Source organism: Eleutherodactylus coqui, chromosome 8 (assembly GCF_035609145.1).
Source record: "Eleutherodactylus coqui strain aEleCoq1 chromosome 8, aEleCoq1.hap1, whole genome shotgun sequence".
NCBI classification, from domain to species: Eukaryota; Metazoa; Chordata; class Amphibia; order Anura; family Eleutherodactylidae; genus Eleutherodactylus; species Eleutherodactylus coqui.
In genome coordinates this window covers 89049502-89121590 of record NC_089844.1, presented here as the reverse complement: position 1 = coordinate 89121590, position 72089 = coordinate 89049502, and positions in this window count along the sequence as shown.

The following is a 72089-nucleotide window of genomic DNA, read 5'->3' as shown; positions in this document are numbered from 1 at the left end:
AAAACATAGCTGGCTGCGTCTGATTTTTTTATGTTCTCCACGCAGCACACACGTACCCAGAGCCCCGAGGACTGTCAGAGGCAGGCCAAATATACTTTTTTCCCTTTTTTTAAAAGGAAAGGCCCACTGCGTCTATTCAATGAATAATAAGTTTAATAACTGTGTTGTGCCCCTGCAAATGTGTCACAGAACTTTAGTGTTGCAGAGTTATTAACTACAGCTGAGCAAGGAATTTCCCAGGCAGGAAATAAATTGGCGCAAGCCTGCTGTTAAACGTAGCTGGCTGCGTATGAATTTTTTACTATCTCCACCCACCACACACGTACACAGAATGCTGAGGACTGACAGAGGCAGGGCACATAGAATTTTTCCCTTTTTTTAAAAAGAAAAGGCCCACTGACTATATTCAATCAGATAAGAAATCTGTTCCACAGAAATGCAGTTATATGTAGTGCAGCAGAGCGGTGATTTTTCCCAGGAAGGCAGGAAATAAATTGGCGCAAGCCTGCTGTTAAACGTAGCTGGCTGCGTATGATTTGTTTACTATCTCCACCCACCACACACGTACACAGAACGCTGAGGACTGACAGAGGCAGGGCACATAGAATTTTTCCCTTTTTTTAAAAAGAAAAGGCCCACTGACTATATTCAATCAGATAAGAAATCTGTTCCACAGAAATGCAGTTATATGAAGTGCAGCAGAGCGGTGATTTTTCCCATGCAGGCAGGAAATAAATTGGCGCAAGCCTGCTGTTAAACGTAGCTGGCTGCGTATGAATTTTTTACTATCTCCACCCACCACACACGTACACAGAACGCTGAGGACTGACAGAGGCAGGGCACATAGAATTTTTCCCTTTTTTTGGTAAAGAAAAGGCCCACTGACTATATTCAATCAATAATATATGTCTTCTGGCCCTGCCTACACAATTCTGTCCCTGTAGTATTACTGCCGGGTGCAATGCTCTGCACAGCCGATTTTGAAAAAAAAAAAAATGCAACACTGCTAACAGCAGCCTGCACAGTACTGCACACGGTTAAATGTGGCCCTAAGAAGGACCGTTGGGGTTCTTGAAGCCTACACTCACTCCTAACACTCTCCCTGCCTAACCACCACTTCTGTCCCTGGACTATTAATGCAGGGCGCAATGCTCTGCAGACAGCCGATTTTGAAAAAAAAAAAATTGTGCAACACTGCTAACAGCACCCTCCACAGTACTGCACACGGATAGATGTGGCCCTGAAAAGGACCGTTGGGGTTCTTGAAGCCTACACTCACTCCTAACACTCTCCCTACAGCAGCTCCAACACAACAGCACTTTCCCTCAGCTAACTCACAACGCATCTGAGGCGAGCCGCGGGAGGGGCTGACTTTTATACTCGGGTGACATCTGATCACCCCAGCCACTCACAGCAGGGGGTGGTATAGGGCTTGAACGTCACAGGGGGAAGTTGTAATGCCTTCCCTGTCTTTCAATTGGCCAGAAAAGCGCGCTAACGTCTCAGAGAGGAAACTGAAAGTAACCGGAACATCGCGTGGTACTCATTACGAGTAACGAGCATCCCGAACACGCTAATATTCGCCCGAGCATCAAGCTCGGACGAGTACGTTCGCTCATCTCTAGTAGGGATCAGTAATCAAAATTATATCTGTAGCTACTAATAGACACCTTTACATTTATTTTACGTTTTGCCTATACTTTTTTACAGCATTGCATGGTTGGACTTATTGCACACAGCATTGCAGTGCATGGACCCGGTATGAAAACTCAGGGAGTGTTTTTACCATGCAATGAATTGCCATACCTAAATCCACTGAAGATTTCTTAGAAAATCAGCAGCAGAAATTCAGGACATAAACATGGGTTTCTGCCATGTTTTGATATTGCAGTTTGCCGGCCGTGGATAGGATCAGGACCAGGGTGGTATCTTACTTCTCTGACAGTTTATGAACAGATTGGTGATATCACACCTCCCAGCCAACCAATCAGCTTGTGTTTGTGTGTATTTATTCTGGCTACTCCTCACAGAGGATGGCAGTTCTACTCTTTGTCAGAATGTGTTTCTGGTCTTGGCAGTGGCTCCTGGTCCTGACCTGCATCTCAGTTAAGATAGGTCTGCTGGTGTTATTATCTGGGAGTGTTATTACAGTTTATTCCCATTACTTATGTGGTTATTTATACTTTTTGTATAATCTAATCTTTTCCACCAGTAGATGTCACCATCTAGGAAAAGTAAAGTTAACCCCTTGTTCCTGACGTGCATTTGCTCTCATCAGGGCAAGTGCTCCGTTTGTAGGTAGAGACACCTTGTATCAGAGGATTTAAGTTAAGTTTTGCCATTTCCCATTTTCTGTATTTCCCTTTTACAATTTGTGATATGGTAGTAATAATATATATATATATATATATTTGTGCTCTTAACCCCTTGGGCTTTAATCCTGGCCAATAACAGAAGTACATCGCAGGATTAAAGCCTCTACAATCAAGCAGGAGCAGGTCGGGTCCTCAGCTGTCAGACACAACCGAGGACCCAAAGGAAAAGAGAGAAGTGGTTCTTAACTGCTTCTGCCTTCTCCTTTCCAAGCTACATAGCACTCAATGAGCGTAATGTACTAAAGAAGTATTACTTTCACTATGCGACACAATGATCATGTGACGGCCAGATGCCTTCTGTCACAGAAGAGTTGCAGGGTCCTAACAGACTCTGATCAGCTCTGCTAATGACTACTTTCACTACAGAGGGATGTTTTCCCTGTAACCAGGGCTCCTATGGATGCCCCAGCTACAATGCAAAAGTTTGAAAAAGTATGAAAAAAAACAAACAATGTTTTTATGACGTCATGGAAGGGAGCCCCCCCGAGTCATAGATGGTAAAAAAAAAATCGCTAGAAAAATAAGTAAAAAAAATATTACAGAATCAAATAAAAATCTATATACGAGAAAAGAAAAATACCCACCACCGACGCCAAACAAGACTGTCGTCATATGTGCGCTGTAATCCAAATATCCGGAAAAAAATGATGAACCCATTTTCATACTTTATTTCAGTGTAAATATACTAATTTTAAAAATAAACAACTATAAATGTTAAAAAAAATCATTTTTTACCTTTTACCTCCAATAAAACAGAAAGAAAAGTCAGTGGAAAAAATATCTAAAAAGAAAATAGCCCTATATGTCATGGGGGAAAAAAATACAGCAAAATATATATTTGGTAGCTGAAGAAAAAGAAAAACAAATAGGGCAGTAAAACCACCAAATGGGTAAAATCCCTAAGCAGTGTCTGGTCCCTTAGGACCAAAACACCCTACCCTGGTCCTTAAGGATTAAGACATAGAGAATATGTCCAGGCTGAATGTAACATTTGGCCAGTGGATCTGCACAGATTAGTACAATTATAATTTATTTGGACTAACCTGTGGATTAAATGCTGCAGCGCATTTCTGAGCAAATGAATAGGGTAAAAAATATCCCATTCACTTGTGTTGTCACTGAGGTGTCAGAGGATTCTGTCAGGATTTAGGTTCCAAATCCTCAGTGTATGAACATGGCCTTCATAGTCCTTGAAATGCAGATCTACAGTATATGTTAAACAGGTCTGTAGAACAGAAGATTGAATTTTAAAGTCAATTAATCTAAGTAATTTTGCAATTAAAATACCCTACTTTTTATGTATACAGCTATTATGCAGACCTACATATCTCCATGACAACAGACTACATAATAGATTACAAAAGTCTCGGACACGATTGACATTAGGTCTTTGATACTCAGGTTATTACTTTTTGCACTTACTCATTGAATGATATAGTGATTCCTGCTATGGGAACTTCACAGTCTGTCATAGCACATTCCATATTATGGGTTCTAACTAGATGGTGTTATGTCCAAGCCAAACCTAATTTTTATGTCTGTAAAGGATGGATATAGGCACAAAGTGCAGACACGGATAACACAAAATATTATATATGAAAGCTAAAATTGGGGAATAGAGAACTGTCCCTAACCTACTAGTACAAGGAAAATCTACCTAAACATGGAGCGCCTGCCCTGATCAGGGAGACCCCACAACCGGAACCTACAGTGGCCCTGGCTTTACCTCAATCACAAAAGTTAGATGTTGTGCAAATAAGAACCATAATCATACAGGAGATAGGATATCACAAACACCCTAGATTTAAAGTGAACCTGTCATGTTATGATGCTGTTAGGGTATGGGACAAGGAGCCAGATGATGTATTTTTTATATACTTTAGAGTCCATGCACGGCCTGAAAATCTGACACTCTTCAGAGTCCCGTATGTTTGCTAACAGCACCATATATGTGGATATAACAGGTTCCCTATAATAGTAAATGAACAGCAGGCTTAGCTTTAACTTGAGACCCAGATCAGGCAAGGAAAGACAGATCAGATCACATACACTTCAGACTTAGAGTCTACAGCAGATATGGGTCAGTCTAACAGGGAGTTGTAGACCACACCAGATCTTCAATAGTGTTATCAGATAAGGAGTCAGACTAGACCAAGTGAATAACCAGCACCCTCTGTGAGGAGGAGCCTAAATAAATGTACACAAGCTAATGCCAATTGATTCGCTGGATTGCCCCACCTCTTAGCCAACCAATCTGTCCACACACAGAAGGAAAGGTATCACTGTCGGCATCCAGTGCCAAAATGTCAGAGAGTATGTGCCAGTATGAGGATTCCATGAATCGGGTCTGGCAATTATTTTTGCTGCATTTTTTCCCCGTTACATTTAGGACAATTTTTTTAATATCGTTTTCACTGACTTTTTTTTTGTTTTATTGGGGGTAAAAAGCTAAAAAAAAAGATTTTTCTTTTAATACTAATAGTTGTTTATTTTAATTAGTATATTTACGATAAAAAAAAGTATGGGTAGGGGGGCCCTATGTACAGCACTAACCTGTATTGCGCATGACCGTGGAGACTCACAGCAGATATGGGTCAGTCTAACAGGGAGTTGTAGACCACACCAGATCTTCAATAGTGTTATCAGATAAGGAGTCAGACTAGACCAAGTGAATAACCAGCACCCTCTGTGAGGAGGAGCCTAAATAAATGTACACAAGCTAATGCCAATTGATTCGCTGGATTGCCCCACCTCTTAGCCAACCAATCTGTCCACACACAGAAGGAAAGGTATCACTGTCGGCATCCAGTGCCAAAATGTCAGAGAGTATGTGCCAGTATGAGGATTCCATGAATCGGGTCTGGCAATTATTTTTGCTGCATTTTTTTCCCGTGACATTTAGGACAATTTTTTTAATATCGTTTTCACTGACTTTTTTTTTGTTTTATTGGGGGTAAAAAGCTAAAAAAAAAAGATTTTTCTTTTAATACTAATAGTTTTTTATTTTAATTAGTATATTTACGATAAAAAAAAGTATGGGTAGGGGGGCCCTATGTACAGCACTAACCTGTATTGCGCATGACCGTGGAGACTCACAGCAGATATGGGTCAGTCTAACAGGGAGTTGTAGACCACACCAGATCTTCAATAGTGTTATCAGATAAGGAGTCAGACTAGACCAAGTGAATAACCAGCACCCTCTGTGAGGAGGAGCCTAAATAAATGTACACAAGCTAATGCCAATTGATTCGCTGGATTGCCCCACCTCTTAGCCAACCAATCTGTCCACACACAGAAGGAAAGGTATCACTGTCGGCATCCAGTGCCAAAATGTCAGAGAGTATGTGCCAGTATGAGGATTCCATGAATCGGGTCTGGCAATTATTTTTGCTGCATTTTTTTCCCGTTACATTTAGGACAATTTTTTTAATATCGTTTTCACTGACTTTTTTTTTGTTTTATTGGGGGTAAAAAGCTAAAAAAAAAGATTTTTCTTTTAATACTAATAGTTGTTTATTTTAATTAGTATATTTACGATAAAAAAAAGTATGGGTAGGGGGGCCCTATGTACAGCACTAACCTGTATTGCGCATGACCGTGGAGACTCACAGGAGGTTGCTTAGCGATGACACAGGCACCTGTAGCCCATACAAAATGCTTGCATATGGGCTGCAGGTAGGAAGCCTCAATTGACATCAATAGAGGCCATTCGCGCAGAATCCATGGTAAAATAGAACAAACTGCGATTTTGTTTCCACTCGCAGAATACGTAATTCATATCTGCGGGTGTGAAGGAAAAATCAAAAATACATGTCTTTCAATGCCCACATTTTACCGTGGATAGTTTGCGTGGACGCCGATCACAAAATCTGCAACTCAAATCCGCTCGTGTGAGAATGGCTTAAGGCTGGATTGCTACCCCAGGCAATGCTTTTCTTTTCCCCCTTTTAAACAAATATCTCAGTCTGTGAACTGGATTCGAGCTACAGAGATTCAGCAACAGTCCGATTTCCCAATGTCGTCTCTGTCTCTCCCTGCTACAGGAGGGCTGGCTATTCCGACCCTTCTGGTGTGCACACATAATGTCTCTGCTGATGCGTGAGATTTGTAGCTTTTACTGACCTGATCCTTTCCACAACGGTGTCCAGGACCAGGAGCGCTACTCTCCAACCCCTCTCTCTATACGACACTTGTTGCAGCTGCTGCACTCCCCTCACTCAGGACCATGGAGTGACTGCTCCTCTCTGTCCCAGGAAGCCCCATCTCCAGCTTCCTCAGCCATCCTTACTGCCTACTTCAGCTCAGCTAGGCTTTGTCCTACTCTTTGACTACGCAGCAAAATGTGTCCTTTTTATAGCCAGAGCATAAACCAATCAGCAAGTATCCAGTGGGCATGCTCAGTTCAGTTTAGAGCGGCCATTGTGAAGCTCAGTACACTCTAGGCATTGCCACACCTCCAGTCCTTTCAGAAGCAGGACCTTAGGGGTAAGTCCTTTACACAACTCAGTCCCAAGTATGTGGTAGCGCTGGGAAACCAGGCACCAGATACTAAAAAATGTGCCTGGTATAAAATTAAGAGGCCACGGTGTATGGAGTTGACCAGGGGCGTAGCTAAAGGCTCATGGGCCCAGCTGCAAAAGTTTATCTTGGGGCCCCCCAGCTTCTCTTAACCCCTTAATGCAAAGGTGTAACTTGAAGCTCCTGGGCCCCAATGCAAAACCTGTAACAGAGCCCCCAACTACAATGCTTTATTCATAGTACTGGCCTCCCTATATGGAGAAGAGAGGCCTTATGGGGCCTCTAAGGGTCCTGGGCCTGGGTGAAACCACGTACCCTGCATTTCCTATAGATACGCCAGTACCTACAATCTAATATCCTAAGGAAAGGTTATCACTATCTTATTCCCAGAAAACTATTTTAGTGCACATACTGCATGCACTTAAAGGGGTTGTTCCGAGCCGAAACAGCTTTTTTTTTTTTTCAATAGGCCCCCCGTTCGGCGCGAGACAAACACAAGGGATGGGTTAAAAAAGAAAAAAGTTTAGTACTTACCGGAATCCCCGCTCTGCGGCGACTTCTTACTTACCTTACCAAGATGGCCGCCGGGATCTTCACCCACGATGCACCGCGGGTCTTCTCCCATGGTGCACCGTGGGCTCTGTGCGGTCCATTGCCGATTCCAGCCTCCTGATTGGCTGGAATCAGCACACAAGACGGGGCGGAGCTACGCGATGACGCGTAGAAGAGGGCGGAGCCAGAACGCCGCTCGTGCCGAGACCCAAGAGAAGGGAGAAGACCCTTCTGCGCAAGCGCGTCTAATCGGGAGATTAGACGCTGAAATTAGACGGCACCATGGAGATGGGGACGCTAGCAACGGAGCAGGTAAGTGAATAACTTCTGTATGGCTCATATTTAATGCACGATGTATATTACAAAGTGCATTAATATGGCCATACAGAAGTGCTTACCCCCACTTGCTTTCTCGGGACAACCCCTTTAAGACTAGAGTTGACGTATTTTGAACTTCTGAAGCCCTCAGAGCTGAAATCTTCCAGATTTCCTTGCTGGTCCATTACATGCATAGAGCTTGTCCCAGTGTAGTGATTACCAACTAGGGCACCGTGGTACCTTGGTGTGCTGTGACAAACTCCTAGTGGTGCCACTGTATGGATGTTTTTTTACACATGGACCCATAGTCCATGTGAAAAAACTCAGTACCCCAGAATGTGCATTGTCCATGTCAGTATACTGTCTGATGCGAGTTGTGCCTAGGGCACAACTCGCAATGAAGGCCCAATGTCCACGGGTGAATCTGATTTGCGTAATCCACCCGGGTCACATGCGCGGAAGATCCGCAAATCAAACCACCCATAGGAATATATGGACGTCTGCAAATGCATTAAAGCATGCGGATTTGATTTGCGGACCTTTTGGTCCAGAAAATTAATCGCGGCATGCTGCATTTTGCTGTGGTTCCAGCACGGACGGCTCCCATTGACGTCAATGGAAGCTGACAGATCCGTGGCTCAACCCCAATTCAATTGTGGACCGGCCGTGGATACTGCGGGAAGATCCAGACAGGTAAAATAATGTCCTCAGCCGTGGCAAGGTGGGATTCTGCTGCGGGCTCCCGCATGCAGAATCCAACTCGCCCATGGACATGAACCCTTAAGCCACTAAGGAGTTTTCCAACAGTTAAATATTGATGGCCTATTCTTTTGGATATCAATGTCAAACGTTGGGGAGCTCGACTACTGATACACCCGAAGATCAGCTCTTGGGTGAGCGCTGCAGCCTCTCGTTCCGACTGTGGCATCATGTCCATGGGTCCCATGGCTTATCAAGCTGCAAACTTACAAAAATGCCCAGCGCCCTACCAGGTATACAACGAAGAGGCCTCTTCAAACAGTTGACGCTGGGACACCGAAGTGTATAATGCACACTGCAGCTGCTGTGGAACCTCTTTTCTTAAAAAAAAATCTTCAAGTACTTTTCATTCTGGCCTGTGAGACCCTTCTGATTTTTTCTGCATTGTGAAGTTGTCTTTATTTCCAGAGGCTTTAGCCTATATCAGCCGCGAACATAACATCCAATGCTCCCTCTGAACTGCCTACACTAATTAACCGCAGGTTTCATGTGTTAAACAATTGGACGTGAAAAGCCCATGGATTTCCTGCCACTTAAACCAGGCTTCTATACGCTAATCCATATACACTGCGGTCTTACATTCCTTCGTAATTATTGTAAATAGAAGACTTTACCATAGTGGATACAATAGACGTCCTCTTGGATAACGCAGGTATGTGGAGACTTGGAACATAAGTAGGTCCGCAGGGAGGAAAGTCAATTCTACCCCAAAGTATATGTGTTACTCACTAATTACCTGCTGTCACCGCTCATTGAAAATCTTTAGCGAGAGCAAATGTAGCGAATTTTGACAGGAACAGAGTAGGTTAAAAGGGAATAGTGCGGACTTCTGTGCCCAAAACGGCTTAACTCCCCGTGTGGTAATGTAATCAATAACCTGCAGTAGGGAACCTCTTCTGCTTAACCGATTGAGTAATTTTTAATGTAATGCTGACAGGATCAACTAAGTATATAACTTACCAAATGGCTGTGTGTATCTATGTATGCACGTGTGCATAAGCAGTGCTGCGCAAAAGTTTTAGACCAGTGTGGAGATTATGCCGCAAAGTAAGAATGGTTTAAAAAACAGCAGTGTTATTAGTTTTTTTTGTCAATTAACAAAATGCAAAATAAGTCAACCGAAGAAAAATCGAAATCACATCAATATTTGGTATGACCACCCTTTACCTTTAAAACAGAATCAATTGATCTAGGTACACTTGAAGAAAAAATTTGGAACCAATCAGACGCCTCCCTAAAGGTGTTGCATGATAAATATGTATCTGCCTGTATTTCTTAACATTGAGGACACCATTAATCCAGACTAAATCCCCAATTCTATTTGCTGATATGCAGCCTCGAATTTGCAAAAAAGCTCTCCACCATGCTTCACTGCTGCCTATAGACACTTATTATTGTACCGCTCTCCACCATACTTCACTGCTGCCTGCAGACACTCATCATTGTACTGCTCTCCTTCATGCTTCACTGCTGACTGCAGACACCCATTATTCTACAGCCATCCACCATGCTTTACTGCTGCCTGCAGACACTCATTATTGTACCACTCTCCACCATGCTTCACTGCTGCCTGCAGACACTCATTATTGTACCGCTCTCCATCATGCTTCACTGCTGCTTGCAAACCCTCATTATTGTACAGCTCTCCACCATGCTTCACTGCTGCCTGCAGACACACATTATTGTACCACTCTCTACCATGCTTCACTGCTGCCTGCAAACATTCATTATTGTACTTCTCTCTATCATGCTTCACTACGGCCTGCAGACACTCATTGTTGTACCGCTCTCCACCATGCTTCACTGCTACCAGCAGACAATCATTATTGTACCGCTCTCCACCATACTTCACTGTTGTCTGCAGACACTCATTATTGTACCTCTCTCCACCATGCTTTACTAGTGCTGCAGACACTCATTTTTGTACTACTCTCCCTCATGCTTCACTGCTGCCTGCAGACACTCATTATTGTACCGTTCTATCTTCTGTTACAGCCAAATATTTCACATTTGACTCATCAGTTCAGAGCACCTGCTGCCATTTTTCTGCTGCCATGTTTTTCTGCATAGTTAAGTCATTTAGCCTTGTTTTTATGTTGACGTTATGATGGCGTTTTGATCGCAATGCTTCCATAAAGATCACTTCTTTCTAGACTTCACCAAACAATAGATGGGTGTACCTGGGCCCACTGGTTTCTGCCAGTTCTGAACTGATGGCACTGTTGGTGCTCTTCTAGTTTCAAAGAGAAATAAGCATAATGTATCTTTCATCTGCTGCAGTAAAGTTCCTTGGCTGACCACTGCATCAAGGGTCCACAACGTTGCCTGTTTCTTTGTGCTTCTTAAAAAAAGCTTGCACAGCACATCTTGAAACCCCAGTCTGTTTTGAATTCTTTGCCTGAGAAAAGCTCTACTGATGCAGTATAACTGCCTTATGTCTTGTTGCTGTGCTCAGTGTTGCGATGGTGTATGACTAGAGATGAGCGAATGTACTCGGTAAGGGCGATTTCTCAATCGAGTACTGCGATTTTCGAGTACTTCACTACTCGGGTGAAAAGTACTCGGGGTTGCCGGGGGGCAGGGGGAGGCACGGCGGAGCGGGTGGTAGCAGCGGGGAACAGGGGGGAGCCCTCTCTCTCTCCCTCTCCCCCCCACTCCCCGCTACAACCCCCCACTCACCCACAGCGCACCTGAGTACTTTTCACCCGAGTAGTGAAGTACTCGAAAATCGCGGTGCTCGATTGCGAAAGCGCCCTTACCGAGTACGTTCGCTCATCTCTATGTATGACCTATTACATGAAACTGTCTTCCACAACCTCACCTTTGTAGCACAGTTTGGCTGTTTCTGTTTCAGTTAATGACCGTATTTCAACCTACATATGAAAATGATGATTATTTCCACCTGTTTGGTATTTTGGTTAATCATACACCTGACTGTGCTCAAGTATACCTAGAAGAATTGATGCTTTTTTGAAAGTGAAGGGCGTTCACACCAAATATTGATTTGATTTACATTTCTCTTTTGTTCAATTACTTTGCATTTTGCTAATTGACTAAAATAAACTGTTAACACTTCTGCTTAGGTAGAAAAAAGCTGCACTGTGATTGTTATGGGCAACACAGATTTTCTTTAAAATTTCAATCCATGTTAAGCCTTTGGATCAAGTTTTGTCAGGTATCCCTGCTAGTTTAAGGCTGGTTTTACACGGGGGTCAAAATCGTGTGATTTCCCTGAGATGCAACAGAACTACAAATTGCATGTATGTGAAGCCCATGCTTGCCAATGGGTTGTTTCACATTAGCGATGTTTTGTAGCCCGCGACATTGTGAGGAAAAAAAATTGTGGGTTGTTAAATATTACCGCAATTTGAGATGTTTTGTAGCCCATGTTTCTCTATAGAACCTTCCTATGTGTTGCATCGCATCACACGAAAATGCGCTTTTCATACGGTGCGATGCAATTTTTACAGTAAGAAATCCTACTGTAAAAGCCCCGAAAATAAGACCTAACTGCATGAAAAAAAGAATACATCACCTCTCAGGCACTATCAGCTCCCGCACGTCTCCTCTTGAAGTCTTCTGTCATTGCTCCCTGGATTGGAGATTCAAAATCTCCGCCTCCAGGAAGTGCTGGCTTTGATTGGTTCTCGAGTGCCACGGCTCATCCAATCAGAGCCAGCGCTGATGAACCAATCACAGCCATTCAATGCAATATGCAATGGGTAGAGCTAATATTTCAAGGCCCCCCTTCCCCAAAAAAATCCTGGCAAAAGAGTACTATACAGTTGCGCAACTTTGTAGCATTGTATGCAACCTCTGCACAGACCACTGATATCACTGCAATTTTCTTGTGGCGATATGGCGTCGCCCGTGTGAAAGAGGCCTAATAATCACATAGTGTGACAACGACGCCTGCCCTCACGTGTCTGTCCATTATGATATGCACCTCCTTCCACTCTGCCTCGCCACACGGTGCTGTGCCGGTGGCAGAGTGGAGGTATGTCTGCACATCACCAAATAAATCTGTCTTGTGCTGCTCCCTAGAGAACTCTATAAAGTTTCGGAATGAAATGTAGCCTATGTCCTACCTCAAGATGCAAGCTATCTCCCTGCCAAATCTCATCCAAATCGCTTCAGTAGTTTAGCTGTGAAAAGGTAACAAACAGACAGAGTTACTTTCGGATTTATAATATTAGCATGCGTACACATTAAAAATATATATATACTTTTTTTTTCTATTAAGATACCAAATGCAGATATTAATAAATGAGAGTTTCTATATATATATATACCTATACATGTATGCAATATTCTAGAGAATTTCTGCAAGAACTAGTCTAATTTCAGCCTCATTTATTAATATCTGTATTTGGTTGGTAAATCTAAACCAAGAAGTCACTTTGCAACAGCCATACAAATCAAGGTCAAAGGAAAGGTCACACAAAAGGGAATATCAGGACATGGAAAAGATGTTCCGATCTACGACGGGAAACAATAACAACATCCTAACACAAGTTCTCCACTCTCCGGAGCTATTCCTCCCCAGCCTGGAGCTACTGGGAGCCCATGGGGAAATGTGTATTATGTCTAGGTTAATTTACTGATTAATCTCTAGTCAGTGGTTTGCGCTTTCCCCAGACGACCAATTAAAATTTACAACTAGCAGAATCGTGGCCTGTTGGCAGGTTGCTGTGGGGCTAAAGCTAGAGGCAGTGACAGAAGGTAGGGACCTAACTTATTCCATTTTTTCTCAAGCAATGGGCTTTAATCAGAGGTGAATGTAATCCAGGCTTGTGCATTAAGTGTGGGACATGTAGTGCTATTTACACTCCAACACTCTCTGGGCCTCTGTCGTATTCGCAGTATCAACGGTTTTACCAACAGCAAATATAAGTTGACTAAATCAGCCAGGGGGCACCACGGATTTAACAGCTCCTGAAATGGAATAGCTTTTTTTTTCTGATTTGCAGTCCCAGCGGATTGATGGCCTAATATCATTCACTACCACACAAATATATAAAACATTTACAGTTGTTTGCGTAAATCAAAAGCAAAGTGCTATGTACGGAGCCGGTGAATGTAGAGCTGGGATACATATAAAAGATGGCAGGTTATTTTATTACAGCACTGAAATCCACAGAACAACAAGAAGAAAGGGTGAAAAATATTTACCAAATACCACTGGACTGCCGAGAGAGGTTTGAACAAGCAGTTTCTATTTTAGTTGAAAGGGTTAAAGAGAAATTTAAAGGGAATGTACCAACTTATATTTTGTTTTACTAATCAGAAATATTGGATGAAACGTAATTTTTTTTCTATTCTTTTTTTTCTGGATGCCAATTTGTATTATTCTTTGATGGGGGGCGGGGGGGGGGTGTTGTTTTTTTTGAGTTGCCACAACAGTAGCTGCGGAGATTTGATTTTCAGCTAATACTTAGATATAAGAAAACTAAATCAGAAAATTATACATTGAGCCACATTTATTATATACTGTATGCCAAATGTTAGTGTGGTACCACTAAAGCCATGACTGGATACAGCAACCACATGCCTAGACTACGCGTAAACAGCTGCCAGGAGGCAAACAGAAATCGGCAGAGACTGGAGCGACAGGGGAATGAAACGGGTGAGTAGAGGCTCATTTATTATTTTTTATTTATTTACGGAGTTTTTATATTAAAAAATAGTCACTGGACAACCCCTTTAAGAAATGGATTCCTTTAAATACATTTGTAGCAAATCACTCTGAATATTTTTTTTTTACTTCAACTTTCATTGACTTTTGCTTCTGCGCTTTTGTGGTGACCGTTTTTTGCAAACAAATCATTTAGACATAATTTATTTCGTCAGCATGTCCGGTCAATATCAAAGCTTCTGACAAGTCATAATTGACAACCATAATGGCTGCACTTCCTGTTATCATTGCTACAGCAATGTTACTGACCAACATTCCCTGAATCCCTGATAGACTAAAAAGTATGTAAGTATATCTATAGTTAAAAGGCTTTAACAGGGTTAGAAAAACATGGATACTTTTTTTCCGGAAGCTGTGATATTGGCATGAGGGTGTTAGTGCCTGGTACTGCAGCTGACTTCATTCAAGTGAGGCTGAGTGGGGCTATGGTGCAGTACTAAGAACAGTCACTTTTGCATGGATATCACTGTGCCTGGATAAACATTGAAGGGGCTATTTTACTACCAAAATTAGAGCCTAATTGGATGTCTGTCAGCGTTACAGGCATTTAGAATGCTGACAGGCATTCTACACTGCAATACAGAAATATTGCAGTGTACTATAGATGCAATGAAGAGATCTTATGGTCAAGTTTCCTAGTGAGACTATAAAAATATTAAAAAATAAAATGATATAAAATATTTAAAAGAAAAGAATAAAAATAAAAACCTTTTCCCCAGTAAATAAAGTTCATTGCTTAAATTCAAGAATTGCTAGTTGTTTTTTTTTGTTCATCTGGCCTCCCCAAAACTGGAATAAAGATAATCAAAAGGTTGGGTGTATTCTAAGGTTATGATTCTCAGAATATGGCAAAACAAAAATAAATATTTGTTGTTGTTTTTAAGATTTTTCATTGTAAAAAAGTAGCAAAGTATAAAAAAAATACGGTATATAAACTTAGTACCCCTGCAATCATTACAGTAAAAAATAAGGATTAATTTATACTGCGCGGTGAAAAAAACAAAAATGAAACCCTATAAAAACAAAACCTAAAAATCATAGGATTGCTGCTTTGTTCATTCCCCCCAAAAAATAATTATAAGTTTTTCAATATATTACTTGTACCCCAAAATGATGCCATTAAAAATACAACTCGTTTTACGAAAAAAAAGCCCTTACACAGCTATGTTAATGGAAAAGCAAATGAACATATTTGGCTTACAAATGGCAAGAATTAAAAAACAGTAAAAAAAAAAGGCAAGTCCTGAAGGGCAGAATACCATAAACAGGACTTGTCGTGGGATAAAATCAACAGGGCTAGCTGTATGGCTCTGCAGCTGCAGGCCCACGGACTCTAATCCCGTTTATTATCACATACGCAGCTCTCTTCACTCATCGGGCCACGGCTGCAGCGCCAGTCAATCCCCCTCACTGATTTCAAACTGTACGGTGAACAGCGCAAAAATGAAACCCCAAAAACGAAACCTGAAAGATTGTGGGATTACTGTTTTTTTTCATACCCTCTCCTCTGAAAAAATTGCTACATGTTTTTTAGCACATTATATGTAGCTCAAAATGGTGCCATTTTTGTGCAACCCACCCCACAAAATAAAGCCCTCATATGTCTATGATTATGGAAATGTTAATATAAAATCTGGGCTCTCAGGGGGCAGGAATGAAGAAGAAATAAGAAAATGCCAAGTTTTGCAGTCTAGAACACCATAGGCCATGTCTATAAATACTCTCTATCACATTATAAAATCAGCAGCTGCTTGGCTCCACAGCTATGACCCCACTGACTCTATCCCTGTTGTCTCTTGTAAATACTCCGCTCCCTTTGCCCATTGGAGCCGTGGCTGCCAGGACATAAAGCCATTCCCACTGATTTTATCTTATGAAAAGTTCTCTTTAAAGTTCTGTGTACAGAATGAAAGAGAAAAAATAAGCAAACCCATTATCTGTGGAGATATTACTCTATTTTCTTCATATACACTTGACTGCACGCTCCTCTCGAGCAGGCATGCATGCTCAGGAAGTATCTTATCTGCCATGGACATACCCAATATTTCCCTCATATTTAATTTGCCATCAAGCTAGAGACCAGAAGACCCCATACCATAAGATCAATGACCAATCTCAGGGACAACATTGGGTTTGGCCAACTTTTACCCAACATATATCTATTTCCTTCATATACACTTGGCTGCACGCTCCTCTCGACCAGGCATGCATGCTCAGGAAGTATCTTATCTGCCATGGACATACCCAATATTTCCTTCATATTTAATTTATCATCAAGTTAGAGACCAGAAGATCCCATACCATAAGATCAATGGCCAATCTCACGGACAACATTGGGTTTGGCCAACTTTTACCCAACATTTATGGCCAGTTTAAGGAGCTTGATGGGACTGCCATCCTACGGCTAAACTGAACATTAAGCTGTGGAATGATCAATCTGGGACAACCACTTCCCTGTGTTTCCTTGCAGTTGAAATAGCTACATTTCTCAAGACGTAGTGCTTCTCTGAGACAATGGGGTTCTTCAGAACTCCATTCTTTATGCTTTGTATCCAATGCATAAGATCCAGCCCATACGGAAACTAATAGTATTGGATCTCCTCTTGGGGTAAATATGAAAAAATAGACCAACAATTTGGAACCAAAAGTGATGATGATGCTTTTTCCACTGTACAAGACCCTTTTGTCAGGATGATTGGTTCGCTCCCCAGCCGCATTTTGAGGGATAAGCACACATTACACCTGAGCACTGTGGCCCGTGTGTGAATCTCTTCATTTATAGACTATATCCTCATTTAATTAGAAGTGATTTCTTTTCCATAATCTTATTTACTCAGATCTCCTGTTCCTACGGTAACAGAGTGGTAAGTGCACTACCCGTACACACTATACAGTGTAGATGAAATAAGAGAAAGACGAAGATTAACGAGCACTTCAGATGTAGAGAACTTAATGAAAAAAAAAAACTCAATGAAGGAAATGAGAAGAAGGTGCAAGACAAACACCAAAAAATTAAAGAATCCAATCATGTACAGAAGTCATATCATAAATCTCACTTCATCTCCTCCAAACTAATGACTGACAGACTGATTAATTAATTAGCTAACCATGTAACGGAGCTGAACAACAATGCTATATCCTGCTCTGCTCTTCTCTATCGAGCCATTTAATTAAAGCTTTTGCAAGACTTATTTTATTAGTATAGTATTCTCATAATAATACCTACGTGATTCCAAATTGACAGGCACTGAAAAAAGTGTCCCCTGAATATAATATTAAGTTATCAGGCAACTTGTTTGGAAAGGTTAGAGGAACAGAAAGTTGAGATATATGCACATCCATCTCACGTATTATCCAGGTACCATGCATGTCTACCTTTACAAGAAATTTGTAAGAGTCTCTGTATAGAAATAGAGAGCCAAGCAGCCAAGCATAGTTGCCAATAGTGTTGAACGAATCAAACCAGTCGAACTTTGCTAGAGGTTTGGTTCATGGCAAACTCAAGCCTCAGGTGTTCATCCTGGCCGAAGCCACCAAAGAAGAGGGCGGTGGTTCCTGTGGCTCAGCAGATAGTACTGGTGCCTTGCAGTGCTGAGGTCCTAGGTCCAAATCTCACAACATCTGGATGGAGTTTGTATGTTTTTCCTGTCTTTCATAATAATTACCTTTAGTTATAAAGCAGATACATATTACACAGCACTTCACATTAGTTGATATTTTCTGTCCCCGTTGGGGCTCACAAGGTATATTCAAATATTAGTAGGTTTTTGGTACCTGGCTCGAAACCCACACAAACACAGGGAGAACAAACAAACTCCGTGCAGACGTTGCCATTGGTCAGATTGGAACCTAGGACCACAGTGCTTCAAGACAATAATGCTAAACACGGAGCTCTTTCTTCTGCTTCCTCCTTCGGCCATGTGTCTTGTAAACAGAAGACCTGAACAGCAGTGAGGGAGTATCAAAGCAGTGGGTGGTGAGTATTGTGTTTATTTTTTTTCAGTATTCTCCATCTCCACACTGCCACCAATGTTCCCCACTGCCACCACCTGCCTCGAAAAACCACATTATGGCTTCTTTCACACAGGCGATGTGCTTTCACGCTGGCCACGTCACAGCTAAAAATCGCATAAGCAGGAACAAGCTGCGATCCAGTTGCGGCTCCAATTAGCCATTTCTCATCCATTCATACAACTGGGTTCAACACATATACGCCGCAGCCCGGAATTTCCTCAGTTGGCAGAAATCCTCGGAATTACCTTTGATGCCTAAATAGAGGCACCTCTCATGTTTTTGCTGCTGCTAAACTCTCTTCCCCTCCCTTTTTTTGGCAGCCCCCATAGGACTCTATGGGAGCCTCCAGTGTATATTGGCCAAAAGATAGAGCAAGACCTGTCTTTTCCGCCGCGTATAAAATCAGCTGCCCTATTCGGTCGCCAATGTTCTATCTTTTCGGCCTCTACATTTTTACACGGCTAAAAAATCAGCCATCTGAATGAATACATTGAAAACCAATGCTTCGATAGTCGCAATGTTTTATTGCGGCTAAATTAGACGGGTAAAAACGCTTGAGTGAATAAGGTCTAAGACTGGTGTATAAAGCATCAGTCTTAATAAATCTTCTCCTATGTCTTTACTAGGCCTAAAACGCATGGCATTTCTGGACTACATACTCACTTCTACTATTCCAGGATTGGCTCAGCTCTGTTACACCTCACTCTGTATGTTGATTTGTCTAGCTTATTTTGACCCTGTTTTGCAATTTGGACTTTATTAGAAAACTTTGAATGTCTGTTTTACACTTCACATCCGGGTGGTAATGTTTCTCCCTGTGGAGAACACCATGAGGGTTTAATGAGTCTTATAGGCAATGCAATGCTCCCTAGGAAAAAGCTATGCAAATGAGTGATGGGATAAACTTTCACTGCAACACCTCTATCTTGTAGTCTGGCTATGCAGTGAACGGCACCATGGCAATTTGAAAACATGTTTTCTGTGAGCAGACCAACCCATTCATCAACACTTGCTCTTTACTTTGAAAGGAACCTGTTTCATTGAAGATGGTGTCTGATCGGCCAGCATCATGTTATAGAGCAGGAGGAGCTGAGCAGACTGATATGTAGGTTTATAGGGAATTTTCAGTAGGACTTGTCATTTATTCTTTAATTCCTGGGCTTAGGAGTCTAGTGGGCAGTCCTATCATTGATTGACAGCCTTCTCTGTAAGACTATGCATGCAGAAATAGCTATTAGTCACTGATAGGACAGCCCACTGGACTCCTAAGCCTAGAATGAACAGGAATTAAAGAATAAATGACAAGTTATACTGAATACTTTCCTACAAAATTATATATGTTACCATGCAGGGCGGCGCTGGGTCCCGCGGCCGGCGCGCGGCGCTCCGATGTCGGCTCCGGCGTCCCAGAGCTCTGCTGTCGGGGCTCTCCCGGCGGCGTGGAGCAGCCAGCGTGCAGCGGCGTGGGCGTGTCCGCCCGTAGGGTGCCGCCCGCTCTCCTCCACCTTCCATATGCAACAGTGGGAGAGTCGGCTCCTCCCACTCTCCACCCCTGGGCGGAGGCTTTAAGTTAAAAGGCTGGCAGTGACCTGAGCTCCCTGCCAGTTATTGGTTCTGCTAGCCTCTAGTCAGGTCTGTCTCAGTCTGCTCTAGTTGCTCGTCAGTATCCTGTCAGTTTGCCTGTGAGCTCCATCTCCAGCCTTACTCTGCTTAGTAAGTTTTGTTGGTCTGTTCCACCTGCCTCTTCTGTCGGCACTCTGTCCCCTGTTAGTAGTTCCATCTAGGTAGTCGCCAGGTCCCTAGCCAGCGCAGGGACCGCCGCCCAGTTGTCCGCCTGGGGTTAGCCAGGGCCGAGGCAAGTAGGCAGGGACAGTGGGGTGCGGGAAGATCAGGGCACCCCACCTGGCGCTCGGGGGGCAGAGTGCCGTAACATAATAACTGGCCCTTAAAAACTGTTTTGTCATGGAGGCGATCAGTTCCCTCACGAACCAGCTGCAGGCCCTGGTGCCTGTGATCCAGGATTTATCCGCCCGCATGGTGGCCCAGGAGCAGCGGGGGGTGTCGCAGGGGTCGGACGCCTCAACCAGCCCCGAACCCAAGTGCCCTCTTCCCGAGGTGTTTTCTGGGGAGAGGAACAAGTTTTTTGTTTTCCGACAGGCGTGTCGCCTGTTTTTTCGGATGCGTCCCCGTTCTTCCGGGTTGGAGGCTCAGAGGGTCGGGCTGATAATGTCCCTGCTGCGGGGCTCTGCCCAGACATGGGCCTTTTCTATCCCCGAGGGTTCCTCCTGCCTGCAGTCTGTGGACTCCTTTTTTCAGGAACTCAGGGGTATCTTCGACGAACCGGATCGAGCTGGGGTTGCCAGCCACATGGAGGGTTCACAGGGTATTCCATAAGTCGCTATTGAAACCTTTTGTCCCTTCGGTGATGCCCACCTCCGGAACCCCTCCGCCCACCCTGGTCCGGGATGAAGTTGATTATGAGGTCCAGGAGATACTGGATTCTCGTCGGTGTCGAGGAACCCTACAATATTTGGTGGCCTGGAAGGGGTTTCGACCAGAAGATCACTCCTGGGTGGCCGCACGTGATGTTCATGCTCCCGTGTTGGTACGGCGGTTCCACCATCGTTTTCCGGATAAGCCTGGTCGAGTTTCCGGGGGCCCGGAGGTCCCCCGTCAGAGGGGGGGTAATGTTACCATGCAGGGCGGCGCTGGGTTCCGCGGCCGGCGCGCGGCGCTCCGATGTCGGCTCCGGCGTCCCAGGGCTCTGCTGTTGGGGCTCTCCCGGCGGCGTGGAGCAGCCAGCGTGCAGCGGCGTGGGCGTGTCCGCCTGTAGGGTGCCGCCCGCTCTCCTCCACCTTCCATATGCAACAGTGGGAGAGTCGGCTCCTCCCACTCTCCGCCCCTGGGTGGAGGCTTTAAGTTAAAAGGCTGACAGTGACCTGAGCTCCCTGCCAGTTATTGGTTCTGCTAGCCTCTAGTCAGGTCTGTCTTAGTCTGCTGTAGTTGCTCGTCAGTATCCTGTCAGTTTGCCTGTGAGCTCCATCTCCAGCCTTACTCTGCTTGTAAGTTTTGCTGGTCTGTTCCACCTGCCTCTTCTGTCAGCACTCTGTCCCCTGTTAGTAGTTCCATCTAGGTAGTCGCCAGGTCCCTAGCCAGCGCAGGGACCGCCGCCCAGTTGTCCGCCTGGGGTTAGCCAGGGCCGAGGCAAGTAGGCAGGGACAGTGGGGTGCGGGAAGATCAGGGCACCCCACCTGGCGCTCGGGGGGTAGAGTGCCGTAACAATATTAGTCAGCTCAGCTCCTCCTGGTCTGTAACATGATGCCTGCATATGGGTTGTGTAGTAGCAATAGGGATTTCAGGGGTCACAATTGCACCTGCGCTCATGAGCTGTCTTCTTCCTAATCACTACAGAAGGGCCCTGAGCTGTTGTATATCAGAAATCCCTCAGTGTGTAATGCATCCCCCCCCCCCACAGCCTAGCTATAAGTACCTTACCCAGCTATACTTAGCTATATATGCTATACCTAACTCCTTATTGTCCTCACTGCTTCACTATAGTGTGATGAGCTCATCACCTTTCCAGCAGTAAAAGGGTGATAGCCGTATAGGAGCCTGCTCCAGCTCTCAGCCAGGAGGGGCTTCCATCATTCACCCATCCTGTTATAAATGTTGTCTTTAGATATGCTGTCCAATATTTATAAAGTATATGTGTGTATGGTTTTTTGTGGCATAGACCACGGCTGGTAGCTACACAGAGTAGCTATGTGTGTATTAGGGGGTGGGGAGTGTGGGGGGGGGGGCTAATCTTTTACACCCAGACCGATGAGACTTTAGCTATTCCCCTGCATATTGGATACGATGATCAATATGACAAGTTCCCTTAAACAGTATTTTATGCCCTGTGTATTATGCAGGGGCTGAATTTGGGAGCAGATTTGACACATTATGATACACTAGTGATTTAGTTTTTTCTGCTGGATTGAAATGTACTTTACCTCACCCACTGAATGTAATGAGTCCTAATATCAATCCAGCATTTATTTTAATAAAGTGCTCCAATATCTATCCCTTTTACATACATTCATGTACACTTGTTGTCAAAACAAAATTCCATCCCTAGAAGAAGTTGTCATTTTGCTGCAAAACTCGGCATGCAGTTCCATCTCAGGCAGATATGCAAATGATGAGAGTTGTGGTGATTAGATGAACGGTCTTCTCACCTGAGGCCCTAAAATGGTCCCCACCGCGGCCTATAAAAGGCTCTTGGAGGCTCCTTGTGTGTAGTGACCTCTTCTTCCACTTGTGTAGAGCTTGTTGACCACTAAATGCCTCTACAATGTAATCAAAGAGATTTTGCCCAGTTAACAGAGTTTGAGAAGGGTGCATTATTGGAATGCAGGAAGCTGGATGGTCGTATTGACAAATTGCCCACCATTGGCGCCCATTACGTGCACTACCTTTGACACCCACCCACTGTTGTCTTTGTTTGCACTGGTCTCATGAGCGAAGAAACTGGACTCCTACAGAATGGAACTGGGTTGTCTTAAGCAATGAATCGAAATTTAGTTTAGGTACTGATGAGGGCCATGTTCGTGTTAGGAAACCTAGGGGTGAGCGCCTCAATTTTGCCTTGCTGTGGAGCAGCACACTGCCCCCTGCTAGTGTTCCAAAAGGTAGTATATCAACAGCACTCAATTTATCCCCAGGACAAATTGCTCAATTGGGGGACGAGAAAAAGTATGCGTATAAAATCGCAAGAATGCAAAGCCAACCTCCGGGTTGTAGACCAACAACCCCTTGTAATTACTCAAATGCAAAAATCTTAAGGAAGTGGCAGCATAAAAGGTGCTTCAAAACATCTTTATGTAAAAAAAGACTTTCTTTATTGTTTCATCATTAAACAGAAAAGGCAACGTTTCGACCGATTACGGTCTTTTTCGAGCCGCTAATGCATGAAACAAGGCGGTAAGTCCATGCTCCAGGATAGTGATGGCCCCTGATAGTGTGATGGTCTGGGGGGGGGGGGGAGCAATGATATGACAGTCAATCATCTCTAGTAGTGGTACAAGAGACAATGACATCTCAGCGATATGTTCAGGACATCCTGCAGCCACATATGTTGTCTCATATGGCTACAGGAGGTATTTTCCAACAGGATAATGCTCGGCCGCACACTCAAGGATGTCACAGGAATGTCCCCGCAACATTATCAAACTTCCGTGGCCTGCCCGGTCACCGGATTTATCACCAGTAGAACATGTATGAGACCCTATGGGATGCCAACTTCAAGTTTGCACAATCTAGAGGTTTAGCTACAGCAAATGTGGACCAATATGCTGCAAGATACCATGTAGAACCTGTATGCCTCCATGCCCTCCTGCATACCTTCTTGTATCCAATCTAGATACATTAGATTTAGGGCGCCTACCCACTGGCGTTTGCGATTTTCGTGCGTGAAAAACGCAGCATTTCCCGTGCGTTTTCCGCGTGTTTTTCACGGCATTTTCGCGCCTTTTCCGTTAATTTCCATTGACATTCATGGGTGCATTAAGAGAAAAATAAGGACACATATGCAACTGACAGTTCCTATGTTAAAAATTGCAACGGACCGAAAAAAAAAAAACGCAAGTGGACAAGAACACATTCTATCCTAATTGCTCTTCAGAAAAAACGCAAAACGCAAAGGAAAAAAAATCGCAAGTGGGTAGGCGCCCTTACATTAGACTTTACACCATATTTACTGCTAAAAAACATTGTACAAAGAAGCTTTTTATACATGTGCTACAATATATAGGGTGTCTATAATGCAGTACACTGCTTTATCATATACATTGTATTTATAAGACAAATATTAAATCACACTGTAATTGATATTATGCACTCGTATTATAAATCCTGAAGATCTGATGTACCCCATCAAAAAGTTACATTAAAGAGTAATTCCAGAGACTAGACAAAATTTTCCAAATTTCCCTAATATTATGACCATTTCTCCAAACGTTCATGTAAATCATCAAACTGAACTCCAGTACCTTTATTTGCCAACCCGCTCCACTGCTAGCTTCAGATTTCAACATTGTTATTTAAAATGGGGAGTGCAAAAACTACATCTCCCACAATGCCCCACTGCCAGTTACTGACGAGTGCCATTCACAACTGTTACAAACTGTGTCGTCATTACAGAATATGAAGGCACTGAGCATGCCTGACCAGTACAACAGCAGAGCTTACAGGACGTAACCATTAGATACCAATAGAGAACTAATGGGAGGCGCAGGTTAAACAATATCTCTGCAGCTTTTTAAAACAAGTTATAACATTATCATGCAAAATTACAAGTTATCGCCTTATGATGCATATAACGTTCACTTAGTATAAGTATAATCCCTCTACAATTGTCAATTAATATAACCATTAAACCTAAGAGCCCAAGATAAGCATGACTCACCTCCACACTTACCTCGTGAAGCCATGCTTTGTAGAGTCCTCTCCTCAGTACATGTCCATGCACCATAGTTTAGCTTTATAATGTAAAGTCTATATATAGTTTATATATTATATATGATTTATTCTATGGCCTAGGAGGCCCTGCTCATACTTGTGTTTGTGCAGAGACCCTTTAAAAAATTAAGACTTCTATTATATTTTAGGGGACCCTATAATGTATTAGAAAGCCAATTATACACCTTTTTAGGTAATGAAAAGGACACCTTGGAGAGGGAGAGTTGAACCTCTAGGCCATTGCCTACATGGTGCGTTGGTCTTTGCTAAACTATAACTGCAACAGCAAAGAGTTGTGCAGCTTCACATCTCTAAATGCCATTCTTAAGTCACTTCATGGATGAAATATCTTGTATCCTGGTAGGAGAAGGAATCATTGGGTAGGGTGCTTTGGGTGTTGGGTGCAAGGACTGGGGTAGGTGGGGGGCACCATTGAGCCATTCTACCTTGGATAGGATATTTATGCATATATAGAACTTTACTTTGACGCTTAAGACATTAAATATTCAGTTCCAACAAATCTTAACCCCTTAGTGACGAAGCCTGTTTGCGCCTTAGTGACGGAGCCAAATTTTGGAAATCTGACATGCGTCGTTCAACGTGGCATAACTCCGTAAAGGCTTTACATATCCCAGTGATTCTGACATTGTTTTTTCGCCACATGTTGTACTTCATTTAGATTGTAAAAAGAGACCGATATAATTTGTGTATATTTATTAAAAGTACCAATATTGGAAAAATTTTGAAAAAATTGTCATTTTTTTCACATTTTCAACCGTAATATCTCAAATATGTCCAAACATACTGTACAAATTTTTGATAAGATATGTATTTCCATCTGTTTACTTTATTCTGAATGCACACTTGAAAAACTTTTGTGTTTTTTTTAACCATTTAGAGGACGTACAAATTTAACATTACTTTTCAGCATTTTGAGGAGCACTTTGTTTTCCTGCACCAAGCCAAGTTTGCAGAGGCTCATAAGTGTCAGAATAATAGATACACCCACAAATGACCCAATTTTAAAAACTACACCCCTTAGTGTATTCACTGAGGGGTGTCATGAGTATTTTGACCCCACCAGTTCTTTTCAGGAATTAGTTCAATTTAGGGGACAAAAAATTAAATTTCATATTTTTGCAAATATGTCATTTTAAAGACATATTTTTTTCCTATAGAGCCCATGAAAATGAGGATTTACACACCAAAATGGATACCCCCGTTTCTCCCGTGTTCAGAAACATACCCATTGTGGCCCTAATCTTATGTCTGGATGCATAACGGGAGCCAAAATGAAAGGAGTAGTCGGTGTCTTTCAGAACATAAATTTTGCTTGAAGGCGTTTTAGGCCCCATAGCACTTTTGTAGAGCTCTTGAGTGGCCAAAACCAAAGAGAACCCCCACAAGTGACCCCATTTTGAAAACTAGACCCCTTAACGAATTTATCTAGGGGTGTACTGACCATTTTGACCCCACAGTTTTTGAATGAATTCAAGCCAAGCAAAAGGAAAAAATTGTGATTTTCATTTTTTTGTCAATTCTGTCATTTTAAAAACAGCTTTTTTTGTACAGCACACGCATGAATGAAGCCTTTCATCCCAAAATGGATACCCCTGTTTCTCCCGTGTTCAGAGACATACCCATTGTGGCCCTAATCTTATGTCTGGATGCACAATGGGGCCCAAAACGAAAGGAGTAGTCGGTGGCTTTAAGAACATAGATTTTCCTTGAAGGAGTTTTAGGCCCATAGCACTTTTGTAGAACTCTTGAGCGGCCAAAATCAAAGAGAACCCCCACAAGTGACCCCATTTTGAAAACTAGACCCCTTAATGAATTTATCTAGGGGTGTACTGCCCATTTTGAGCCCACAGTTTTTGAATGAATTGCAGCAAAGCAAAAGGAAAAAATTGTGATTTTCGTTTTTTTGGCAATTCTGTCGTTTTAAAAACTGCTTTTTTGGTACAGCACACACATGAATGAAGACTTGCACCCCAAAGTGGATACCCCTGTTTGTCCCGTGTTCAGAGACATACCCATTGTGGCCCTAATCTTTTGTCTGGATGCACAACGGGGCCCAAAATGAAAGGAGTAGTCGGTGGCTTTCAGAACAGAAATTTAGCATGAAGGTGATTTAGACCCCATTGCACACTGGTAGAGCCCTTGAGCGGCCAAAACGACAGAGAACCCCCACAAATGATCCCATTTTGAAAACTAGACCCCCTAACGAATTTATCTAGGGGTGTACTGTGTATTTTTACCCTACAATTTTTGAATAAATCTAAGCAAAGCAGTAGGAAAAAAATTACAATTTTCATTTTTTTGGCAGTTGTATCAATTTAAAAACTGTTTTTTTTGTACCGCACACATAGGAATGAAGACTTTCACCCCAAAATGGATACCCCTGTTTGTCCCGTGTTCAGAACCATACCCCTTGTGGCCCTAATCTACTTAAAGGACGCATGGCTAGGCCTATAATGGAAGGAGCACCCGTTGGATTTTAGGGTACAACGGAATAAATTCCAGGCCCCATTGCCCACTTATAGAGTCATTGAGCGTCCAAAACTATAAAGACCCCCACAAATATCCCCATTTTAAAAACTAGACCCCTTAACGAATTCATCTAGGGGTGTACTGCGTATTTTGACCACACAGTATTTGAATAAATTTCAGCAAAGCAGAAGAAAAAAATTACAATTTTCATTTTTTTGGCAATTTTGTCAATTTAAAAACTTTTTTTTTTGTACAGTTTACATAGGAATGAAGACGTTCACCCCAAAATGGATACCCCCGTTTGTCCCGTGTTCAAAAACATACCCATTGTGGCCCTAATCTACTTACAGGAAACATGGCAAGGCCTGTAATGGAGGGAACACCCGTTGGATTGCAGGGCATAGCTGAATAAATTCCAGGCCCCATTGCTCATTTGTACGGAATAAAAATTGACTCCCTAAAATCCCCCCCCCCCTCCTCCACGCCCTTTTCGGCGTTCGCAAATCTTAGATAAAAGTAATAATGTGAACTGTGTAGTATTTCCAAAGACGGGTAATTATGGAGGCTGGTTGGGATGGGCCCATGGGGCAATAAAACCGGGTATCCCCCCCCCCTCCTCTCATGCTTTTTGGGGGTATTTCGTGACCTCAGTAGCGGGTATGGGGTGTAAAAAGTGGCGTTCCGTGAGTCTCCGTAAGCTTGATGAGGTGCGGCGGTCTCACACAGAAGGCGCTCAACAAGCTGCTCCTGGAACTGCAGGAAGGCGAGCGTTCCCGGGGCTTCTTGTAAATTGCGTATTACAGGTAGCGGTCTGAATAACGCCGGGCTCACACAGCCGTAGGCGGAATCTGCTTGCGGGGGCCCGCAGCGGATCCCAGCTGTGAGCCCGGCTGTGACCCTGCGTACGGCCACGTAATGTACTGCGCATAACTGCGTACTTACACGGGCGGTCATTCGCAGTACACTTTTTTTTTGTTTGTTTGTATTTCCCGCACCGTCACTTAGCGATGACGCGGTTACCCGCAGCCCGTATACAATGTAGTAGCGTATGGGCAGCGGGTATATCCACGACCATGGAGCACAATGGGCTCTATGTTGCGGATATCCGCGGTAAAATAGAACCTGCTGCGTTCTCTTTTCTGCGAGTGGATTACGCAATTCCAACCCGCTAATGTGAGCGGAATTGTGTAATCCAATGCGATTGATCTGCGTATTACCGCTAATCAAACGCATGCGGAATCCGTAATTCCTATCCGGTCATGTGAGACCGGCCTATGTTAGATCGCTACCATTTTTTCACATGACCGGGGACCGCTCAACGAGGCCACTCGTCACTGCTCCAGGCTCTCGGTGACCGTTGGTAGCCGAGAGCAAGGAGATATTAAGTTTCCTGGGCTCCCCGACTCCTGCACATGTGTGCGGTGTTTTGCCAGTGGTCGCATGCGCAGAATACGGGAAAGTTCATGGAAGAAGATTGCGTCGGGGTGCAAATATGGAGGCCTCCAGTAAAAAGTTTTATCTCCTCTCACCGATCGCATCAGTGAGGGGAGATGAAGCTTCACCTTTTTTTAACTTTTACGTGATCGCCATTATTCTTTGGATAACGGCGAACACGTGATCAGGAACCGCTCACCGCGGCCCTCCGTGAAATCTCCAGGCTCTCGGCTAAGTTTTGTAGCCAGGAGCAGGGAGATTTTAAAAAACCACGGCTTTTGCGCATGCGCCTGCCACATTGGCGACGGGCGCGTGCGCAGAAGCTGGGTTGAGGTCCGCGGATAAATCCGCAGGCCTTAGGTACGTCATTTCATCCTCCCTCACGGATATGATCCGTGGGGGGAGATGAAACGCAAGCTTTTTTTAACTTTTTAAAACTTTTTTTTTACTTTTTGCACTTTTTTTTTTTACTTTTTACCCCTTTTTTTATTTATTTTTTTTTACTTTTTGCACTTTTTTTTTTACTTCACATAATCACTGTCATCCATTGGATGACAGTGATCATGTCCCTGGTGACATCCCTCTGCTCTTGGCTACACATGGCAGCCAGGAGCAGAGCAATTTTGAATTTCCCGGGGCTCGAGCCCCTCTGTGCACGCGCCCGATGTCAATCATCGGGCGCGCATGCGCAGACGGGGATTTCGGGTCCCGGGACATCGGGACATCGCAGAGGACCGGGGGTGAGTATCTTCACCTCCCCTCATGGATCCGATCCATGAGGGGAGGTGAAACTTTACTTTTGTTTTACTTTTTCTACTTTTTCGCGATCACCGCTATCGCAATGGATAGCGGTGATCGCGGGCCCGGGGACCGCTCACAGTGGTCCCCGGTAACACCTCCTGGTTCCCGGCTACCTTCAGGAGCCGGGAGCCAGGAGATTTTAAATTTGCCGGGGACACCCGGGCTTCTGCGCGTGCGCGTGACGTCATCATCAGGCGCGCATGCGCAGAAGGCCGCCGGCGGGTCCGGGAGGACCAGATCTCCGGGGGACACCGCCGACAAGCCGTGTGAGTATTTTCAGCTGCCGTGATGGATCCGATCCATCATAGCAGCTGAATTACTACTTTTTTACACTGTTTTATTTACTTTTTTGCGATCGGCGCTATTCATTTTATAGCGCCGATCGCAAAGCCGGGGGGGACTGCCCGCATCCTGGGATGACAGCTCCATGCTGTCGGCTACCTGCGGGCACTGACAGCATGGAGCTGTCACGTCCTCAGGCCAGTGGGCATCAATCCAAAGAGGATGCATAAAACTACGTCCTCTAGGATTAAGGCCCACTTTCTGAGGACGTAGTTTCCCGATGGGGCCGTCGTTAAGGGGTTAAAGTGACTGTTTCAATTGTCTTTCTTGTGTTAAAGGGGTTTTCTAAGTTATTGAAAAATTTGGCAGAGGGCCGGAAATGGTTAAAAATAAAAAAACTAGGTCACACTCACCACTCTGATCTCCACCATTCCGGCAACACTGTTCCCATCTTCACCACTACCCTTTGCTTACCTTGCTGCAGCAAATACATTTACATGGGACAACTACATCAGTTATCGCTCACTGAAAGTAGGTGGAGCAGGCCAGAGATCTCTTCCGGCCACCTACCTCCAATCAGAGCAAATAGGTTGTTCATCATAGATGAAAAACTGCCTGTTTACACGGGCCAATAGTCACTTGCTTTTTTGATGAGCTAAAACCAAGTAACTCCTACAAGTGAGTGATTCTCACATAATAGCCCTGTTGGGTCCAGTATTTACATGGAATTACAGTTGCCAATAACCACTCTTTTGAGCAATTGCTCTGGCGACTATCGGCCCGTGTAAAGGCCACCCTTAGTTTCTTAGTTTTAATCATTTCCTGCCTTCTGTCCAATTTTTTTGATACGTTGGAAAACCACTTGCAGTGTCAATTTAAGGTTTGCAGCAACTGTGCCTTTAAGACTTCAAGCGCCAAGTTAAACTCTGGCACAACTATAGAGCTAGGGTAGTGAACTGAAACTCTACCCCCAAGATAAAAGAAATAAATATTTTGACATGCCTTATAGGTGTTCTCTGGTATCAACATACCCAAAAGTGATATTGATAGGATCTTGAAATAAGAGTCCCACTGATGCCTTGAACAGCGGGTCAATTGGCTGATAGCATTGGGCAGATATTGACACCCAATTGGCTCTGCATGAATGGCCCAGCGCAGATATTCAATGACTTCTTTGGGCCAGTGACTCATTTCCCAAAATAAAAAAAGAGGTTACAGAAAGGAACCCTAAAATAATAACCAAGGCCAATCTGAGGCAAAAGGCTCGGACTGATTACCCTGGCATTGGCTTTAGGTTTTTTAGTATGAAACCAGAATAAATGGGGTAGACCTTTTAACAGAAACATATAGAAGCTGCAATATTATATTACAAAAACTACACTGCATACAATATCCCCCCAAAAATCATACAAAAAGTCTCAGTTTTTGCTCTCCAGTGTTATTATTGCTAAGAAGCAAAGTACTAAAGAATTCAAGCTGAACACTTCAAGTACTGCTATTTAGAATGTTTGCATTATTTAGAGAGACTATTGCTTTAACTGCAGTCACTTCTTATTTATAAGCCCAGAGGATTTCCATAGAAAGTTCAGTCTCAAGGACTGTGGAGAGCTCTGCTTGAACAGAAGGCAGTGTGTAATTTAGAAGTACAAATTTTACATGGCATCATCCCTTGGTAATGGGAGTATTTATGTGTATTTATCTCTGCCATGGCTTCTGCTGGGTTGCTGAGCTTTTTTCACTAATTTTTATACTTTTAGGTAAAGTTTATATCATTTATTTGTAGTTTTTAAAGGGAATCTGTCAGCTACTTGGAGCCCTACGAGATAAGCCTATGGCCTCAAAGTAGCTGACCTGCTGAGTCTGGGGATATAGGTTTTATACTTACCCTCCCCGTCGTTCCCCCGATGTCAGCACTCAAGCTGGCTGCTGCAGTGCTAAGTACTCCTCCCGCTTTGAGTTTATAATAAGAGGACTACTTAGGCAATACTCAATGCACGGCAGTAGTCGGTTTGAGTGGTGGAAACGGCAGGGAAGGTAAGTATTAGTTGACTCAGCAGGTCAACTGAGTTGAGCCTGTAAGATAAGCTTCTAGTCTCTTTAAGGGCTCCTTCACACGGGTGTATTTGCACGCACAACATTTGGACACACAATATGCAGAGGATAGAACCCATTGATTTCAATGCGTTCATCCACATTTCATTTTTATGTGCATGCATTTTGAAAAAAAGTTGCATGCTTTACTTTTGTGCACCAAAGGTACTCAGAGAAGTCCAAAGAGGGTGTGCACGTAAATACACACGGAAAACGCAACGGCATGCGCAATACATTGTGCAATTCCATGGCAAGTAGAACACATCTAGAACTCATTAGGCTAAATAGCCATCTAAATTAGGGCGAAGTTGTGTCCCAGGCACAAAGGACTATGCACTGCGGGCTCAAAAAGTGCAGTAATATACACCTATACTAGCGCAAAAAAACTAGTTCATAGCATAAACACATTGCATTGAGGTTTGTGCAAAAATACATACACCTATGTGAAGCCGCCCTAAAGGGAACCTGTCACCAGTTGTTAGGCTAGTTAACCAATAGCAGCGCTACCATTGTGCATTATCTATCGTTCCCACAGTGCTTTTGCTAATAAAGGGGTTTTCCAGGGAAATACTATTGATGACCTATCATCAGGATGGGTCATCTATAGTTGATCACTGGGGGCTGGTGCTCGAGACCCCGACCAATCAGCTAAGCGGGAGCATGCTGTTAGCACCGCAAATGCACAGAGGTCGGTGCTTGTAACTGCAGGCACGGCTATCATTGATTTCAACTGCTGCTGTACCTGCAGTTACAAGCACCAGCAGCGCTGAGGCTGATCAGTCGGGGTCCCGAGTGACTGACCCCAGTTGATCAACTATTGATTACCTATCCCTAGAAAACCCCTTTAATGCTGATAATGCACAAGGGTGTATTCACTTGGGTGATTTTCACGTGTGATATCTGATCCATAGAAAGCTAATCAGATCTTGTGCTTATAAAGGACCAATGGAGTTAAATGATTTAATTCACATAAGCAATTTTTTTCTCGGACCGGTAGTGTGAGATAAAAATATGGCTGCATGTCAATAAGGCTCCTGGGCCGGGGTGCAACCACATCCCCTGCATCCCAATAGTTACGCCAGTGGTCCCATGTCTCCTTGTATGATCAGGGCAGCAGCCGAGTATGCACACTGCCTCTTCATTCATCTCTATGGATTTCATTGAGATGGGTGAGCACTATAATCAGCTTCTCTTCTGCAGTCCCATAGTAATGAATGGAGCAGCTGTGCACATGCTCTCCTGCTTCTTCATTCATACAGGAAGACCCAGGACCCCCATTCTTGTGTTTGATGGGGATCCCAGCGGTAAGAGCACTCACAATCAGACACTTATCTCTAGATGTGAGCGAGCATACACGGCCACGCCCCTTTTTCGCCCGAGCGCCGCGATTTTCGAGTACTTCCGTACCCGGACGAAAAAATTTGGGGGGCGCAGTGGGTGAGTGGGGGGTTGCAGCGGGGAGTGGGGGGAGAGGGAGAGAGAGAGGGCTCCCCCCTGTTCCCCGCTGCTACCCCCGCTCTGCCATGCCTCCCCCCGCCCCCCGGCGCCCCCCGAATCTTTTCACCCGAGTACGGAAGTACTCGAAAATCGTGGTGCTCGATCGAGTAATTACTCGAAACGAGTAGGTTCGCTCATCTCTACTTATCTCCTATCCAAAATTTTAGACTGATTTGGCAGAGCTCCAATAATGGATGCTCATCCAATTTGTTTCGGTCTAGAACATAACGAATACCTCAATTGAAAGAGGTAGTTACAGTGATAATAGCACAGGTGTCACCCCTGTAACTGGGTGACTACTACAAAAAGACCTGAGCGATGGATTTTATCCCTACGCGTTTCCCCCACGTATGGGTTCTTCAGGGGCGACAAATAGTTTAGATAGTTCCAGTCATTTTTTTCATTTACTTTGTTTTCATCTTTGATCTAGCTTGCGCCGATAGTTATCTAGCTGCACTAGAATTTATCCTGTAATCAAACTGGGTTTTGTCTAGACTAGGCCAGGCTTTTATTTTGTGACCAGCCAGCACTTAACCAACTCTGGATATCATAGCGGAGGGGAGGGTCTGGTTCACAAATATTATGACAACACGGCGTGATTAACATCAGGGACTTTATCTTTGACTATATCAGTCCTATCTGATTGAGAGGGAGATTGATTTGACTCCTTTCAGCATTCAGCTGCATCTGATTGTGATCTGTTGTAGGATCTATCAGTTGATACATACATATATTTTATCAATCTTCTAAGCCACTATTCGGTCTATCATGACTGGAACTATCTAAACTATTTGTCGCCCCTGAAGAACCCATACGTGGGGGAAACGCGTAGGGCTAAAATCCATCGCTCAGGTCTTTTTGTAGTAGTCACCCAGTTACAGGGGTGACACCTGTGCTATTATCACTGTAACTACCTCTTTCAATTGAGGTATTCGTTATGTTCTAGACCGAAACAAATTGGATGAGCATCCATTATTGGAGCTCTGCCAAATCAGTCTAAATCTTTGCACTCTAGTGGTTCTAACAGAATTATTCGTTATCTTTCATTCTATTTATATTTGTTTGTCCTTCTAGACTCTTTTTAAAATTGAAAAAATAAAAGTTATATTTTAGAATTTTTGAAAGTCCAATTTAGTAAGCCTCTCGAGATATATAATTTTGGACTTATACTGCCGCTGTGATACCCTATCCAAAATTTTACATTCAGGAATGCCTTAAAAAAATTCAGCATTCGAAAGCTAAACAAGTATAGTAGATAACAATGAGTGTAATTTTTAATATTTTGAGTCTTCCTTCTTCATTCTGCTACTTTTTTTAAAAAGAATAACTGCACTTTTTAAAAACTTTTGACATGTTAGAGCAATATGTCTAAAAGTTTAGGTCAGTGCGAGGATGGGTATTGAGACCTGTGCTGATTGCTGAACTGAACGGGCTGCAGCACTCACTCAGGTGCTGCGCCCCTCCGGCTTTCTTTACTGCCTGTTGGCTCCATTTGCCAGGTGAAGACGGACATATAGACTTCTACAGACATCTGCATCCATCTTCAGCTGCCCAGAGACGTTAACAGGCAGTAAAGACAGCTGAAGGAGCACAGCGCTCGAGTGAGTGCTGCTGCTCCTTTTTTCAGCAATCAGGAAAGGGTCTCAGCATCCGGACCCCCACTGATCAAAACTTTTGACATGTTGCTTTTATATGTGTAAAATATCTAACAAGTGCAGTTATGTACATTTTCTCTCTCTAAGCATGCTGAATGGTGAGCGCCTCCTTGTGTACACAGATGTCTGTGATGTTCTCACTGAGAGAAAGAGATACTGCAGCTATATCTCTCCCTCCCACCTACCTGTTTTAGGTCTCATGTCCACGGGCGGGTCGGATTCCCCGCAGTGGGATCCAAGCGTGCCTGCGGCCAAGAACATTTTTTTTACCTGTCCAGATCCTGTGCGGGTCTTCTTCCTTCTACACTGTGGACTTGTGCGGCGCGCAGGCTGATGCACCGCGTGCATGAGCAGTACTTTTTTTTTTAAACTCCGGTATCCGCGGCCCCTCCGCAATTGCATTGGATGCGGAGTGCGGATCGGAGAGCTTCAGCCCAGTGTCCACGATCCGCAATTCAAATCCCTAGGAAAACATGGGCGTCCACGAATGCATCAAAGCATGCAAATTTGATTTGTGGAAAACTAATCACAGCATGCTCCATATTGCTGTGGAATGGCTTCCATTGAAGTGAATGACAGCCAGCCAATCCACAGCACACCCGTAGCTGACACTGCAGATGGGCCACGGATCCGTGAGAAAGCAGGAGTTAAAAAAACAGTACTGCGCATGCGTGTGGCGTGCCAGCCAGTACGCTCACACACAACCGCAGTGCAGAAGAAAGAAGATCCAGAACGGGACGCAGAAGACCTGGACAGGTAAATAATTGTCCTCGGTTGCAGGCAGGGTGGGATGCCGATGCGGGCTGCTGCAGGCAGAATCCGACCTGCTCGTGGACATTCAGCTTTCCATTGACTGCAATGGAAGCTGTCCATGCGGGAACCGCAGGAAAATAGAGCATGCTGCGATTTGTTTTCCGGGTCAAAAGGTCCGCAAAAGAAATCTGCATGCTTTAATGCACAGGTGTCAAACACAAGGCCCGCGGGCCGAATCCGGCCCGCCGCCTCATTTTCTGTGGCCCGCCAGCTATGCAGTAAGTTCCCTCACCTCCGTGCTGAAGTCAGTAGGCGATCTTCACTCAGCTTGTTTTGTCTAGTGCAGACAGTAATAGAGGAGTGCCGATAGCAGACTGACAACGGCCGCGGAGGAGGGAAGAAGAGTGCAGAGAACATGATCTGTGCAGCAGGAGAGCGACGCTGAGGAGGAGCAGCTCCAGGGTGAGAGCCTGGTCAGCGCTGACCTCCTCTCACTGGCGCAAGAAGGACTGAGAGCAGCCAGTATACCAGCCAGTGGGACCATATTGGATGCAGGTAAGTATAAATATGTGTATCAAAATGCAGAAGTGTCCTTGTGTGCATATGTGTATGTATGTATATATATGTGTGTCTGTATGTATATATGTGTGTGTCTGTATGTATATATGTCTAATAGCGTGCGTATATGTTTAGAATGGTGTGCGCCTGTGCGTGTGAATGCGCAGAATGGTCTGCGTCTGTATGTGCAGAATGGTCTGTGTCTGTGCGTCTGTATGCGCAGAATGGTGTGCGTCTGCGCAGAATAGTGTGCGTCTGTGCGTGTGTATGCGCAGAATGGTGTGCATGTGTATGTGCAGAATGGTGTGCATCTGCACAGAATAGTGTGCCTCTGTATGCGCAGAATGGTGTGCGTCTGTGCGTGTGAATGCGCAGAATGGTCTGCGTCTGCGCAGAATGGTGTGCGTCTGCGTGTGTGTATGTGCAGAATGGTGTGCATCTGCGCAGAATAGTGTGCCTCTGTATGCGCAGAATAGTGTGCCTCTGTATGCGCAGAATGGTGTGCGTCTGTATGCGCAGAATGGTGTGCGTCTGTATGCGCAGAATGGTGTGCGTCTGTATGCGCAGAATGGTGTGCGTCTGTATGCGCAGAATGGTGTGCGTCTGTATGCGCAGAATGGTGTGCGTGCGTCTGCGCAGCATGGTGTGCGTGCGTCTGCGCAGCATGGTGTGCGTGCGTCTGCGCAGCATGGTGTGCGTGCGTCTGCGCAGCATGGTGTGCGTCTGTGCGTGAGTATGTGCAAAATGTGTGCGTCACTGGCCACTATGGAGGACCTTACTACCAATCAGGCCACTGTGGGATTCACTTCTACTTTACTGTCTTACAATTAGAATCGGCCCTTTGAAGGCACCCATAAGGCTGATGTGGCCCTCGGTGAAAATGAGTTTGACACCCCTGCTTTAATGCATTTGCAGAAGCTGCAAATCAAACCCTCCCATGGACATTGGGCCTCACATTTACTGCTTTGCACTAATTGGATTTTTTTTGGGGGGGGCGGTGGGGGGTCAGTAAGGAGGTTTCTGACCATTCATAGAGCATGCAGTGAATTACAACCTCATTGAGGTGCTTGATTTTGGCACAGGATTCTGCTATTTTCAATTCTGTACCAAAATCGGCACATTAGCAGTATGGATTTTGGTTCTGAATATTCTGCAAGAGGTTGTATTGCGCAACACTGTTGCAGATTATTCCCTCCTGCGTTAAAGGTCCCTAAGACAACTCTCAAGCCCCTTGTTTTCAATCAATTCACTTCCGCTGGAGAAGGAAGACCTGCACTGGTTTCTGCCACCCAGTAAAAAAGGGATTGAGTCTAAATATGGCCGGGCCCCCTCTCTCCAAGGGCCCTATAGCATGGCTTGCCTCTATGGTACATACAACCTTCTTATGATCCATGAACAAACTAATTTTGTTTTTATTGGAATTTTCATGAATTTTCAGGTTTTCTAGTTGCTATAAAACCAAATAAAAAACTAGAATTTGATCCCTAATCCAAGTATTGAGTTGGAGTATGGGCCGCAGACAGATGACGTGAAGTCTTAGCCGTTAAAGAATCACATGAATATATAATTAATCAACATATTTATTTTCCTTTACAGTTCATCGTGTTAATGATGCTATAAGGCTGAGTATGAAATTACACCCGAGGAGTGGAAGCAGGGATGCCAGGCAGTGTGGGTGGCACTGGCAATGTGCAGAAATAATGGTGTTTTGCTCAGAGTTTAAGGAGCAGTTTATTTGATAAATTCAGCATGATTAAGGTAAGCAGCTGCTGGAGCAGCCATGTAATGCTAAATACACTGCATAATAGATCACATTTAAAATAGTTCTCATTAACTGGATTTGTAGTAAAATGAATAGAAGCATAAATATGCTCATATTAGCTCACGCTGACATATAAACCCTGCAAGAGAGAATGCAGAGATTAGAGCGCAAGGTGAACTGATACAATGTTACTTGTGGAGTCTTATCACTTACATTATGTTTTAGGTCATCAGGGTTCAAGAACTTAACAGACAAAAAATGTTATTTTTATTATACAGTACTGTGCAAAAGTTTTAGGCATCAATAGAAAAAGGAGTGTTAATAGTTTATTCTTGTCAATGAAATGCAAAGTGAATGAACAAAAGAGAAATCTAATTAAATCAATAATTGGTGTGACCGCCTTTGTCTTAAGAATAGCATCAGTTCTTCTAGGTACACTTACACAAAGTCAGGGATTTTATAGGATTTTAGTTGAGTGTATGATTAACCAATTACATCAAACAGGTGATAATGATCAGCAATTTCAAATGTAGATTGAAATATAGACATGAACTAAAACAGAAACAGACGTGTAGGAGGCTTAAAACTGGGTGAGAAACAGACAAACTGTCCTATAAAGGTGAGGTTATGGAAGACAGTTTCATGTCACAGATCAAGCATCATGGCAAGACTGAGCACAGCAACAAAATCCAAGATAGTTATACTGCATAAGCAAGGTCTCTCCCAGGCAAAGACTTTAAAAGAGACTGGGTATCAAGATGTGCTGTTCAAGCTCTTTTGAAACAAGCAATGTTGAGGACTATAGATGTAGTGACCAGTTAAGAAAACTTCCAGTTGAAATTGGAAGATGTCCAGCACTGCCATCAGCTCAGAACTAGCAGAAACCATTGGGACCAGGTACACCCATCTACTGTTTGCAGAATTCTGTCCAGAAGTGATCTTCGTGGAAGAATTACAGCCAAAAAGCCGTAGTTTCAATTTACAAACAAGGCCAAGTGACTCTTCTGTGTATGAGAACATAGAAACTGGGGGAGGCTGCCAGCAGTTGCTCTGGACTGAAGAGTCAAAATGTGCATTATTTGGCTGTAACAGAAGGCAGTTTGTTTGCTGAAAGGCTGATGAGCAGTACAATAATGAGGGTCTGCAGGCAGCAGTGAAGCACTGTGGAGAGCTATACAAAAATGAGTGTCTGCAGGCAGCAGTGAAGCATGGTGGAGAGCGGTACAATAATGAATGTCTGCAGGCAGCAGTGAAGCATGGTGCAGTGTAGTACAATAATGAATGTCTGCAGGCAGCAGTGAAGCATGGTGGAGAGCAGTACAATGAGCTTCTACAGGCAGCAGTGAAGCATGGTGGAGAGTGGGTACAATAATGAGTGTCTGCAGGCAGCAGTGAAGTATGGTGGAGAGTGGTACAATAACGAATGTCTGCAGGAAGCACTGAAGCATGGTGGAGAGTGGTAAAATAATGAGTGTCTGCAGCCAACAGTTAAGCATGATGGATAGCGGTACAATAATGAGTGTCTACAGGCATCAGTGAAGAATGGTGGGAAGCTGTACAATAATGAGTGTCTGCAGGCAGCAGTAAAGCATGGTGGAGAGCTGTACAATAATGAGTGTCTGCAGGTAGCAGTGAAGCATGGTGGAGAGCGGTACAATAATGAGTGTCTGCAGGCAGCAGTGAAGCATGGTAGAGAGTGGGTACAATAATGAATGTCTGCAGGCAGTAGTAAAGCATGCTGGAGAGTGGGTACAATAATGAGTGTCTGCAGGCAGCAGTGAAGTATGGTGGAGAGTGGTACAATAACGAATGTCTGCAGGTAGCACTGAAGCATGGTGGAGAGTGGTACAATAATTGTCTGTAGCCAACAGTTAAGCATGGTGGATAGCGGTACAATAATGAGTGTATACAGGCATCAGTGAAGAATGGTGGAGAGTGGGTACAATAATAAGTGTCTGCAGGCAGCAGTGAAGCATGGTGGAGAGCTGTACAATAATGAGTGTCTGCAGGCAGCAGTGAAGCATGGTAGAGAGCGGTACAATAATGAGTGTCTGCAGGCAGCAGTGAAGCATGGTGGAGAGTGGGTACAATAATGAGTGTCTGCAGGCAGCAGTGAAGCATGGTGGAGAGCTGTACAATAATGAATGTCTGCAGGCAGCAGTGAAGCATGGTGGAGAGCTGTACAATAATGAGTGTCTACAGGCAGCAGTGAAGCATGGTGGAGAGCTGTACAATAATGAGTGTCTGCAGGCAGCAGTGAAGCATGGTGGAGAGCGGTACAATAATGAGTGCCCGCCGGCAGCAGTGAAGCATGGTGGAGAGCGGTACAGTAATGAGTTTCTGCAGGCAGTGGTGAAGCATGGTGGAGAGCTGTACAATAATGAGTGTCTGCAGGCAGCAGTGAAGCATTGCTAGAAATCTCAGTGAAATTGAATATGAAATTGAAATAAATATCTATTCCTAAGGCTAATGAAGCTCCTTAAAGGGGTTGTCCCGCGGCAGCAAGTGGGTCTATACACTTCTGTATGGCCATAATAATGCACTTTGTAATATACATTGTGCATTAATTATGAGCCATACAGAAGTTATAAAAAGTTTTTTACTTACCTGCTCCGTTGCTAGCGTCCTCGTTCCCATGGAGCCGACTAATTTTCGCCCTCCGATGGCCAAATTAGCCGCGCTTGCGCAGTCCGGGTCTTCTGCAGTCTTCTATGGAGCCGCTCGTGCCAGAGAGCGGCTCCGTGTAGCTCCGCCCCGTCACGTGCCGATTCCAGCCAATCAGGAGGCTGGAATCGGCAATGGACCGCACAGAAGAGCTGCGGTCCACGGAGACAGAGGATCCCGGCGGCCATCTTCAGCGGTAAGTATTGAAGTCACCGGAGCGCGGGGATTAAGGTAAGCGCTCCGGTAAACTTTCTTTACTTCCCTGCATCGGGGTTGTCTCGCGCCGAACGGGGGGGGGGGGGGGGTTGAAAAAAAAAAAACCCGTTTCGGCGCGGGACAACCCCTTTAAGTAATAGTCATCACTTCCAAGACTACACTAATAATTATGGTGAGTTCACACAACACAGAATTCTTGGGAATTTCGACTGTAGAATGCACACTGAAATTCCATAAACAAAATACAGTAAAATGTAAGTGAATACAGTTCTAATTTACCGCATTCACAGACAGTGGGAAAAATCTGCAGTGGAATATGATCACACTCTAGCTGTCGCATTTTCTCTGCATATTTTATTCATTGCAATGCAATGACTGAATACACGCCAAATCCACAATTAAGTCATGTGTGGATTTCATTGTGATTTTTGGTGCAGTTTTACTTGTGGAAAATTTCTGTGATGTCTGCACATACCCTAAGAAGGTTCACTTTGGCTTTGATTGACAGAAGCAGAATTTCCAATTATCTATCAAAAAATCCAATTTACAATGCCCAAAAAGTTAAAGCAACTGTTAAGTCCCCTGAATGAAAAGTAAAGGCCCATTCACATGCAACGATTAGCACTGAAAATTTGTTCAAAAAACCGCAAATGATCGATAATCATTGCGTATAAACGCTATCATCGTACGCTTTTCGTCTGAATGATGATTTTAAGGTGAGCTTAAAATTCATCATTCAGCCAGAGAAAGAGAAAGTATCTCTCAACAGACCGCACGCTGTGTTTTCTGTGGGAGTCGGGAGATTACATTGTATTCTGCCGACAGCCCATGCGAGAAAAATGCAGCTGTGTGCAGAGACCAGCCCACATGCTGGGCTCTGCAAACAGCTCATGAAGGCCCTTTTACACACAAATGAAGATGATAAAGTGTCAATTAGCATTCGTGTCCATTAACACTTTATGCTAATTTTTTCACTAAAACGTTCAATCTTTCCATCGTTTGAAAGATTATTTTTGCCTGTAAATGGGCCTTTAATCTGGGTCCCTTTAGCATTTAAATATGTTAATGGAGTAGTAGTCTCAGCTGGTTTACATGTCTATTCCCCTTATTCAGACTATGCTGATGTCTAATTACAAGCAGTAGCATAGTCTTGTTAGGGTATGCCCCAGGGGTACAATATATCTAGTTCACCATGCTATCCTATGCATGCTAGATTATTATTTTCATATTATGCCTTTTATGGAATTATATGCAAATACATTTGTATTTTTCTTTGTCTCTAACATTCATGTAGGACTGTAGTTTGTGGCCAGGTGGCGGTTCTCCTGTGGTAGGAGTAAGAGTGGTAATTTGTTTATGGCATAGTCCTACTGCGTAAGGTGCAGTTCTAGGCACCATTCTCTGAAATAATAGTCATGTGTTGGGTCATCATCACTTTAGGAAACCTGTAATGACTTAAAGGAAAGCATGGTTGCATGAATGTTGCGTCGTGGTGTTCCTATGGGCGGGGTGATCAGGTCTAAAAGGGTTAGTTGGAGCCAGAAACTTTGTTGGCCATACACTTGATTTTGTGCTACATCCCCTTGCAGAAATTGGGTCCTTGGGTGTGATGCAGCTAGTAGAATGCTGATGGAGAAAAGCATCACTGAGCAGAAGCAGTTGGGAGACAACCAACGGAAGTGAGTGTTAGCTATGCAGAGCCACTGGTGGAAAAGTACACCCCCCAAAAAGGTTTATAGCTGTGGAAGCAATGCACTACAGCACTGAATACCCTTAGATCCAGTGTGGGTGAGAAAGGAAACTTTCATCATGAAGTGCCCCTGACCTCAAGGATAGCCCCTATCACCAGTGCCAATTTAGCTAGCATGAACTGTGCCAGTGTATTGTTCACTATAACAGTAAGTGATTCCTTTAAAGAGCCTGAGACTATTAGTAGCTGGGACTGTCCCGAGAGCTGTATGACTGTGCCCATTGCAACGGCAACCTCTGCTAAGGATTATGCCACCTGGGCATTCCCTCCTTTGAGCACTACTAAATTCTTAGTAGGGCACCCCTAAGAGAAGTGTGGTGAGAAGGATCTGTTGATTGGTCCACAGTTGTTTAAGTGCCCAAGCCTTGATTCTGAGAACTACAATGTCTATGCCTTTTGCTAGTAAAATGTTATTTTTACAACAAATCTTGAGTCACCAACATTCCTGTGGCAAGTAACACCGTACCCAACACCTGCACCACACATCACAGCCTCAGACTACTCTTTCCATGCATTGCCACTGGGGAGAAAGGGTAGTTGAAAATATCATGTAGACGTAACTATTCCCAGCATCACACTAGCATAGTCATAGTTTATGTGGGCTACCATATGATGGATTATGTGGGCCACCATAATATAGTTTATGTGGGCCACCTTCCCAGCAATATTGTTCTTCAGAACAGTCTGTTAACACCATTTGTTGGAGGAACTGATTGAACACATTTCACAAATGTCATTCTGATTGAAGTATTAATGGAGGCACTTTAAGGACTCAGTCACACGGGGGTTTTTACGTGCGTTTATTCGCGCATAAAAAAGTTTGCACTGCGTGCGTTAAAAAAAAAGTGTGACCACGTCCATTGCCACCTATATGTTTTATCTTTTGTCTGTTTGAATTTTATGCACATGTAAAATTCGCACATGTGACCGCTGCCATTGGAAAGCATTGGTTCTATATAGTGCAATCTTTTTTAATGCTTGAAAAATCGGATATTAAAATGCCCGTGTGACTGAGCCCTGACTGTTGCTAGTTAGAAAACTAAGACACATCTCATCCCTCTCTCATGTCAGTCTGGGATCTCATTACAGTCAATGAGAGATGTGCCTGCAGTTTCAAGCGCCAGCCACTACACAGGGGTTGAATCAGTAGTTTCTCCTCTATTTCCCCATGTGTGTAGCGGTGCTCACAGCGGGTGCCTGACTAACTGATTGGCTTGGGCCCCAAGTGGTGGACCTCAGCTGATCGACTAATGATGGCCTTATCGTCAATAGTATTTCCCTGGAAAACCCCCTTAAATATGGGCAAGTGTAAATTATTTTAGAATATATTCTATTGACATTATTCAAATACATTATATATGTCCAATTCTTGGTGTCCTGTTTTGGCTGCCAGTCTGTACATTTCAACTGTGTGTAAATGAGTCTAAGGGGTTTTTCTATATATGAGTCTGATGATTCTATATGAGTCTATGGGGTGGAACTTGTAGATTTGTTCAATTAGAACTTTAGCCAATCACATTCACTGTTGCTGAGTAGCTACTGTGAATACACATGATCTATTCTAAGGGGTGGAGACATTAATAAATGTTTATGAGTAGCCATTTTGATTAAAAGGTATATGGATGTCATAGAAGATAATCCCCCTGTTAGATCTCTTTCAGGATCCCTTTTTATTAGCTACAACCATTTCAAAAAGACATGTAATACCATATTTCTCCTGGAGAAATCAACATTGGGTCCATGTACAGAGATGGGTTGTCCAAATGGCACAACACCTTTAAGAAACACATATGAAATTCTGGAGTATCACAATGTAAGTTAAGGCTAGGGCTACATGGTGAATTTGGCTGTGACACCTTGTGGGGCCAGGGATAGCACTATGATCTTGCTACGTTGTACCCTAATGTAAATGAATTGTGGTTGCATTGAGATTCACAAGTCGTTGCAATGCAACAATCACAAGACATCAATCAGGTTTCAATTTCTTGCAATTGTAGGGTTGCAGTCATAGCAACTTATGAGTTGCAATGTGACCTCATTCACTTGCATTAGGATGCAATGTAGCAGGGCCAGAATACAATCTTTGGTCATGTATCATAGCTAAAGTCATCATGTAGCGTTAGCCTATAGGAGTTATGTCATAGCATTTGGTCACTGCTGGCTCAGCTCCTAGGAAGCTATAGCTGCTGTTGGAGAAATGTAGTATTATATGGCAGCCATTCAGATGAATGGTGTTACATATGAGCGGGACACCTAAACACCACATTCAGATCAGATGTAATAGTTATCCAAAGGGACGGATATGTACTGTTGTAAAAACTTGAAGAACCAAAAGGATCGGTAACAAAACTAAACAAGGGGAAAAAGGGAAATCTCACCCTAAGGTACTATTAGGAGAAACCATGCCTAAAGCATGGTGATTGCCCTGATAAGGGTGGCCCCACGTCCAGAACTTGTGGGCTTCCTAAACTATCCCTACACGGATAAGGTAAAAAAATAGGACTGATGAAATTGGCAATGGAAATCACATATAGGAAGCAGATGTAACTCCACAATAATAATATTAACACCAGGGACTTATCTGGATACAGAATGACACCAGGGAAACATTAACTGGACCAGAATTCCACCAACTGAGGAATAACTGGTGCCCTTTGAGAGGAGGGGCTAGAATTTAGACACTACAATAAAGGTTGATTGGTTGGCTGGGGAAACGAGCTCCTCGCCAACCAATCAGAGAGATGTTGGCACATTGGAACCGAGCAATGAATAACAGGGCACATGCACTGACGTCGTGATTTGCTTCCGTGTCAGGGTCATCTCACTATGACAATCTCACGTCTGGTGCATCGCAACAAATGGCCATCTATGTAAAACATGGAAGATTAATGTGCGCCAGAGAGGAAATGGCTCACAGAAGGGTCTCAAGCAGTTGAACATTCATTCTCTAATAGCATATGTCAACAGTGGTTATTGCAAACAACTTAATGTAAAAACCTCCTACAGTTCAAAATATACATTTTTATTATTTCTGTAATCATTTATGCAAAAATGTAGAAAAAAAAAATTTAATGACAAATTATTTTTAATGTGACTGCAAGAAAAAAAAAAAACCTTCTGACTTAAGAGCTCAGGATTAACCGCAAATGAGGAGAGGAGCGACGTTCTGCTCCTTTGCCTCCTTTACACATGCAATTTTCCGACTTCAATAAAAGCCCAAATGAAAATAATTCGAACTGTTTCAGGAAAAAAATCCACTTAATGTCCAGAATGAAAGTTTGTAAAGAAAGTACTGAACAAAGACTTCCTGTAGTATCAAAAGGAAAATTTATGCATCGCCTTTGAGTTCAACTTCTCCATTAAAGTCTTTCCCCATATAATCTAGGGAGTTCTTATCTTAGTGACTTATGGTGTTATGGAGGGGCTCATGCATGAGAAATGTCAATAGAAATAGTAACTCTGTAAGGGAAGGCCTTCTTAATTAGTCCCCATTTAGATTTTATGATGGCTCAGAGATCTCCTCATCTTGACAGTGCGCACTATGGTTACATATTGTTCTAGCCTGAGGGAACCATAGGAAAATCCAGATTTATAGTACCTATCATACCAGCATATTTCATTTGCCATTATGAGCAGCCATCTCGCAATGATGCAAGGGTATTTATTACAGATTAAATTGTAGGACCTGAATGGTTTAGTGAGAATCTTGAGGTATCATTTATGCCATTAACTGCCTCATTATCAGATCTGCAAATCTGAAATCTCGTTTCTTTTCCTTTTTTTTTTTCCTCTCCGGCGTGAAAGAAAGACTCGGCTTCTGCCTGTTCAGTGCTGCAAAAAAAAGTTAAAAAAAAAGTCTGAGATTTCTGTGTTGTATTTATACCCCAAATGTATTGTCTTTTTTCTATGCTCCTTTTTTCCTGATGGGATTTTATGATGTATTTTTGCTGCCATCTTTTAACTGGTTATTTAATTGTTCTTTAGTATAGAGAAGTGTAATTACCTGTATTATGTGTGGCTAGATCATAAAACTTCATGTAATCTCCTACCTGCCTTCCTCCATACCTAGTTGTTTGTATATTGATTCTTTTTGTGTGAACGCTTACCATATGGTACTAATCACGCTTCATATTAATATAATTAATGAATGTAATTATCCATCCATCGGTCTACATAGACAATATGGGGCTCCATAGAAAAACTTAGAATTGGGTCTCTCTCCCCCCCCTCCCCACATACCCCCCAAAAACTATATATATATATATAAAATTTTGGGGGGGCATGTGGGGGGGGGGGGGGGGGGGGAAGAAAGACCCAATTCTAAGTTTTTCTATGGAGCCCCATATTGTCTATGTAGACCGATGGGTGGATAATTACGATTATCGCAAATAATGCGATCACCATATAATAATTCACAGAAAAATACTCTTACTTAAAGCTATAAAACAACTTTTATTAAACAACTTAAAAAGGTGGAAAAAAATCCCTAAGATCTCCCTGCTATGCCACTAACTATGGGCACCCACCCTAAAAAGGGCAAGTCCGACCTCCGCTCTTTCCCTGTACACCCCCATGTGTCACTAGAGAAGTCAGGAATAGGTATAAAATTGACAAAATAAATCTTGGTATTTGTATAGTGCCAACTTATTCCACAGCGCGTTCAGGTAATTATTACTTTTTACCCCCCACCAAGCTGGGTTCTCATTTTACCGACCTCGGAAGGATGAAAGGCTGAGTCAACCTTGAGCCGGCTACCTGACGCATGTGGGGATTGAACTTGCAACTTTCAGGTCATAGGTGAGAGCTTACACTCTGCACCACATGAGGCTCAAAAGTGAAGTCAATAGGAATGATGCAAAGAGAAATAGTAATGCATCTTTATTTCAAACCACATACACAGCTATCAAAAAATAGTTTTAGTGAAACTAAATGAAACTAATCCAATTGTATGGAAAAGAATCACAACTGCAGCACCAGTCTCAGTTACATTTCAGCTGCTCAGGATGCTGCTCTCACTCATTGCAGGCTGCTCCTTTCCCCTCTCTCAGCAGTACTACACTGAGAGCAGGAAGGAGGGGTAGAAGCAGGCTGCATGGACTGAGAGACAGCACAGCAGTATCCGGAGCAGCTACAATGTAAGGGCTCCTTCACATGGGCGCTGCGATTTTCGGCCGAAAATCGCATGAACGAGAGGCAGCTGTGAGCTGCACATTCAAACGGCCAGGCTGCGGTGCACATGAGCTGCAGGCTGGAATACTATCAAGAGGAGGGAGAGAGTTTAGCCCTGCTAAACTCTCTCTCCCTCTCTGCCCCTTGCCAGGTGCGGGAAAAGGGTGGGTGTGGGATGGGACGGGAGATTAGCAGAGCTAGTGTGCTAATCTTCCACCCCTCTCTTTGCCAGATGCCAGCAAGGGGCAGAGAAGGGGAGCGAAGGAGGAGGGAGTTTAGCAGAGCCGCTGCTAAAATCCCTCCCACCTCCCTTTTCTGGCAGCTCTCATAGGCTCCCCTAGGAGTCTATGGGACTGGCTGGCATATTCTGGAAAAAAAGTTGGGTCCAGACCTATCTTTCCAGTCAGCGTAAAAGCAGCTGTCCGGAATGTGGACCATATGTGCTATCTTTTTCGGCTGGCCGATTTTATGCACCGGAAAATCGCCCATCTTAACAAATGCATTGAAATCCAATGCATCAGATGGTTGCGATTTTTAGCCAGCGTTTTATTGCAGCAAAATTGGTACGATAAAAATTTGTGTGAATAAAGCCTAAGTGAAACTTGTAATGCTGGACAGACATTCAAGGGAAAGGGGAAGCAATTCAGCAATGGGGCAGTGGGCAGGGCCAATCAGCTCCAGATCACCCTGACCCTCAAGCCCTATAGCAGTCGCATGGTCTGCCTACATTGGCAGCACTCTATCTATCTATCTATCTATCTATCTATCTATCTATCTATCTATCTATCTATCTATCTATCTATCTATCTATCTATCTCATATCTATCCATTTATCTATCTATCTATCTATCTATCTATCTATCTCATATCTATCCATTTATCTATCTATCTATCTCATATCTATCCATTTATCTATCTATCTATGGTATCTATCTCTTAAAATCATTAATTTGTTTCATAGTCAACCATTGTACACCATAAAGTAAAAACATTGTCCGCCCCCCCAAAAAACACGAACAAAGAAACCTTCAGTAAATGCCTGCAATAAAAAAACAGAGATAAAACAAATACAAAATGTAAATGCAAAAATCAGTTGTACAATCAGAAAAGCACCAGTCCTATAAAAACTTTACACAAAATGAAACATACTCCTGAAGATTTCCTTTAAAACCCCCCATCAGGGGTTCTCCACTATTGAGGCTTCCCACACAGACATTTGCAGTAAACGCCTTCTGCTTTGCTCAGATTTATTCAAACACTGTGGGATAAAAATACGCAGTACACCCCTAGATGAATTCATTAAGGGGTCTAGTTTTCAAAATGGGGTCATTTGTGGGGATTCTCTATCGTTTTGGCGGCTCAAGTGCTTTTCAAGTGTGCAGTGGGGCCTCAAACACCTTTAAGCAAAATGTTTGTTCTGAAAAACCACTAGCTGCTCCTTTTGGTCTGGGCCCCGTTGTGCATACGGACATAAGATTAGGGCGACAATGGGTATGTTTCTTAACACAGGACAAACAGGGGGATCTATTTTGGGGTCTAAGTTTTCATTCATGTATGTGCTGTACAAAAACCTGTTTTTAAAATGACACAATTGTCAAAAAAAATGTAAATCGTTATTTTTTTCCTTCTGCTTTGCTTAGATTCATTCAAATACTGTGGGGTCAAAATACGCCATGCACCCCTAAGTGAATTCGTTAAGGGGTCTAGTTTTCAAAATGGGGCAATTTGTGGGGTTCCTCTATCGTTTAGGCCACTCAAGCGCTCTACAGGTGTGCAATAGGGCCTAAAACACCTTCAAGCAAAATTTCTGTTCTGAATGCCACAGGCTGCTCCTTTTGGTTTGAGCCACGTTGTGCATAGAGACACAAGATTAGGGCCCTAATGGGTATGTTTCTGAACACAGGACAAACAGGGGTATCCATTTTGGGTGAAAATCCTCATCATGTTCACTACAGAATAAAATCCTGTCTTTTAAATGACATATGTGCAAAAATATGAAATTTAAATATTTCTCCTCTAAATGCATTAATTCCTGAAAAGAAATTGTGGGGTCAAAATACTCCAGACCCCCCTCAGTGAATACATTCAAATGTGAATGTTTTAAAATGGGGTCTTTTGTGGGGGTATCTGTCATTCTGACACCTATGAGCCTTTGAAATCTTGGCTTGGTGTAGGAAAGGAAAATGTTCCTCAAAATGTTAATAAGTAGAGATGAGCGAGCACCCAAATGCTCGGGTCTGCGTTATTTGAGTCGAGCTTTTCGTAAAATTCGAGAGCTCTACTCGAGTAACGAATCCCATTGACTACAATGGGAGACTCGAGCATATTTGTACGTGGGACGTCGGATCCCAAGCTTTTTTTTTTCTTGGTTCGTTCTCTCTCTCTCTCTCTCTCTCCCCCCCCCCCTTCCTGCCAGACAAAAAAGTTGCCAATGACGCGCTGCGTCACGGCGGCGAGGGGCCAAAACAGGAACGTCACAGCTGGGAGGAGCCAAATGCTGGGGCGGGGTCGAACACGATTTGATACTCGTTCGAGTTACGAGCACCATTGAGTACACTAATACTCGAACGAGCATCAAGTTCGGCAGAGTATGTTTGCTCAACTCTATTACTAATCAATGTTAAATTTGTACATCTTCTAAATGGTTAAAAAAAACTGAAGTTTTTCCAATGTTCATCCAGAATAAAGCAAACAGATGGAAATATATATGTCATCAAAAATTTGTACAGTATGTTTGCAGATATTTGACATATAGCAGTTAAAAATGTGAAAAAAGTATAATACCTTTTAATAAATATACACAAATTCTATCGGTCTGTTTTTACCACCTAAATGAAAAACAATATGTGGCAAAAAAAACATGTCAGAATGGATATGCAAGACCTTTAGGGAGTTATTCTAAGTTAAAGTGACTCATGTCATATTTCCAAAATTTGGCCTGGTCATCAAGGCACAAACAGGCTTGGTCACTAAGGGGTTTATAAATATTGACCTTTTATTTTCCATATGTATTATACAATTGTGCCAGTTTCTGATATATTAAGACTATACACTCCCCATTTCTTATATTACTTGGTACTATTCTTACCAACACAAATCAGTCTTTCTTCCTCATCATTCATGGAGTTTTCCAATTTGGGCTTACTTTCTTCTTGAACTTCAGTTGTAGTTGTTGATATTTGGCCCTATTTACTTTCCAATATTGCTTTACTATGAGATCCCAGAGGTTGGCATTTCGGTTGTTGTGTTCATTGGTATTCAAATGTGTTCGTACATTCAAATGTGATCTGTGTGTGCTCACGATTACAATACTGTTTGGAAAGAAATAAGTGGAATTGGGTCAAAATAGCAGACATGTTGAAAACTTCATGTCAGTATTTACCAAATGTTAAGCATTTAGCATCAAAATGTTGAATTCTCTATCTAAATTGCAAATTCTAATAGTCTATCATCATGTGAACCACTAAAATAATGCAGAATATTTTTTAGAAGTTTTTTCATAACAATCACAGTCAATCAAAATTCAGAGAAATGACTTCCAAGGGTTACAGGTTTTTCAGAAGTCTTCCATCATTTTTCCCCCTTATTGAAAAAGTTTTAAGCTTTGTATGCAAATCAAGAGCTAAGAAGTAACGAAAACCAATTTGGATCATCTGTGAATTTTTAGAATAAACTTTTTAACAGATGATGACAGTTGGGGAACCCAAAATAAAATTAGTTTTCTTAATTTTCTCTTTCACAATCTGATGAAATCAATATCAATAGTTGGAGAAATATTTATGGTACAATTGCTCTTTTTGGATGTATTTTGATTAAGCTGTCACGGCACGTAAATTTTCCGGTTTTTCACTATTAAAGGATCCATAAGGATCTAGCATCCTTACATTGGTCAATTATGTCCCATGTCCTTTTCAGACCTCCAAGGAGCACTCTGGACAAAACTGATTATGTTATGTCAAGTGGAGAGCTTGAGCATTTAAAGCATGGCACAAGGATTGTCTCTTTGGTTTTCTTTGATTTTCTGTGTAATAGTCAATCCCCCTCCTGCCCTCACTATTCATAAAACAATTATAAATTTTGCCAGTATTGTTCCTTTAACCCCTTCGGGACCAGAGATTTTTCATTTTCTTATTTTTGCTTTTTCATCCCTGCCTTTCAAGAAACATAACTTTTTAATTTTTTTCTATTGACATGGTTGTATGAGGGTTCGTTTTTTTGTGTGAAACGAATTGTATATTTTAACAGTACCATTTAAAGAACTACATAATGCATGGAAAAACCTTAAAAAATTTATAAGTGGTGAGAAAATAAAAAAAAATGAAATTGTGACCTTTTTTTGGGGGGGGGGGGGTAGTTTTTACAGAATTCAAAGTACAGTAAAAGTAACATATGATTTTTTTGTCAACTGCGTTGCATGAGGGCTTTTTTTCAATGGTAAGCTGTAGTTTGTATTAGTAGTACCATCTTGGGAAACATATGTCTTTTTGATCAATTTTTATTGGATTTGTTTGGGTTGAGAGCCAGAACACCAAAAAAATGTTGCTATTCTGTCCTTTTTTTTTTAAACTCTGTTCACGGCAATTACTGGTGGCTGTCAGCTGTTAATCTCCATAAATGCTAAGCAAGGGTCCATAAAAGAAAACCCTCCTTCCTCGATGATAGGTGTCTTTGTGCTTCTAAGACATAGAAACTGCAGGAAAATGTGTCATGTGACAAAAGTTGTCAACCTGAATTTCTCTTCTTTCTAAATAACTTATCGAAAAATCAGAGACAACTAACATTTTTTATGGACGAATTGCAAAGCATGAATGATAAAGATTATAAGTAGAGATGAGCGAACGTACTCGTCCGAGCTTGATATTCGTGCGAATATTAGGGTGTTCGGGATGCTCGTTACTCGTAACGAGTACCACGCGGTGTTCCGGTTACTTTCAGTTTCCTCTCTGAGACGTTAGCGCGCTTTTCTGGCCAATTGAAAGACAGGGAAGGCATTACAACTTCCCCCTGTGACGTTCAAGCCCTATACCACCCCCCTGCTGTGAGTGGCTGGAAAGATCAGATGTCACCCGAGTATAAAAATCGGCCCCTCCCGCGGCTCGCCACACATGCCTTGTGACTTAGCTGAGGGAAAGTACTATCGTGCTGGAGCTGCTGTAGGGAGAGCGTTAGGAGATAGTGTAGGCTTCAAGAACCCCAACGGCCCTTCTTAGGGCCACATCTACTAGTGTGCAGTACTGTGTTAGCACAGTATTTTTTTTTTTTTTTCCAAAATTGGATCTGCAGAGCATTGCGCCCTGCAATAGGGACAGAAGTGGGGGTTAGGCAGGGAGAGTGTTAGGAGTTAGTGTAGGCTTCAAGAACCCCAACGGTCCTTTCTAGGGCCACATCTATCCGTGTGCAGTACTGTCCAGGCTGCTGTTAGCAGTGTTGCATATTTTTTTTTTCTCAAAACCGGCTGTGCAGACCATTGCACCCGGCATTAATACTACAGGGATAGAATTGTGTAGGCAGGGCCAGAAGACATACATTATTCATTGAATACACGCAGTGTGGGTGTTCCTTGTAAAAAGCAGGGAAAAAATTCTATTTGGCCTGCCTCTTACAGTACTCAGGGCTCTGTGTACGTGTGTGCTGTGCGCTGAACGTTCAGAAAAAATCAGACGCAGTCAGCTACGTTTTACCGCAGGCGTGCGCCAATTTTTTTCCTGCATGGGAAATCCCTGATCTGCTGTAGGTAGCGAATTACTTTGCATCACTGCAGTTCTGGGACAAATTGGCAGGGCCACAACACAGTTATTAAACTTAGTATTCATTGAATACACACAGTGTGGGTGTTCCTTGTAAAAAGCAGGGAAAAAATTCTATTTGGCCTGCCTCTTACAGTACTCAGGGCTCTGTGTACGTGTGTGCTGTGCGCTGAACGTTCAGAAAAAATCAGACGCAGTCAGCTACGTTTTACCGCAGGCGTGCGCCAATTTTTTTCCTGCATGGGAAATCCCTGATCTGCTGTAGGTAGCGAATTACTTTGCATCACTGCAGTTCTGGGACAAATTGGCAGGGCCACAGCACAGTTATTAAACTTAGTATTCATTGAATACACGCAGTGTGGGTGTTCCTTGTAAAAAGCAGGGAAAAAATTCTATTTGGCCTGCCTCTTACAGTACTCAGGGCTCTGTGTACGTGTGTGCTGTGCGCTGAACGTTCAGAAAAAATCAGACGCAGTCAGCTACGTTTTACCGCAGGCGTGCGCCAATTTTTTTCCTGCATGGGAAATCCCTGATCTGCTGTAGGTAGCGAATTACTTTGCATCACTGCAGTTCTGGGACAAATTGGCAGGGCCACAACACAGTTATTAAACTTAGTATTCATTGAATACACGCAGTGTGGGTGTTCCTTGTAAAAAGCAGGGAAAAAATTCTATTTGGCCTGCCTCTTACAGTACTCAGGGCTCTGTGTACGTGTGTGCTGTGCGCTGAACGTTCAGAAAAAATCAGACGCAGTCAGCTACGTTTTACCGCAGGCGTGCGCCAATTTTTTTCCTGCATGGGAAATCCCTGATCTGCTGTAGGTAGCGAATTACTTTGCATCACTGCAGTTCTGGGACAAATTGGCAGGGCCACAACACAGTTATTAAACTTAGTATTCATTGAATACACGCAGTGTGGGTGTTCCTTGTAAAAAGCAGGGAAAAAATTCTATTTGGCCTGCCTCTTACAGTACTCAGGGCTCTGTGTACGTGTGTGCTGTGCGCTGAACGTTCAGAAAAAATCAGACGCAGTCAGCTACGTTTTACCGCAGGCGTGCGCCAATTTTTTTCCTGCATTGGAAATCCCTGATCTGCTGTAGGTAGCGAATTACTTTGCATCACTGCAGTTCTGGGACAAATTGGCAGGGCCACAACACAGTTATTAAACTTAGTATTCATTGAATACACGCAGTGTGGGTGTTCCTTGTAAAAAGCAGGGAAAAAATTCTATTTGGCCTGCCTCTTACAGTACTCAGGGCTCTGTGTACGTGTGTGCTGTGCGCTGAACGTTCAGAAAAAATCAGACGCAGTCAGCTACGTTTTACCGCAGGCGTGCGGCAATTTTTTTCCTGCATGGGAAATCAAATCACTGGTAATACAGCATGTTGACGGGTAGGGGTAGGCATAGAGGACGTGGACGCGGCCGAGGACGCGGAGGGCCAAGTGAGGGTGTGGGCACAGGCCGAGCTCCTGATCCAGGTGTGTCGCAGCCGACTGCTGCGCGATTAGGAGAGAGGCACGTTTCTGGCGTCCCCACATTCATCGCCCAATTAATGGGTCCACGCGGGAGACCTTTATTAGAAAATGAGCAGTGTGAGCAGGTCCTGTCCTGGATGGCAGAAAGTGCTTCGAGCAACCTATCGTCCAGCCACAGTTCTGCGCCGTCAACTGCTGCAAATCCGAATCCTCTGTCTGCTGCTCCTCCTTCCTCCCAGCCTCCTCACTCCAGTACAATGACACATGCTCAGGAGCGGGAACACTCCCAGGAACTTTTCTCGGGCCCCTGCTCAGATTGGGCAGCAGTGGTTCCTCTCCCACCAGAGGAGTTTATCGTCACTGATGCCCAACCATTGGAAAGTTCCCGGGGTCCGGGGGATGAGGCTGGGGACTTCCGGCAACTGTCTCAAGACCTTTCAGTGGGTGAGGAGGACGATGACGATGAGACACAGTTGTCTTGCAGTGAGGTAGTAGTAAGGGCAGTAAGTCCGAGGGAGCAGCGCACAGAGGATTCGGAGGAAGAGCAGCAGGACGATGAGGTGACTGACCCCACCTGGTGTGCAACGCCTACACAGGACAGGTCTTCAGAGGGGGAGGCACGGGCAGCAGCAGGGCAGGTTGCAAGAGGCAGTGCGGTGGTCAGGGGTAGAGGCAGGGCCAGACCGAATAATCCACCAAGTGTTTCCCAAAGCGCCCCCTCGCGCCATGCCACCCTGCAGAGGCCGAGGTGCTCTAAGGTCTGGCAGTTTTTCACCGAGACGCCTGACGACCGACGAACAGTGGTGTGCAACCTTTGTCGCGCCAATATCAGCCAAGGAGCGACCACCAACAGCCTCACCACCACCAGCATGCGCAGACATATGATGGCCAAGCACCCCACAAGGTGGGACGAAGGCCGTTCACCGCCTCCGGTTTGCACCGCTGCCTCTCCCCCTGTGCCCCAACCTGCCACTGAGATCCAACCCCCCTCTCAGGACACAGGCACTACCGTCTCCTGGCCTGCACCCACACCCTCACCTCCGCTGTCCTCGGCCCCATCCACCAATGTCTCGCACCGCACCGTCCAGCCGTCGCTAGCGCAAGTGTTGGAGCGCAAGCGCAAGTACGCCGCCACGCACCCGCACGCTCAATCGTTAACCGTCCACATAGCCAAATTTATCAGCCTTGAGATGCTGCCGTATAGGGTTGTGGAAACGGAGTCCTTCAAAGCTATGATGGCGGCGGCGGCCCCGCGCTACTCAGTTCCCAGTCGCCACTACTTTTCCCGATGTGCCGTCCCAGCCCTGCACGACCACGTCTCCCGCAACATTGTACACGCCCTCACCAATGCGGTTAGTGGCAAGGTCCACTTAACTACGGACACGTGGACAAGCACAGGCGGGCAGGGCCACTACATCTCCCTGACGGCACATTGGGTGAATTTAGTGGAGGCTGTGACAGAGTCAGAGCCTGGGACCGCTCACGTCCTACCCACCCCCAGAATTGCGGGCCCCAGCTCGGTGGTGGTATGTTCGGCGGTGTATGCTTCTTCCACTAAAGCACCCTCCTCCTCCTCCTCAACCTCTGTCTCGCAATCTAGATGTGTCAGCAGCAGCAGGACGTCGCCAGCAGTCGGTGTCGCGCGGCGTGGCAGCACAGCGGTGGGCAAGCATCAGCAGGCCGTGCTGAAACTACTCAGCTTAGGAGATAGGAGGCACACGGCCCACGAACTGCTGCAGGGTCTGACAGAGCAGACCGACCGTTGGCTTGCGCCGCTGAGCCTCCAACCGGGCATGGTCGTGTGTGACAACGGCCGTAACCTGGTGGCGGCTCTGCAGCTCGGCAGCCTCACGCACGTGCCATGCCTGGCCCACGTCTTTAATTTGGTGGTTTAGCGCTTTCTGAAAAGCTACGCACGCTTGTCAGACCTGCTCGTAAAGGTGCGCCGGCTCTGCGCACATTTCCGCAAGTCCCACACGGACGCTGCCACCCTGCGCACCCTGCAACATTGGTTTAATCTGCCAGTGCACCGACTGCTGTGCGACGTGCCCACACGGTGGAACTCTACGCTCCACATGTTGGCTAGGCTCTATGAGCAGCGTAGAGCTATAGTGGAATACCAACTCCAACATGGGCGGCGCAGTGGGAGTCAGCCTCCTCAATTGTTTTCAGAAGAGTGGGCCTGGTTGGCAGACATCTGCCAGGTCCTTCGAAACTTTGAGCAGTCTACCCAGGTGGTGAGCGGCGATGCTGCAATCATTAGCGTCACCATTCCTCTGCTATGCATCTTGAGAAGTTCCCTGCAAACCATAAAGGCAGCCGCTTTGTGCTCGGAAACCAAGCCGGGGGAAGACAGTATGTCGCTGGATAGTCAGAGCACCCTCCTGTCTATATCTCAGCACGTTCAGGAGGAGGAGGAGGAGCATGAGGAGGATGAGGAGGAGGGGGAAGAGACAGCTTGGCCCACTGCTGACGGTACCCATGCTGCTTGCCTGTCATCATTTCAGCGTGTATGGCCTGAGGAGGAGGAGGAGGAGGAGGAGGATCCTGAAAGTGATCTTCCTAGTGCGGACAGCCATGTGTTGCGTACAGGTACCCTGGCACACATGGCTGACTTCATGTTAGGATGCCTTTCTCGTGACCGTCGCGTTACACGCATTCTGGCCACTACGGATTACTGGGTGTACACACTGCTCGACCCACGCTATAAGGAGAACCTTCCCACCCTCATTCCCGAAGAGAAAAGGGGTTCGAGAGTGTTGCTATACCACAGGACCCTGGCGGACAAGCTGATGGTAAAATTCCCATCCGACAGCGGTAGTGGCAGAAGGCGCAGTTCCGAGGGCCAGGTAGCAGGGGAGGTGCGTAGATCGAGCAGCATGTACAGCCCAGGCAGTGCAACAGTCTTTAAGGGCCTGGCCAGCTTTATGGCTCCCCAGCAAGACTGTGTCACCGCTCCCCAGTCAAGGCTGAGTCGGCGGGAGCACTGTAAAAGGATGGTGAGGGAGTACGTAGCCGATCGCACGATCGTCCTCGGTGACGCCTCTGCCCCCTACAACTACTGGGTGTCGAAGCTGGACACGTGGCCTGAACTAGCGCTGTATGCCCTGGAGGTGCTTGCTTGTCCTGCGGCTAGCGTCTTGTCGGAAAGGGTGTTTAGTGCGGCTGGGGGAATCATCACAGATAAGCATACCCGCCTGTCAACCGACAGTGCCGACAGGCTAACACTCATCAAGATGAACAAAGCCTGGATTTCCCCAGACTTCTCTTCTCCACCAGCGGACAGCAGCGATACGTAAGCAATACGTAGGCTGCACCCGCGGATGGAAGCTACGTTCTCTCTCACCATCCAAAACGGGGACATTTCTGCTTCATCAATCTGTGACTAATATTCCTCCTCCTCCTCCTGCTCCTCCTCCTGAAACCTCACGTAATCACGCTGAACGGGCAATTTTTCTTAGGGCCACAAGGCTCACTCATCTAATTTTTCTAAACAATTTTTATATGTTTCAATGCTCTTTAAAGCGTTGAAACTTTAACTTGAACCAATTTTTCGTTAAACTGGGCTGCCTCCAGGCCTAGTTACCACTTAAGCCACATTAACCAAAGCGATTAATGGGTTTCACCTGCCATCTTGGTTGGGCATGGCCAATTTTTACTGAGGTACATTAGTACTGTTGGTACACCAATTTTTTGGGGCCCTCACCTACAGTGTAATCATAGCAATTTGTATGTTCTTCGCCTGCACTCATGGTACAGAAGTGTGTGTGGGGTTGGCCTACACTTTAGCTACATAAATGTAACTTGGGCCTTGGCTATACTGCAGCTACTGAAATGGAACTAAGACTGCGCTCCCACTATACTGCTGCTTCGGAATTGTTACTGGGGCCTGTCTTGAGTGTTACTATTGCTGACATGGTACGAAGACTGCGCTCCCGCTATACTGCTGCTTCGGAATTGTTACTGGGGCCTGTCTTGAGTGCTACTATTGCTGACATGGAACGAAGACTGCGCTCCCGCTATACTGCTGCTTCGGAATTGTTACTGGGGCCTGTCTTGAGTGCTATTATTACTGACATGGAACGAAGACTGCGCTCCCGCTATACTGCTGCTTCGGAATTGTTACTGGGGCCTGTCTTGAGTGCTACTATTGCTGACATGGAACGAAGACTGCGCTCCCGCTATACTGCTGCTTCGGAATTGTTACTGGGGCCTGTCTTGAGTGCTACTATTGCTGACATTGAATGAAGACTGCGCTCCTCCTATAATGCTGCTAGTGATATGTTAGTGGGGCCTGTCCTAATGCTACGGCTGAAATGTTACGAATTATGGGCTCTGCCTATACCGCTGCTAATGGTATGTCTCTGGGGTGTGGAAACAGAGGCTTCCCAAAGACATGATGGCGGCGAGGCCATTTCCCACCAACGCGGTTACTGTTAAGGTGCATATAACCACGGACACGTGGAGAGGACACGTAGTGCCTCAAAAACATCCCCCTCCTCCTCCAACAGGGAAAACATTCTTGGCAAATGCCTTTGCATTGGTTCGTCTGGTGGCAGTCCAAGAATTTCACCTTTACCGACACTACAAGAGAGCCCCCCCACCATCCCCCCGCCACGGCCCACTTAATCCTGGCCACATTCCGAAAACCAACAAAATAAAACTGCGCTACTAGGTCCGCAGTCACCACCACATTACCACCAATGCGGTTACTGTTAAGGTGCATATAACCACGGACACGTGGAGAGGACACGTAGTGCCTCAAAAACATCCCCCCGCCACGGCCCACTTAATCCTGGCCACATTCCGAAAACCAACAAAATAAAACCGCGCTACTAGGTCCGCAGTCACCACCACATTACCACCAACGCGGTTACTGTTAAGGTACATATTACCAGTCTGACTGGGGCATGCAGACACCTTGACAGAATGAATAGTGTGTGGCACATAGGTTCCCCATTGCTATGCCCACGTGTGCAGCTCCTGATGGCGGTGGCACAGGATTCTATTTCTCATTGCTTCTGTACAGCATTGTGGGCTATCGCCCCACCACTTTTAAAGAGGGTCGCTGCCTAGCCGTGCCAACCCCTCTGCAGTGTGTGCCTGCGGTTCCTCCTCATGGCAGACGCACTTATAAATAGACATGAGGGTGGTGTGGCATGAGGGCAGCTGAAGGCTGCGCAGGGACACTTTGGTGTGCGCTGTGGGGGGAGGGGGGGCGGTTGGGCAGCATGTAACCCAGGAGAAGTGGCAGCGGAGTGTTATCCAGGCAGTGATTGTGCTTTGTTGTAGCTAGTGTGGTGCTTAGCTAAGGTATGCCATGCTAATGAGGGCTTTTCAGAAGTAAAAGTTTTTGGGAGGGGGGGGGCCCACTCTTGCCGCTATTGTGGCTTAATAGTGGGACCTGTGAACTTGAGATGCAGCCCAACATGTAGCTCCTCGCCTGCCCTATCCGTTGCTGTGTCGTTCCCATCACTTTCTTGAATTGCCCAGATTTTCACACATGAAAACCTTAGCGAGCATCGGCGAAATACAAAAATGCTCGGGTCGCCCATTGACTTCAATGGGGTTCGTTATTCGAAACGAACCCTCGAGCATCGCGAAAAGTTCGTCCCGAGTAACGAGCACCCGAGCATTTTGGTGCTCGCTCATCTCTAATTATAAGTGATACATTCTTATAAGTCAGATATTGGTATTTGTTGTGATGATCTCTCACAGAAAAGGTATGCAAATGGCAATCACTGGCTCAAATCCATTGTTGGACTGGAGTTCATTAGGCCCATCACAGGAAATGATAATGAGGGCCCATCATGGATGTTTACAGAACATATACATGTTCACTTTTAATTGCATTATAAGTTTTGAACATTCTACACACAAAACAAACCATCAGTGATAAAAACAGGAAGAATTCACCTACTCTTTCATCATCTCTTTTTTTCTAGATTGCTGTTGGGGCAGTTGCTATGCAAGTGTCTCACAGTTGATCCATTAGATTGGGTCAGTTGACTGCACTGCTACAGCCCAGGCTTGTTTGGATAAAAGTTACTAATTGGTAAGCCTTTTGTTTAAATATTACTGGCTTCTGCAGTGGGTTGCTGGTTATAGTGTAAGCTATATGCATTTGACTCAGGTTTTCATTGTACGCTTCTGGTATCTTGTTCTCTACTAGTTTTTGTTTCTTATCAGTGTGGTTGTGTTTCTTTGGTCATTTGTAGCCCAGGCCTTACTTCTTAGCCTAATAATTGCTGTTTGCTCCTTTCCTTGTTCGTATCTGTCTTTTGTCTTGCTTCTTATTTCCCTTCTGCTCAGTTTAGTTTTTTCTCGATCTTAGTACCCTCTCATTATTTGTCAAGGTTAGTATTTCAGACAGCCAGATCACAGCATTTAAATGCTAAGATGAAGATGGTGGTCTGACACAGAAATGCATTACCTAACTTCAATAAAGTGTTGCTGATATACTGATTTAATGTACTTTCTTGTTGGCTCCCTCTGCACTATTGAGTGCCTTTCTGTTCAAATTTCGCAGTGCTTCAGACAGGGTTTCCATCAAGGATATCCTTAGGGATATTCAGGGATAGTCATATCAAGCATTAGAGTTAGCATCAGTTATAGATTAGGGGAAGACTTAAAGAAAACTAGAGCTGGGGTCATTGTTTTCTTATTCTCTGTTCACTATCACTATCTGTTGTATTATGTGATATCACCATCATCATTTGAATACCATCACTATTTTGTTCCTGTCATCTATTCTTTCATTTTTGTTGCTTATTATAGATGAGCGAGTATACTCGCTAAAGGCAATTGCTCGAGCGAGCATTGCCCTTAGCGAGTGCCTGCCCGCTCGAGACTGAAGGTTCGGGTGCCGGCAGCGGGCACGGAGCTGTGGGGGAGAGCGGGGCAGAATGGAGGGGAGATCTCTCTCTCCCCCCCGCTCCCTACTGCTGACAGCCGCTACTCACCCCTCCCCCGCGCCGGAACCCGAACCTTCTGTCTCAAGCGGGGGAGATACTCGCTAAAGGCAATGATCGCTTGAGCAATTGCCTTTAGCGAGTATACTCGCTCATCTCTATTGCTTATCAATGTTGATACTAATGTTGGTTCTTCCATAATTCATCCTAAATATAAGTGTTGGTGGTATCTAAGTACTGGGAGACACTATTGGTACCTGGGAATAGCGAGCTATAGGTGAAGTCTAGTTCTGCCATCTTGTGTGCAGTCAGCACTGTTACAATTAGTAAGATTTAACAGGTTATTTGTGAATCATCTCATAAGAAATAAGCTCTAGGTGCAAGTGTTTATCTCCAAAGCCACTTTCAGTTCAGATTGTCATCTGTATGACCTTTGGGGCTCATAACTGTGTTAAGGCCTGAGACCCCGGACGATCATTGTACACACCAAAGGGCCAGTCCGAGCCTGCCTAAGAGGATAGTAAATCCAACAGTGTATAATTTCATCATAATAAAAAGTATATATTACAAAAGATAAGTTACTACAAACTATATTTTCTATGCCTTGCGTGTTTCACTGCGCAATATTTGGGCATTATTCCTTAAATGTCACAACATACAAAGTGGTGCAATAACACAAACTGCCTCTACGTGGACTTAAAGGATACAAGAAGATTGGCATTTAGTCAATAAACATATCTGACGTGATATTATTTCCTGCCTCATCCTTTCATTTTAAATGAAGAATATTTGGGAGAAAGAAAACTTGCATTCGAGGAATTTTCAAGCGACGCAAGATTTCTATATAATCACTGCATGTTCTTTTCTATTGCGCATTGTGATCTGAATATTACTAACACAAGTAAATAAGCACGCTCGGAAAATCAGCATCTCTAGGGGATGAATCTAAATAAGCCTCTCTCTACTTTCTGTTTGCATAGAGTTATACAAGGAAGAGGAGCATTATGAGTATTATTACAGGGCAAGCAAGAAGCAGCTGGGTTTATGAAATGTATAAAAAAAAGAACTTGGGAAAATGGAAATATATCTCTGAAAGCCACCTTGGTGGATCTCTTTCCACATTGTCTGTGAAATCACTGTCACTTACAATATATTGCTTATTACATTCTTGTCTTAGAAAAAACACAGTAAAGCTATGGTCACAGGAGAAGGTTTTTCTTTATCCCGGCTGTGGATGGTACTCCGCACAGCTGACTTAGAAGAGAATGCATTGTGACTGCGAGGATTAAACTGCTCTTTTTTGTATATTTTAAAAACAAGCATAAATCTCCTGCTTCTCAGTTATATTTCTTTATTCTTATTGCTAATTTCTTTGTTGCAGTAATGAAATCTTGATTGTTATTTATTATGTTTGCTTTCTTTTTTTGAATAACAAAATTGGGATACAAGCTGTATTTAACCCCTTTAACCAGTTGCTCTACAAGTGTGTCACAGTTGATCCATTAGATTGGGTCAGTTGACCGCACTGCTACAGCCCAGGCTTGTTTGGACAAAAGTTTCTAATTGGTTAACCTTTTGTTTAAATATTCCTGGCTTCTGCATAGGGTTGCTGGTTATAGTGTAAGTTATATGCATTTGACTCGAGTTTTCATTGTATGCTTCTGGTATCTTGTTCTCATCTAGTTTTTGTTTCTTATCAGTGTGGTTGTGTTTCTTTGGTCATTCTTAGCCCAGTCCTTGCTTCTTAGTCTATATATTACATTGCTTATTACATTCTTGTCTTAGAAAAAAACACAGTAAAGCTATGGTCACAGGAGAGGGTTTTTCTTTATCCCGGATGAGGATGGTACTCTGCACAGCTAACTTAGAAGAGAATGCATTGTGACTGCGAGGATTAAACTGCTCTTATTTTGTATATTTTAAAAACAAGCATAAATCTCCTGCTTCTCAGTTATATTTCTTTATTTTTATTGCTGAATTCTTTGTTGCAATAATGAAATCCTGATTGTTATTTATTATTAGAGATGAGCGAACGTACTCGTCCGAGCTTGATACTCGTTCGAGTATTAGCGTGTTCGAGATGCTCGTTACTCGAGACGAGTACCACGCGATGTTCGAGTTACTTTCACTTTCATCTCTGAGACGTTAGCGCGCTTTTCTGGCCAATAGAAAGACAGGGAAGGCATTACAACTTCCCCCTGTGACGTTCAAGCCCTATACCACCCCCCTGCAGTGAGTGGCTGCCGAGATCAGGTGTCACCCGAGTATATAAATCGGCCCCTCCCGCGGCTCGCCACAGATGCATTCTGACATAGTTCAGGGATAGTGCTGCTGGTGCCGGAGCTGCTATAGGGAGAGCGTTAGGAGTTATTTTAGGCTTCAAGAACCCCAACGGTCCTTCTTAGGGCCACATCTAACCGTGTGCAGTAGTGTGGAGGCTGCTTTTTGCTTTTTTTTTTGTATATCGGCTGTGCAGAGCATTGCGTCCTGCAGTAATTTTACATTGTCCAGGGCCAGTAGTGGTGAGGCAGGGACAGAAGACATATTTAGTGTATATAGGCAGTGGGCCTTTCCAAAAACATTTGGGAAAAAAAATCTATTTGGGCTGCCTGTGACCGTCCTCAGTGTACTGGGTCTCTGCTGGGGGTAGTTGTCCTAATTCATACGCAGCCAGCTAAGTGTTACAGCAGGCTTGCGCAAAATTCTTTCCTGCCTCTGTGTTGCCTCTTACATTACCGCTGTATTCCTGTCCACAAGTGTACTGGGTCTCTGCTGGGGGTAGTTGTCCTAATTCATACGCAGCTAGCTAAGTGTTACAGCAGGCTGGCGCAAAAATTCTTTCCTGCCTCTGTGTTGCCTCTTACATCACCGCTGTATTCCTGTCCACAAGTGTACTGGGTCTCTGCTGGGGGTAGTTGTCCTAATTCATATGCAGCCAGCTAAGTGTTACAGCAGGCTTGCGCAAAATTCTTTCCTGCCTCTGTGTTGCCTCTTACATCACCGCTGTATTCCTGTCCACAAGTGTACTGGGTCTCTGCTGGGGGTAGTTGTCCTAATTCATACGCAGCCAGCTAAGTGTTACAGCAGGCTTGCGCAAAATTCTTTCCTGCCTCTGTGTTGCCTTTTACATCACCGCTGTATTCCTGTCCACAAGTGTACTGGGTCTCTGCTGGGGGTAGTTGTCCTAATTCATATGCAGCCAGCTAAGTGTTACAGCAGGCTTGCGCAAAATTCTTTCCTGCCTCTGTGTTGCCTCTTACATCACCGCTGTATTCCTGTCCACAAGTGTACTGGGTCTCTGCTGGGGGTAGTTGTCCTAATTCATACGCAGCCAGCTAAGACTTACAGCAGGCTTGCGCAAAATTCTTTCCTGCCGCTGGGTTGCCTCTTACATCACCGCTGTATTCCTGTCCACAAGTGTACTGGGTCTCTGCTGGGGGTAGTTGTCCTAATTCATACGCAGCTAGCTAAGTGTTACAGCAGGCTTCCGCAAAATTCTTTCCTGCCTCTGTGTTGCCTCTTACATCACCGCTGTATTCCTGTCCACAAGTGTACTGGGTCTCTGCTGGGGGTAGTTGTCCTAATTCATACGCAGCCAGCTAAGTGTTACAGCAGGCTTGCGCAAAATTCTTTCCTGCCTCTGTGTTGCCTCTTACATCACCGCTGTATTCCTGTCCACAAGTGTACTGGGTCTCTGCTGGGGGTAGTTGTCCTAATTCATACGCAGCCAGCTAAGTGTTACAGCAGGCTTGCGCAAAATTCTTTCCTGCCTCTGTGTTGCCTCTTACATCACCACTGTATTCCTGTCCACAAGTGTACTGGGTCTCTGCTGGGAGTAGTTGTCCTAATTCATATGCAGCCAGCTAAGTGTTACAGCAGGCTTGCGCAAAATTCTTTCCTGCCTCTGCTGTGCGTTCCATAAGCAAAGTCAGCCTCCAACCACAGGCCAATAATTTAATTACAGCGTTCTGTTTCTGCACTACTGGTAATACACCATGCTGAGGGGTAGGGGTAGGCCTAGAGGACGTGGACGCGGCCGAGGACGCGGAGGCCCAAGTCAGGGTGTGGGCACAGGCCAAGCTCCTGATCCAGGTGTATCGCAGCCGACTAATGCGGGATTAGGAGAGAGGCACGTTTCTGGCGTCCCCACATTCATCTCACAATTAATGGGTCCACGTGGTAGACCTTTATTGGAAAATGAGGAGTGTGAGCAGGTCCTGTCGTGGAATCTATCGACCACCCAGAATTCTGCGCCATCCACTGCTGCAACTCTGAATCCTCTGGCTGCTGCTCCTCCTTCCTCCCAGCCTCCTCACTCCATTACAACGACACATTCTGAGGAGCAGGCAGACTCCCAGGAACTGTTCCCGGGCCCCTGCCCAGAATGGCCAGCAATGGTTCCTCTCCCACTGGAGAAGTTTGTCGTGACCGATGCCCAACCTTTGGAAAGTTCCCGGGGTCCGGGGGATGAGGCTGGGGACTTCCGGCAACTGTCTCAAGAGCTTTCAGTGGGTGAGGAGGACGATGATGATGAGACACAGTTGTCTATCACTCAGGTAGTAGAAATTGGAGTAAGTCCGAGGGAGGAGCGCACAGAGGATTCGGAGGAAGAGCAGCAGGACGATGAGGTGACTGACCCCACCTGGTTTGCTACGCCTACTGAGGACAGGTCTTCAGAGGGGGAGGCAAGTGCAGCAGCAGGGCAGGTTGGAAGAGGCAGTGCGGTGGCCAGGGGTAGAGGCAGGGCCAGACCGAATAATCCACCAACTGTTTCCCAAAGCGCCCCCTCGCGCCATGCCACCCTGCAGAGGCCGAGGTGCTCAAAGGTCTGGCAGTTTTTCACTGAGAGTGCAGACGACCGACGAACGGTGGTGTGCAACCTTTGTCGCGCCAAGATCAGCCGGGGAGCCACCACCACCAGCCTCACCACCACCAGCATGCGCAGACATATGATGGCCAAGCACCCCACAAGGTGGGACGAAGGCCGTTCACCGCCTCCGGTTTGCACCGCTGCCTCTCCCCCTGTGCCCCAACCTGCCACTGAGATCCAACCCCGCTCTGAGGACACAGGCACTACCGTTTCCTGGCCTGCACCCACACCCTCACCTCCGCTGTCCTCGGCCCAATCCACCAATGTCTCGCACCGCACCGTCCAGCCGTCGCTAGCACAAGTGTTTGAGCGCAAGCGCAAGTACGCCGCCACGCACCCGCACACTCAAGCGTTAAACGTGCACATAGCCAAATTTATCAGCCTTGAGATGCTGCTGTATAGGGTTGTGGAAACGGAGGCTTTCAAAGGTATGATGGCGGCGGCGGCCCCGCGCTACTCAGTTCCCAGTTGCCACTACTTTTCCCGATGTGCCGTCCCAGCCCTGCACGACCACGTCTCCCGCAACATTGTACGCGCCCTCACCAACGTGGTTACTGCCAAGGTCCACTTAACAACGGACACGTGGACAAGCACAGGCGGGCAGGGCCACTATATCTCCCTGACGGCACATTGGGTGAATTTAGTGGAGGCTGGGACAGAGTCAGAGCCTGGGACCGCTCAAGTCCTACCCACCCCCAGAATTGCGGGCCCCAGCTCGGTGGTGGTATCTGCGGAGGTGTATGCTTCCTCCACTAAACCACCCTCCTCCTCCTCCTCCTACGCAACCTCTGTCTCGCAATCAAGATGTGTCAGCAGCAGCACGTCGCCAGCAGTCGGTGTCGCGCGGCGTGGCAGCACAGCGGTGGGCAAGCGTCAGCAGTCCGTGCTGAAACTACTCAGCTTAGGAGAGAAGAGGCACATGGCCCACGAACTGCTGCAGGGTCTGACAGAGCAGACCGACAGCTGGCTTGCGCCGCTGAGCCTCCAACTGGGCATGGTCGTGTGTGACAACGGCCGTAACCTGGTGGCGGCTCTGCAGCTCGGCAGCCTCATGCACGTGCCATGCCTGGCCGACGTCTTTAATTTGGTGGTTCAGCGCTTTCTGAAAAGCTACCCATGCTTGTCAGACCTGCTCGGAAAGGTGCGCTGGCTCTGCGCACTTTTCCACAAGTCCCACACGGACGCTGCCACCCTGCGCACCCTGCAACATCGGTTTCATCTGCCAGTGCACCGACTGCTGTGCGACGTGCCCACACGGTGGAACTCTACGCTCCATATGTTGGCCAGGCTCTATGAGTAGCGTAGAGCTATAGTGGAATACCAACTCCAACATGGGCGGCGCAGTGGGAGTCAGCCTCCTCAATTCTTTACAGAAGAGTGGGCCTGGTTGGCAGACATCTGCCAGGTCCTTGGAAACTTTGAGGAGTCTACCCAGATGGTGAGCGGCGATGCTGCAATCATTAGCGTCACCATTCCTCTGCTATGCCTCTTGAGAAGTTCCCTGCAAAGCATAAAGGCAGACGCTTTGCGCTCGGAAACAGAGGCGGGGGAAGACAGTATGTCGCTGGATAGTCAGACCACCCTCCTGTCTATATCTCAGCGCGTTGAGGAGGAGGAGGAGGAGCATGAGGAGGATGAGGAGGAGGGGGAAGAGACAGCTTGGCCCACTACTGAGGGTACCCATGCTGCTTGCCTGTCATCCTTTCAGCGTTTATGGCGTGAGGAGGAGGAGGAGGAGGAGGATCCTGAAAGTGATCTTCCTAGTGAGGACAGCCATGTGTTGCGTACAGGTACCCTGGCACACATGGCTGACTTCATGTTAGGATGCCTTTCTCGTGACCCTCGCGTTACACGCATTCTGGCCACTACGGATTACTGGGTGTACACACTGCTCGACCCACGGTATAAGGAGAACCTTTCTACTCTCATACCCGAAGAGGAAAGGGGTTCGAGAGTGATGCTATACCACAGGACCCTGGCGGACAAACTGATGGTAAAATTCCCATCCGACAGCGCTAGTGGCAGAAGGCGCAGTTCCGAGGGCCAGGTAGCAGGGGAGGCGCAGAGATCAGGCAGCATGTACAGCACAGCAGGGGAACACTCTCTAAGGCCTTTTACAGCTTTCTGGCTCCCCAGCAAGACTGTGTCACCGCTCCCCAGTCAAGGCTGAGTCGGCGGGAGCACTGTAAAAGGATGGTGAGGGAGTACGTAGCCGATCGCACGACCGTCCTCCGTGACGCCTCTGCCCCCTACAACTACTGGGTGTCGAAGCTGGACACGTGGCCTGAACTCGCACTGTATGTCCTGGAGGTGCTTGCTTGTCCTGCGGCTAGCGTCTTGTCAGAGAGGGTGTTTAGTGCGGCTGGGGGAATCATCACAGATAAGCATACCCGCCTGTCAACCGACAGTGCCGACAGGCTTACACTCATCAAGATGAACAAAGCCTGGATTTCCCCAGACTTCTCTTCTTCACCAGCGGACAGCAGCGATACCTAAGCAATACGTAGGCTGCACCCGCGGATGGAAGCATTGTTCTCTATCACCATCAAAAACGTGGACCTTTTAGCTTCATCAATCTGTGTATAATATTCATCCTCCTCCTCCTGCTCCTCCTCCTGAAACCTCACGTAATCACGCCGAACGGGCAATTTTTCTTAGGCCCACAAGGCTCAGTCATATAATTTTTGTAAACAATTTTTATACGTTTCAATGATCATTAAAGCGTTGAAACTTTCACCTGAACCAATTTTTATTTTAACTGGGCTGCCTCCAGGCCTCGTTACAAATTAAGCCACATTAACCAAAGCGATTAATGGGTTTCACCTGCCCTCTTGGTTGGGCATGGGCAATTTTTCTGACGTACATTAGTACTGTTTGTACACCAATTTTTTGGGGCCCTCGCCTACAGTGTAATCCAATTAATTTTTTGCCCACCTGCATTAAAGCTGACATTACATCAGCTGTGCTGGGCAATGCAGTGGGATATATTTATGTACCGCCGGTGGCTTCCTGACACCCACCCATGCTGTCGGTCCACACGGAGTTGTAACTGCATGTGTCCACTTCTAAAGAACCCCAGTCTGACTGGGGCATGCAGTGTGGGCCGAAGCCCACCTGCATTTAATCGGACGTTACCTCAGCTGTGATGGGCACTGCAATGGGATACATTTATGTACAGCCGGTGGGTTCCAAGGTGCCACCCATGGTGTGGGTGCACACGGAATTCCCATTGCGGAGTTGTACCTGCCTGTGACTATTTATAAAAAACCGCGGTCTGACTGGGGCATGCAGACACCTTGACAGAATGAATAGTGTGTGGCACATAGGTTCCCCATTGCTATGCCCACGTGTGCAGCTCCTGATGGCAGTGGCACAGGATTATATTTCTCATTGCTTCTGTACAGCATTGTGGGCTATCGCCCCGCCCCTTTTAAAGAGGGTCGCTGCCTAGCCGTGCCAACCCTCTGCAGTGTGTGCCTGCGGTTCCTCCTCATGGCAGACGCACTTCTAAATAGACATGAGGGTGGTGTGGCATGAGGGCAGCTGAAGGCTGCGCAGGGACAATTTGGTGTGCGCTGTGGACACTGGGTCGTGCAGGGGGGGGGGGGGGGCAGCATGTAACCCAGGAGAAGTGGCAGTGGAGTGTCATGCAGGCAGTGATTGTGCTTTGTTGGAGGTAGTGTGGTGCTTAGCTAAGGTATGCATTGCTATAATGAGGCCTTTTCAGAAGTAAAAGTTGTTGGGAGGGGGGGGGCACTCTTGCCACTATTGTGGCTTAATAGTGGGACCTGGGAACTTGAGATGCAGCCCAACATGTAGCCCCTCGCCTGCCCTATCCGTTGCTGTGTCGTTCCCATCACTTTCTTGAATTGCCCAGATTTTCACAAATGAAAACCTTAGCGAGCATCGGCGATATACAAAAATGCTCGGGTCGCCCATTGACTTCAATGGGGTTCGTTACTCGAAACGAACCCTCGAGCATCGCGATAATTTCGTCCCGAGTAACGAGCACCCGAGCATTTTGGTGCTCGCTCATCTCTATTTATTATGTTTGCTTTCTTTTTTTTAATAGTAAAATTGGGATACGAGCTGTATTCAACCCCTTAAGTACCCAGTGCAGTAAATATACGGCACTTGGTCCCAGGTTTTAATTCCAGAAGGTAGTAGAAGTACGGCGTAGGATTAAAGCCTCTGCTCCTGCAATCAAGCAGGTCGGGTCCTCAGCTGTCAGACACAGCCAAGGACCTAGAGGAGAAGTGTTTTTTAATTGCTTCTGCCTTCTCCTTTCCAGGCTACATAGCGCTCAATGAGTGCTATTCCTTAAAAAGTGAAAGCGGAAGTATTTGTTCAACTTTGCGACCCAGCGATCACATGCCCGCCAAGTGCCCTCTCTTACAGCAGAGTTGTAGGGTCCCTGAACAGCTCTGTTAGTGATTGATGTAAGTACGAGGGAATGTTTTTTTTGTTCCTGTAACTGATGCCCCAGCTACAGTTTGAAAAGTATAAAATAAAATAAAAAATACAATGTGAATGATCCCCAGAGCTTTTATATAATGTCATGTGGGACGTAGATAGTAAAACAAAATTGTTACAAAAATAGGTAAAAGAAAAATTACAGAATAAAATAAAAATATATACATAAAAAAGACCACCACTGACGCCAACCTAAACCGTTGCTATATGCGCACTGTAATCCAAGACTATTCAAATTATATATCAAAACATCTGAAACAAAATGAGGAACCCATTCCCGTATTTTATATTAGCATAAATATACTAATTTTAAAAATAAACAACTATAAATTTAAAAAAAAAATCTATTTTAGCTTTTTACCCCTAATAAAACTAAAAAACTGTAAAAAATTCTGTGAAAAAAATATATAATAATAGTCCTAGATGTCACAGAAAAAAAATGCAACAAAATTAATTTTGCGTATCTGAAGAAAAAACAATAGGGTAGTAAGACCACTATATGGGTAAAATCCCTCAAAAGTGTCTGGTCCTTTAGGACCAAAACACGCTGGTCCCTAAAGAGTTAAAGGAGTTGTGCAGAGCAGCTAAATCTTTATCCAGATCTGCGGTGTCAGAACCTCCACTTTTGCCCCAGTTTCGTCAGCGAATCATGTTGTATAGACTCTCTCTGTGCCCTTCATGCATTTTCAGGAGGCTAGCTGTTACACTCATCTTAATAATAAAGCCAGCCCCATTCTCTGTCATGGCCAATACAGATGG